This window comes from Trifolium pratense, linkage group LG7 (genome assembly GCF_020283565.1).
Source record: "Trifolium pratense cultivar HEN17-A07 linkage group LG7, ARS_RC_1.1, whole genome shotgun sequence".
NCBI classification, from domain to species: Eukaryota; Viridiplantae; Streptophyta; class Magnoliopsida; order Fabales; family Fabaceae; genus Trifolium; species Trifolium pratense.
The window spans coordinates 10372088-10444176 of record NC_060065.1 but is presented as its reverse complement, the minus strand read 5'-3'; the positions used below and the strand labels follow the sequence as shown (position 1 = coordinate 10444176).

General features: G+C 32.1%; 6 protein-coding genes across 7 annotated transcripts; 4 read left to right on the top strand and 2 right to left on the bottom strand.

Moving 5' to 3' along the window:
* Nucleotides 1-3980: 3980 nt before the first annotated feature.
* On the top strand, nt 3981-7856 carry LOC123896889 (auxin transporter-like protein 3). The gene is made up of 8 exons (XM_045947304.1): nt 3981-4261; nt 4363-4548; nt 4700-4812; nt 4907-5090; nt 5263-5360; nt 5747-5954; nt 6221-6478; nt 7335-7856. The coding sequence occupies exons 1-8, from the start codon at nt 4106-4108 to the stop codon at nt 7527-7529; spliced, it is 1398 nt and encodes a 465-aa protein (XP_045803260.1). The 5' UTR covers nt 3981-4105; the 3' UTR covers nt 7530-7856.
* A 12939-nt stretch (nt 7857-20795) lies between these two features.
* LOC123896887 (exosome complex component RRP41 homolog) lies at nt 20796-25706 on the top strand. The gene is made up of 11 exons (XM_045947303.1): nt 20796-20888; nt 20973-21033; nt 21195-21233; nt 21541-21611; nt 22711-22789; nt 22877-22913; nt 23055-23171; nt 23306-23391; nt 24433-24522; nt 24610-24667; nt 24749-25706. The coding sequence occupies exons 1-10, from the start codon at nt 20842-20844 to the stop codon at nt 24655-24657; spliced, it is 675 nt and encodes a 224-aa protein (XP_045803259.1). The 5' UTR covers nt 20796-20841; the 3' UTR covers nt 24658-24667; nt 24749-25706.
* A 4467-nt stretch (nt 25707-30173) lies between these two features.
* LOC123895831 lies at nt 30174-31043 on the bottom strand. Its single transcript, XM_045946310.1, has one exon. It carries the CDS (start codon nt 31041-31043, stop codon nt 30174-30176), a length of 870 nt encoding a protein of 289 aa, XP_045802266.1.
* Nucleotides 31044-31076: 33 nt separating this feature from the next.
* On the bottom strand, nt 31077-32207 carry LOC123895830. Its single transcript, XM_045946309.1, has one exon. The coding sequence runs from the start codon at nt 32205-32207 to the stop codon at nt 31077-31079; it is 1131 nt and encodes a 376-aa protein (XP_045802265.1).
* Nucleotides 32208-47475: 15268 nt separating this feature from the next.
* On the top strand, nt 47476-52478 carry LOC123896886 (mediator of RNA polymerase II transcription subunit 22a-like). Of its 2 annotated transcripts, none has more exons than XM_045947302.1 (3): nt 47476-47846; nt 51721-51786; nt 51947-52478. In XM_045947302.1, the coding sequence occupies exons 1-3, from the start codon at nt 47700-47702 to the stop codon at nt 52184-52186; spliced, it is 453 nt and encodes a 150-aa protein (XP_045803258.1). In that variant the 5' UTR covers nt 47476-47699; the 3' UTR covers nt 52187-52478. The 2 variants fall into 2 exon arrangements, 1 of the variants encoding a protein (XP_045803258.1); XR_006804668.1 differs by lacking the exon at nt 47476-47846 and adding an exon at nt 47854-51302 and having other exon boundaries at nt 51984-52118.
* A 567-nt stretch (nt 52479-53045) lies between these two features.
* On the top strand, nt 53046-57053 carry LOC123896885. Its single transcript, XM_045947301.1, has 7 exons — nt 53046-53596; nt 53695-54054; nt 54142-54225; nt 54513-54611; nt 55069-55261; nt 55442-55863; nt 56376-57053. The coding sequence occupies exons 2-7, from the start codon at nt 53707-53709 to the stop codon at nt 56583-56585; spliced, it is 1356 nt and encodes a 451-aa protein (XP_045803257.1). The 5' UTR covers nt 53046-53596; nt 53695-53706; the 3' UTR covers nt 56586-57053.
* Nucleotides 57054-72089: the final 15036 nt, after the last annotated feature.

The following is a 72089-nucleotide window of genomic DNA, read 5'->3' as shown; positions in this document are numbered from 1 at the left end:
AAACAATACACTAGGAAAAACCTTTGACAGAAAGTTAATTAACCCAATCAACACATTATTTGTATGTTTTGAACCTTTAAGGGGGGTAAAGGAAAAAGTTCAAAATTTGAAGTTCATCCAATGATCCAACAGTTTCTGGGACTGGGCCTAATGGGTTGGTAGGCATTGGGTCATTCTGAAATCAAATCTGATGAAACTCCCATATCAAGATGTTTTCTTTCTTATAATTTTTCTTTTTATCGTCTCTTTTTTGACCAGATGAGGATAGGATATCATACCTAACCTTTTGTTGATGCATAGATATCACACTCACACACCTAACCTAAGTCCTCATAATGGAAATAAAATCTTCCATATTCAATGATATGCAAAAAGAGTTAAAGAGTGTGCTGACGTAAAATATAGTTACTAAATATCATATCATCATTTCTGTCTAAAATAAAAGTAATTAGAAAATTTTCTATGCAATTTAAGTGATTATATTTAAATTACCTTAATTTTGAAATGTGTGTGTTTGGATAGAGTAATAGAAAATTTCATTGTGAATAAATTTAAAACAGGGACAAATTTACAATTTAAAAAATTTAAAGGAAAACTTTGAAATTTTTTAGGGATAATTTTGCAATTTTTGAAAAAATTAAGGGTCAATTTGTATTTTTGAACAATTTAGGGGTCTATTTGTGATTTTAAAAATATTATAGGGGTTAATTTGAAAATTTTGAAACATATGAGAGAAGGAATTTGACATTCCTAACTTTTTGGTATCATTTGAAATTCTTTAAATTCAACTTGACAAAATACTTCATAAATCCCAATTATTTTGAAAATTTTCCAACCAAGGGAATTTTGACAAAAAGAATTTGAATTCCCCAAAACATTGATTTACCTCAAAACATAGATGATTTGAAATTCTAAGCAATTCAAATGATTCTATTTAAATTACCTTCATTTTTAAATCTGTGTGTTTGAATGGAGTAATAAATAATATCATTTTGAGATTTTTGGGCAACTTTTATAAATTTGAAAAGTTTAGGGTCACTTTTAAAATCAGGGATCAATTTGCAATATTTTAAAAAATTAGGGGTCGATTTGTAATTTTGGAAAAAAATAAGGGTGAATTTGCAATTTTAAAAAATTGTATGGGTTAATTTGAAAATTTTGCAATATATGGGAGGAAAGACTTTCAAATTCCTAACTTTTAGGTGTCCTTTGAAATTCCTTAAATTTAGCTTAGACAAAATACTCCACAAATTTAAGCCGCTAGTAGGCTTGGTCTAATGGTGAGAGATTTTTGGATAGTATGCTAGATGTATTGGGTTCGATCATCAGCTCCATTGTAAATCAAAAAATACTCCACAAATTTCTTTAATTTTAAAAAGGAAAAAGCCAACATGTGCTCTAGGATCGGGATCAAATGACATCAAATGTTACACCTCTCAATAACGTTTTAACCGGTGTAAATTTTATAAAATCCACCGTTGAATTGAAAATTTATATCATATAGACCATTTGTGTAAAACTTCAGACAAATCAAAAATCATTTGATATGTTATTGAGATACATCAAAATTAACGACATATTAATAATATAAATAAAGCAATGTTTTATTGCAATCCGTGTATTTCATTTAACTTTTAAACTTTTCATAAGTTAAATGCACAAAATTTGAGACAAAATTATTTTTTTTATATTTTTAACATGTGCCATAAAGGATTTAGATAGAAGAATTTGAATTTCATAAAAAAATTAGTTTACCTCAAAACATTCTCTCATCCAAACATACTATAAGGCTAATGGTTAATGTATGTATCTAGACAAGGTTCAAATTTTTGTAAGGGGATTTATGATAGATGAAATCTTCTTATTGAGAATGTGGGGGTGGGTGGAGAATTGGGGAAGAAGTTCATACTAATTTTTGCAGACTCTTTGGAGCCAAATATTAATTGTACCAGAACTGCAAAGTTTAATTTGACGAGAAACTATTTTTAATAGTATGTGTGCCAATAGTTTTAAGCGCTAGGGTGAGTTCTTGGCTCCTTTCATCTTGGTGTTTGCACTATCACTAAGTTAGAGTTATGGACAATCACTAGAGGCTCGTTGGTAGTCCTTATGAGCTTAATTCAGTTGATAAAGACATTATATTTTATATGCATGCATCGAGTTTGAACCCCGAATATTCCACTTATAAGGGTGTAATTTCTAGCCACTTAGGCTACCTAGCTAACAAAAAAAAGAGTTATCGACAATCTCTAGAGGCTTTTTGAAGGTTGCGATTGAGTTCTCACAAACAGCAATATCTATAATCTCTAATATGTTAAGATTGAGATAAGATTTAATATATTCATTGTATCTTTGCATCTATAATAAGTCTTTTGTTGAATTATTAGATTTAATATATTCATCGCGAAACTAATCAAGCGGCCGATTTTACATACATCATCGGTGCATAATCATTAAATTTGATGGGACTATAATGACTATTAACAACAATCATCCAATAATATTTTTTCTATGCTACTTATAAGTTTATATAACATTCTTAAATATCTAGATAAATATATATTGTGAGATAGGATTAGAACATTTTTATTAATTTTATATGGCACTTAGAACATTTTCAACACTCTTTTTCATTAATTTTACATCGATATATAGAAATTCTATTATAAGGAAAAATTGAAAAGGAAAAGAAGAGAGGGTTATTAAAGTAGTAAACTAAAGCCAGTTGGAATATGTGTGGTACTAATCATGATTAGCACTAAGCCTCTTGATAGCAATGATTCCATCCATCTAGTTTCCCCCACAAACATGTACAATACTCAACTCTCACACTCAAATAAGCTTTTTTTAATCTTCCCCTCCACAATTTTTTTCTCTTTAATTTTTGCTTTTATCAGCATTCATGATCAATCAATGTGCATGGGCTCTTTCATAGTAAAGAAAAGAAATAGTCCAATGGTGGGCCACCCCGCTCGTGCATTGCAGCTAATATTGGCCCATCAGACCCAACAAAAACTGATCATGAGGTTGAACCTTCACATTAGCTATTGGTAAGAGATAATTATTAAGGAAAAAAGCTGAATACATGTGAACTAAGCAAAGACCCCTCCACAATTTACACACACAAAAAAATAAATTATATAAAGGAATATCAATATTTTAAAAATAGTGTTCCACATCGAACCGGTAATGTAACATCATATACTGTTTTAAGAATTGTTGATTGTTCCTACAAATTAACACGAGTTTTTTCAGTGTATTTTGTCTTCAAAGAGTGCTCCAAGTCAAACATGCTTAACTGTGAAATTCTTTTGGAATATGCTACAAAAAATAAGATGCATCTTATTGATATAATTATAAGTAGTGCAAATCAATTCTTATAAGTCTTCCTTCAATCATGCATTAACATACTTGGACAGTCTGGGGATCGCTCTCTTTCCGTTGTGAATTTGGTTCGTTCATGCATGTGCCCTCTTTTGATTAAAAGTTGCAAGGAACCGATGATCAATCTCCACCCTCCTTAGTCGTAGGCGTCACATGTAAGACATTCAGATCATAGTTTAATCAGTCCAGTCACATAAATCAGATGACAAATAAATAAAGAGTTTACTTTTGATAGTGTAAAATTATTTACACTATCGGCAAATCAAAACTATTTATATGAACAATTTTAGAAGTGTTTATGATTAAGTCAAACAATTTGTACTATTTGATTGTTACATTTAATTGACAGTGTAGTGTAAGATATCTTTACCCTAACTATGCATATAATTAAATCATAAAAAATGATAAAAAAAACAAAAATTGTAAAAAATGAGCATAGTCTAAAAATTGCGGTTTAACTAGTTCAACCCAATTAATCTTATTCAATCAACCTGCAATGTAATTAGAATTAAACCAACTAGAAACATATCATTTTCGGTCTGATTGAACCGACCGGTTCAATTCGGTTTAAAACATTGGTAGCTATATAAGAATTTAATGTGAAAGTGTGATATAGAAGTGTGAAAAGGAGCACTTCTCCTATCTATATATATCTTTGGTCACTTAATTCTATTGTCTTCCCCTTAAAACACTTTTAAGGGAGATAACAATAACAATAAAAATGACTTCTGAGAAAGTTGAAACTGTTGTTGCTGGAAATTACTTAGAAATGGAAAGGGAAGAAGAAGGTTCTAAATCCTCTACTAGCAAATTATCAAGACTCTTTTGGCATGGTGGCTCTGTCTATGATGCTTGGTTTAGTTGTGCTTCTAATCAGGTGCTTATTCACTAAATCATTTTTACTTCTTTGATTATGCATTCTTTCATTTCTTTTGAGTAACAAAATTCTCATAATGTATTTTTTATTTAATTATGTAGGTTGCACAAGTGCTATTGACATTGCCATATTCCTTTTCACAACTAGGAATGTTATCTGGAATTCTATTTCAGATTTTTTATGGATTAATGGGAAGTTGGACTGCTTACATTATTAGTGTTCTTTATGTTGAATACAGAACTAGAAAAGAAAGAGAGAAAGTTGATTTCAGAAACCATGTTATTCAGGTGATTAAATAATTATACTTACCGGTTTATTATAAGTTCACTGAGGTATTAGTTCAATGGTAAGAGTTTGACCTTGTAAAAAAGACCGGAGGGAGTAGTTATCGGTGTCTCACTTTGATTAATAATAATTATATCTTTTCACTATTTGCAGTGGTTTGAAGTTCTTGATGGACTTTTAGGAAAACATTGGAGGAATCTTGGTCTATTTTTCAATTGTACTTTCCTTTTGTTTGGATCAGTAATTCAGCTAATTGCTTGTGCAAGGTTGGTACCAAATTTTGAATAAGATAATCTGTATACATATAAATCATAAGCTAACATTGTTTTTTATGTATAATTAATATGAATAATGAAACAGTAACATATACTACATAAATGACCATTTGGACAAGAGAACTTGGACATACATCTTTGGAGCTTGTTGTGCCACAACAGTTTTCATTCCTTCATTCCACAACTACAGAATCTGGTCATTTTTAGGCTTAGTGATGACTACTTACACTGCATGGTATATGACCATAGCTTCCATTGCTCATGGACAGGTAAAAGTCACACATATACTTTTACAGTGTAAAAGTTTTTTACACTGTCAATCGTTTGATCAAAAGAACTGTTTAAATCATAACCACTTCATTTCTAAAATCGCACATAATAATTTGTGATTTATCGATGGTATACAATTTTTTAGACTGACGGTGTATCAAAATTAAATAGGCTGAGGATGTGAAGCACTCTGGCCCAACCAAATTGGTTCTGTACTTTACAGGAGCTACCAACATTCTCTATACCTTTGGTGGACATGCTGTTACAGTGTGAGGACTCAAAAGCTATATACATAAAGGGATTAATTAATTAATTAATTTCATTGAATATATTTATGCAATATGTAACATGGTTTTTGAGTAATTGAAGAAATTTGTTACTATCTTCAGTCCTTTTTAGGATCATTGATATGTACTCCCTCCGGTCTATAATATATACCAGATCAATCAAATATGTACTTCCTCCGGTTTTAAATATAAGCAAAAATAAAAACGTATTAAATTTGAGCCAAATACATTTTGACTTTTGCTTATATTTAACCTAAAAATGAGTTGTTTTTTTTTATAAAAAGGATCAAGAGAGTACAATTTATAATCATGTATTGGGATTTCATAATTGAATCTGACAGTGTTGTATTAATTTTATAATATTGCAGGGAGATTATGCATGCAATGTGGAAGCCACAGAAATTTAAGATGATATATCTAATTGCAACACTATATGTTATGACATTAACTTTGCCATCAGCAGCAGCAGTATATTGGGCATTTGGAGACAATCTTCTAACTCATTCCAATGCTCTCTCATTGCTTCCTAGGACAGGGTTTAGAGATACAGCTGTTGTTCTCATGCTCATTCATCAGGTTAATTAATTATCATTGGATTAATTAATCTTTGTTTAATTACTCTCTAGTCCTAAACTATTTTGTTAAAAATATTTGAGCTCCAGTGGTTAATGAATTGTTCGGACTTGAGTTTAATTTCTGGTGGGAACAATTTTTAGCCAGAATTCATTTAGCTTGTAATCGAACTCTGAATTACCAGACTTTCTTCCTTCATAAGGTTAAAAACCAAAAAATAAAAATAAAAAATTGATTACATCCCTGAACATTTTTAAAATTTTTTGCAGTTTATTACATTTGGATTTGCTTGCACACCTTTATATTTTGTATGGGAGAAATTTCTTGGAGTGCATGAAACCAAAAGTTTGTTGAAAAGAGCATTGGTTAGGCTTCCTGTTGTGATTCCAATATGGTTTTTGGCAATAATATTTCCATTCTTTGGTCCCATTAATTCAACTGTTGGATCTCTGTTGGTTAGCTTCACTGTTTACATAATTCCTGCCTTGGCACACATGGTTACCTTTGCTTCAGCACCAGCTAGAGAGGTAATTAATCTTATTATTAGGGTCCGTTTGGCCCAACATTTTTTAAGCTTATGTAAACAGCTTATGCAATATAAATTAAGTTTTATGCTATTTTATAAGTTTACACTGGTGAAAATTGTAATTTTATAAGCTATTTTATCATAAACTACCTTGACAAACTTATAATAATATATAAAAATTGCATAGGTTGTTTGCATAAGCTCTAAATAAGAGGAAAAAATGTCAGGTCAAACAATACCTTAATAGACTCTTACGACTTATTTAACAAATTCATATATATACACTCTCTTTTCCGCAGTAACGTGTGTTTTGTTTACAAATGTATTTTTTGGAAATTATTTTATTTATGGAATTCTTGATTTTGCCACCCTAATCGGTAAGAGGAAATTTGTCTTTTCTCGATTAGGATTCAGTTCAGTCAGATTGCATGCAATTAGTGTATCTAGACCTCCGATCAAGATCAGACGGTCTAAATTTTGTAATTGAATTTTAATTTTTTATAAATAAAAAGTTTGAACTTAAATTTTGAATCGTTCAATCTTAATCTCACGGTGATTATTGGGTCATTACTGCCCGAATGCAGTCATTCTGTGTTTTGTTTACTACTTTTACCATATTTAATGGTATAATTGTTAAATTAGGTTTAATTAATATTTAATTTTTCAATTATTCTTTATTATCATGAAACAAGTTTTTCATAAGGAGCAATATTAAATTTCTAATTTCTTTTTTTTATTACTTTGTAAAAATTAAATGAAACTATTTTTTTAAAAAACTATGATTGTGAAATAATATATTACTTCAATATATGTTCCAATTAATCAAATAATTGATTATTTATTTATTGGTTTGACAGAATGCTGTGGAGAGACCACCATCATTTTTAGGAGGCTGGGTAGGATTATACTCAGTGAATGTCTTTGTTGCTGTATGGGTTTTGGTGGTAGGATTTGGATTGGGAGGATGGGCAAGTATGCTTAATTTTGTACACCAAGTTAAAACATTTGGATTATTTGCTAAGTGCTATCAATGTCCCCCTCACAAGGCCTAATTAATTAATTAATTAATTAAGTATCTATCTATTTTCTTGTGACACATTCAGTTTCAGATCATACATGTGTGTAAAGAGATTATATTGGCTTTTGTACTATTACTACTTTTTTTTCTTCTATATAATTCTCCCTTTATTTTATTTTTTCCATGTAAGAAAGCCAACCAAGTGATTTTGATTTGTATTAGCTAATTAAAGGTGTGATGGCAATCATGGCCACCCCCCCCTTATACAACTTAATCACAATTAGAATTTCGTGTGCCGATTAATCATGAATCCATGATGGATTATACCCCCTTAAATGATCATTTCTTTTTGTGCAAATTACCTTGCTATATTGTTGGACTTGTTTTGTGTTCTCTCTTTTTTTCTTCCCTTTGTTGATATTTTAGCTACATTTTATTAACCCAAAAAATTATAGGAGTCCAAAAATTTATTTTCTATTTTGGTTAATGGCAAATGCAAGATTCACTTTGTATATTATTTATGATTTAAAAAATCAACCTCTTTTTTTTGGACCGGATGTCCTTTGCAAGGAACTGCAAAAACCAATTATTTGAGTAGATCCGTAAGTTTGTGATGGCAAAAAAATCCATCTCTTTTACAATTCACAGTAATTTACCTTTTAAAGTCTGTCTATTTTGTAACCAATGCAAAAAAGTACACCCATTTAGAGATTTGTTAAGGATAGGAAAGTAATCAAGGAAGATGGATAAACACTAGAAAATTGATCCTTTGTGATGTGACAAAAAAGTCATGGTAACATTAGTGTCATTTATAAAAAGGAAAGATGAAAGAGAAATAATTGATAAAATCATAGATGAAATATGAGAGAGAGATAGAGAGGGGTAAAACGAACATATAATATTTTTTCCGCCTTAAAGATAAGCGATCAAGTTTCCAACAACAAATGACGTACCAAACAATGGAATTAAAGTTGCATGCATAGTGTGTTGGCCTCTATCTAGCTTTAAGCTCAAATTACATAGTGATTATGGATTTATGGTATCATCTCATCAACTAATCACTGAATCTTATCTAAAACCCTTTGCTTGTAAAATTGAAAAAGGCCATATCATCTTTTTGATGGGTTTCTTCAAATAGATATTGTCTAGCTGTAGTGAAAGGTGAAGTGTGAGAAATCAACCAGCTGTAAAATGCAAAATCTAAATATATATATAGTACGTTATGGGCCACAAACTTTGTAGTCATGTTATGCCAATCACTATGAACTATATTTAGGCACACTTATCACTTAACTTAAATTGGTTGTTGCCTAATTTGATGTGTCTTTGTGTTTTATGCGAAATGACAAAAATAATGAACAAATAACTTTCACTTTATTTCTAAAGAATAAATATAACTTCCAAATTTCGTCAACTAGTAATTGTCTTTTCCTTTTGGACCCTTTTTATGGACCTAGTGATTGTTTGCATTTTGGGGAATATAAAAGCAATATATTTCATATGGATTAATTGCAAGGGAAGGAAAACTGTTGATTACTTTTTTTCTTCAATGTAAACTCGATATTAATTGTTTGTGTTAAATCTTTGTAAACTCTCGATATAATTTGAGTTAACATGTATAAGTGACAAAATTGTAAAATTAACGAGTTCGTAAGAATGTGATTTTTTTTAAGCAGTTCTTAAAAATGTCCTAATAACATATTTTTTATGGTAAGAATAAAATTATATAAGAACATCTATGCTAAGAAAGCTTAATTAGAAAAACCCCTTTTAATATCTCGGATTGCCTATCGCGGGGTAATTCTAGAAGACTATCGATCGTTTTGGAAACCGATCATTGATAAAATTAAATCTCGATTGTCAGTCTGGAAGTGTCGTAAATCGTAATCTATCTAGGGGGAGTCACTTGGTTCTCCTCAAAGTTGTTTTGTCTTCACTTCCGCTTTATTTTCTTTCTTTTCTCAAGGCTCCCACAAGTATTGTATCTATCATTGAATCTCTCTTTAATTTTTTTTTGTGAGGTGGGGATGGAGAGGCTCGCAAGGTTCATTGGATTCATTGGGATAAAGTGTGTCTAGAGTAAAGTGGTGGGGGTGGGGTCTTGGGGCTAGGAGGGTGAAAGAGTTTAATGTTGATTTGTTAGATAAATGACGTTGGAGGTTGAGGACGAAGAGGAATAGGTTTTGACATCAAATTTTAGTTCTTAACTATGGAGAGAATAGGGGTGTAATTGGTGTGATATGAAGGGCTCGAAATGATTGCTATTTTAATGGTAAAACTTTCAATGCAAATTCAACGCTTTTTCAAATTACATAGTTTGGTGGTGGTTCAAGGTGAAGTTCAGAGTTTCGGTTATGAAAAGATAGCATTTTATAAAGACCCCATACCTGCCGGTATGTAACTATTCATATTCTATTTTTCGTAATTGTCAACCCGAAATCCAACTCACACCCGACTGGATACTTCAACATGTTATCGGTTATATCGGTTTCGAGTTAGGTCGCGGGTCCGTGCTCGCTCACTGCTCAGCCCTAGGTTAATGTTTAATGGGCCCATTCAACTTGTGGCGGACCTATCATATATTCATATCGTCCTTGATTTCATGGCTAAAGCTATAATTTTTGAAGTTGAAAAGTAAAATGGCTACAACGTGGTAAAAGCTTAGACCGAGACAGCAAACTCATCTACATGTGATGCTCTAATTTAACTTTTCAATTGGAGTCTTTGACCTTACACATGGCTATGGAAGCTTAGAAAGCACCTTTTTTCTCAAGATATTTCTAATTCATATACTAGTATATCCAACACAAGATAAAGTGTCACGAGTAATCTCCCAAACAGAGATCGATGCTCGAGAACGGGAAGTGCTAGATCCAATATTAAGTTTTTTATATATAGAAATAATATTTTGACACAAAAGTTTAACATTAGACAATAAAGATTAATGAGGTGGCTAACTCAATTATTTTTAAGGATTTTTCTATCATGTTCAAATTTGCATATATTAAAAAGTTTAAAATAGTAAATTTATATTGAAATTTGTGCATTTTATATTAAATATATAACTTTTTAATAAATTAATATTGTTTTTCAATAAACAAAAATTACTATTTTTAGTTGCTTTAATATGTATTTTTGCTAGTTACATTACAAGGCTACAAGAAAACAAAAAAAAGGAAACTAAGTCCTAAGGAAGAAAGTTCGGCCAAGGCAGCTACCATCAACGTTAACAATATATAGTGCAAGAATGATTGTTGTTGTTCCATTTAATCAATTTTTTAGCCGAAATTATCTTTTATCCGACCTAACAATTTCGACATATTTTATCAGCTGAGCTAGGATTTGTGGATATATAGACAACATTTTTTTATTTTAAAAACAACAATATTTATACATTCAAATTGATATAGTACATCAATCAAAATTATAAGATATTTAAATTTGCAAACAATTAACAAAAATAAATTTACGAACAAACACACAACATTCAAATCAGTAGCATAAAATAATTTACACGACTTACACAATTTTTTTTGTTTTGTTTTGACTTTAGGACTTTTGAGAGTGAAATTGCAACGTGAATTGTGTCCCCACAACACAAATGGTGGTAGTGATTGTGTGTACTTCTAACTTAAGTACCAAATTGAAGGAAAATAATTACAAATTCTCAGTGGTGACCACAAGTACTACTTCACATTTTCTCAAAAACTTTCCATATTGTCAAGGTTTGTCAAGTAATACTCATAGAATGTTTCAATTATTTTTCTTGTGGCCTCACAAAAACGGATCAAATGAATCTGGTAATTCTAGAGAGTTGGTGTTGGTGTTTGCTTTTGACCAGTCATCCAATCAAAAAAATATCAATGTATTGATGGACCCTATTCTTAAAGTGCCAGCAAATAAAAGTCACTTTTATTATTTTTGATAATTAAAAGGAAAAGATCGTTCTACATATGTGATGGTCAGGGCCAAAGGCAGAAACAATAAAGCTTAGTAAAGTAAGATAAAAGTAACTGTAAGTAAAGAAAGGTTGAGTACAAAGGCAATGTTCTAGGCTAGCAATCTCATATGGTTTCATAACTTCTATTCTAAAATTTTCACTTTAAGTTCTCGTACTGATTTGCAAGGATTTTTTTTTCTTCTGAAAGTCTCTATTGCAACAAAAAAAATCACATTGTCCTACATTTCTTTAAAAAAATCTGTAGTGTCCCTCATGTGTGGCACAGGGTAGACGGTGTCAATAGGAAGGCAACCATTAAGGTATACATGGCGCCACGGCAGCAAATTGTTAAACATATCTAAGTGAACACTTTTTTAAGGCTTAAGGCAATAGTTAAAATTAGTTTGCTGATTATAATTAAAGAAAAAGCGTGTGTGTATATATATATATGGATTCTACGCTTTGAACGGGGTACCGGTCTCTGCTAGACACTGGTAACTGATTTTGATCCAAGGTTGTTAATATCTCATTTTAAATCAGAAATTCTATGGATTCTACGCTTTTAGGAATAACTTTCGTGTTAAATCGGAGCTAAAATTATGTTGAGTAAAATTGAAAGTCAAAACGAGTTTACACGATTTAATCGATCCTTATAAAAATCACTTAAACTCACATGTTTTCACTTAACGATTCAAAAACTAAATTTTTTTTAGGCAATTCAAAAGTTTGATTTTATCATATTAGTAATAAATATAATATTATATCTAAAGAAACACATAATTTTTTATAACAGTGTATATTAATAATTATGAGTAACAAAAAAAATTTGCACTTGTGATTATATTGTTTTTATATTATTTGCACTTGTGATGATTATATTTAATAATAGTCTACTCTCCGTTCTTTTTATAAGCAAAAATTCATGGTTGAATAATTGAGTATCTGATTTATATCATCGACCAAATACATCAATTATTCAATTATCCTAAAAGAAAAATTTTGCTTATAAAAGGGGACAAGGGAACGTACGGTGTACATTAAGAGTTAGACAGATAATATTTTGTACTACTCGTGTGTTCCTAACAATGTCTCCTATTTTTTTGCACATGTGCGAAAAAAATAAAAAGCAAACAATATAAAAATAATATATGAAATTCATGAAATTTTTTAAAATTACTCACATGTTTCTTAATTACTTCTTTCTTCATTTACTTTTAACTTCTTAATTTACTCAATTTACTTGTGTTTTTAGTTCATGAAATTTGCTTGAAATTAATTTAGAAATTAATTTTATTATGCAAAAAAAAAATTAGAAATTAATTTTATAAATGTGTTTTGTTGCAGAACAATGTCTGCATATCATTGGGGAAAAAATTAGTGTCGGTCAAAGTAATGTTGTTGGCCAAGGAAATACCGCGGTTGAAGATAACACTGGAGTTCGAGAGAATCTAGCTGGCGTTCAAGACAATGAAGTTGGTGTTCAAGATGTTGTTGTTGTTGTTGTTGTTATATAGGATGCTGGTGATATTCAAGACAATGTTGCAGTTGTTATAGAGGATACTATGGTGTTCAAGAGGATGATTCTGATGTTTTAGATGATTATGATGTTTTAGATAATGTTTCTGATGATGATGACTTTTATGATAATGAAAACTTTGTTGAAGTCGAAAGAATTGCTCCAAAACAAAAGTGGAAGAAGTAGCCTTGAGAAACGGAGTCCATAAATAAATATAGAAATATAAATAGGATTAACAAAAAATTTACGAGTACAAAATTTGATACTGCTTTTTTTTTTTATTCTTCAAATTCTTGAATTAGTAATTTATTAGAATATGTTCAAATACATAAATATTAAAGAAATTTAGAATGTTTGAATATTTTAATAAGGTCATCTACAATGTTGTTAAAATTCTGTTTTAAATTGTACAAAAAAAAATCTGTTTTAAATTATAAACTCTATCAATTCTATGTTTTTAGGTATAACTTTCGTGTTAAATCGGAGTTAAATCATTTTGAGTAAAATTGAAAGTCAAAACGAATTTACACGATTTAACTTCCTATAAAATCAGTTAAACTAACATGTTTTCACCTAACAATTCAAAAACTTTTAAAAAAATTTAGGCAATTCAAAAGTTTCATTTAAAGAGACACTTAATTTTTATAATAATATATGTTAATAATCATAGGAGTATAATAATTATTTACACCTGTGGTTATATTTTATAATAGTCTACTCTCTCTATTCAATAATTGATTATCTGGTTTATATTATTGACCAAGTTCATCGAATATTCAATGATCCTAAAAAGATAATTTTTGCTTTTAAAAGCGGACAGAGCAGAGGGAGTACATTAAGAGTTAGACAAATATTTGTTAGTACTTGTGTTGTGTGTTGCTAACAATGTCTCCTCTTTTTTTTTCACATGTGCAAAAAAACAAAAAAATACAAAAATAATATATGAAAACAAGTGAGAAACAAAACAAATAAGTAATTATATTTTGATAAAATAATATAATATTGCAAAATTTTCTGCGATTATTTAAATATAATGAGATTTTTTCGACATTAGTTGAGCTAAGATTTGTGAACATGTAAATATAATAAATAATAGATACATAAATATTGTAAAAAATAAATATACACAATAATATAATATGGATTTCATAAAAATGAAATAAAACAATATGGGCTAAAATATATAATCACCTTGTATTTTAATTATATATAATATTCAAACTCACATAACATGCATGATTCAAAGAATCATATTTAATACGCGGAAGAAAAAAATGAGAGAGATATTATTTTTTTTACAAGATATATTGATAGTCACATAGTTGTTGCATTATTTGTATTGAAATGCATGACTATAGTCATATTTATCGAATGTTTAAAATTTATTTAAAAATTAAAATTAATAAAATATTAATTTTGTCATATTTTCTCTAATTGGTATTCATAACACTTAAATTTTTAAATTAAAAATAAAATTATTAATTTCAGATCACGTTAAAAATTAAATAAGTTAAAATATATATTATATATGTTTATTTTAATATGAAGGTAAACTTTACGAGTTTACAAGTTGAATTTATATTTCGATTTCAATTAACCAAAACGAGTTAACATAAAAATTAGATTTTATTTTAGTAAAAAAAAAAAAAAAACTACTAACAACCTGTTTTGATCAATCCAAATCAAGTAACATGAAAGCACTTTAAATTAAAAGAATCTTAGACCAACATTTTTTTAAGATTTTTTTGTAAGTTGTTATCGAAAGAACCGTGAGTTATCCAATATTCAATAATGATAAAGGACATAATTAAATTTATAAGTGGGATAAAAAATATCTTTTAAGTAATTAAATAATAATTAACCATATAAGTTGTAACAAAAAAAAAATTAACCACATAAGTAAATTTATAAGTGAATTCAAAATGCGGCTTCTAGGGTGAAAGTTCAATTAAGTCTCTCATCGGTGACACATTAAAGTAATATTATTAGATTTAATAAATGGCTAAAATTAAAATATGTCATCGTGAGAGCTCAATTAGTAGGAATACCGCATTATATATATGGGGGCGGGATTCAAACCCTGAATACATTCACCCCATATTAGAATTTGAGAGGTCTATACTCAACCACAAAAGCTAGCTTGGGAGTTGAGGTTTGCACTACACTTATAAAGGCTATCTTTACCATATCTCTAGCCAATGTGGGAGGTAAAATTTTTAGTCGCTAGGCTATTTGACAAAATAAAATAAAACATAAATGCATGTGTATTATTGTTGTGTACTGTATACACATATGTGATAATGTGAACTTTTTTTTTTGTTTACGATGAGCTGAGAATTGAACTCGAGACCTATAACGTACTACCCAAACCCTCACCACTAGAACAAATCTAATGACTTAATATGAACGTTATGTTGTTGTGTATACATATGATGCGTTCATAATTGATCAAAAATATGATGTTTTCTGAGCAATGCATATACTATAACATCAATAATACAGTAGTAACAAAATTTACGAATTTTATATACTTTAGTTTAGAGGTTAATTATATATTTATATATCCATAAGGTAAATTAAAGAGAAAATGATAATTTAATGACTAAATTAGCGGTTTATTCTCATAGTTGAACATCTCATTCACCCTTAGTTCTAAAAATCTCATTCTTCTTGTTAGAAAATTACAAGAGAAAATCTCTACGCAAGCATATATGCACAACCAAAAAAGAAGCAAAAGAATAAAAATAGTACAACTCAATAATATACACTTCATACCTACTCCATAATCTCTCAACAATATATTTTATCACAATTTTTACAAGGATAAAATTACCATCTCTTTCATACAATTTTTGCACAGACAAGGTTGTAAACCCGCTCAACTATAATTGCAATTTTTACAAGGAGAAAATTGCAAATCATCTCTACTATAATATTCTCATGACCAGGGACCGAACATAAGGGGGCAAGTAGGGGCTGAGGCCCCCCCCTCTTGTCATATATTTTTTCTTTCATATACTTGTTCCTGATACATATGTACACATAAATTGATATTTGAGAGATGTGTTAAAAGATTAATAACAACCGTTTGGCGCAAATCATGCACCCACAACATAGTAATTGTAACAATTTACTACTTTAAAATATTTTGATAATATGTATTACACACTATTAAAGTCGAAATTCAATTAAGTTAGTTCTGATTTTTTGCTACAAGTGAGAGATTATTTTCTGCTATGAAAATTGTGAAAATTAGGTTGAGAAACAAGATAGAAAATAAATTTCAAACTAATTAATACAGATTCAGTTGTTGATGAATTTTATGATATAGAGCAATATCGTGTACAATTTAGATAAACAATGTGATGTATTTTTTTTATTTTTTATTAATTATATTTAAGTATTATTATAATTATTATTATGATTTATTTAATATTTATTATTTAATTATTCCGACCCCATTTTATAGATTCCTGCATCCGTCCTTTACTCATGACACACAAAGTACCAAACCCCTGGTACATCTACCCACTTGACAGAACATCTCCTTCTTTTATCGAAAATCTAACATTTCTTTATTTTGTCGCCAACTTCATCATCAAGGAATAAAAGAATATTCTCATGACTAACCACATTTACATAAGAACTTCTTCAACTTTTCTTCTTGTTCAAAAAAAACTTTTCTTTCTTCTCATTTAGGCTTCACAAATCCTCCATGAACTTTCGATTTGTGTATTGCCATAAAAAAAAAAACTTCATTCTCTCATCAAACAAAGAAACATCCACTTCAACGTAGCCATAACATAAAAACTTTTCTTCTCATTTAGGCTTCACAATCCTCCATGAACTTTGGATTTGTGTATTGCCATAAAAAAAACTTCATTCTCTCATCAAACAAAGAAACATCCACTTCAACGTAGCCATAACACGTATTTAAAAATAAAACCTAAAAATAATATTAAATAGAACTAACATATCTTCAAATGAATGACGCAACACTCTAAATCCAAAGTGGTGTCCAACTTTACTTGTATGGTTGTTCTTAATCTAATGCCTTGATTCCAACCAAGTGAAACTCTTCCTCATGACACAACAGTGATATCAGGGTTCGACCATATACCTAATGCCTTAATATTTTGAATGAAGATGTGGTGTCTAACTTCACTTATGTGATTGTTCTTAATCTAATGTGGTAGAGTCAACCTAGTGAGTTTCCCTCTCAAGAGGACTTTGGAGGCTGTGCAGGAGGAGAGACTGCTCAAGGTACGAGATTTTCAGGGGCACCTATAAAAAATTGGAGCATGAAATTTATAATTTGAACATAAGACTCAAAATTTCGAAGATGGTCATGCTCCATCTCATAATTGAACACTCCTAGGCATGACAATAAAATCCATATATGCGAGTATTCGTCTAAACCTGCCCATTTGACGGGGAAAACTCGAGTTTTATGGGTTTGAGTTTGAATTTTTCCCGATTTCAAAAGACAGAGAGGTGGATAATGAGGATATTGATACTTATCCCGAATCTTTCTCGTTTAATTATATCAGAATTATATTTTACATCTTTTAAATTAAATTTTTTTAAACAAACTATTCATATGTTTATTTTTAATTTTTAAGTTGAATATTAAACAAGTTAATTTCCTCTATTTTTTTCTCGTTTAAAAAACATATTGTTGAAAAAATTAGTTTGATTTTTAATTTCTTTTTTTAATAAAGAAAGTACCAAGGTACTACACAAATTTACGTAGGGTGGAGGGAAACAAGGATACCCGAACCCTATTCGGAAAACTCAAATTCCATCATATATAAATTTGAGGTTCTACTATTATTTCGATTGAGAATTAAAAGTGCGAGTAGAGATATATGTATCAAAACTTTATGAATTTAGGTTTGAGAAGGATAAAATTCATCCTCGCCCCGCTTTATTGTCATGTCTAAACACTCCCAACGCACAAGTACTCAGATTTACGAACAGCCTCCCTTTGTTTTCTCTAGAAAAGCGGGTTTATTTCAAGAAATTAACAACCCATTCTATTCAGTTGATTAAGAAGAATGCAAGTGAGATTTATCCACGTATAATTCATTCATTGCATTTGCATGTGTGAGAGTGACCTTACTACGTGTTACTAGCTAGATGTTAAACTCAATATAATATTTTTATTTTGTGAATATCACTATGTCGGAATCATGTTACAAATTGACCATAGATCTACAGCTCCGGCAAGAAGAATTAGATGGGACTTGGTATTGGCTTGTAGTAGTAACAAGTTTCCAATATCTCATCATTGTATAGTAATATAAAATATAGGCAAAATTATATTAGACGTCGTTTATTTTATTTATTTGTAATAAATTCATCATTTATTTTTATTTTTTTTAAACTGATCTTTATCTTTATAAATAAACTATACAGATTAATATTTATCTTTTTTTTTAAGTAATTTATCTTTATAAACATGCACGAGTTAATCATTTGTCTTCATAATGATTTGACACGTGAAAACAGTCCATAATAGTGTGGACATGAGCAAGAAGTCGTTAAGGAGGTTCCATAATGTAGCTAGTTAATAATTTGAAGGGAACCAATTAAAAGTTTGATGATGTTTTTTGAGTCAAATATATGGTGAAAACATGTGGTGTCCATGGAAATTGTATCTACATGATCACAACTTGAGTGTGTTTGTTTTGTTCCAAGTTGAACGTCGGTTCTAGAGGATTTGTTATTGTCTGTGTCAATGCAGACGCTAAATTCCCATCTGTCATTCCTTTGTACTCCATCGCTGCGGTCATTGCAATATGCAATACAAATCCACTTGGTTAAATTGTCGTCACCAAAGTTAACATGTAAAGGAATAGGTTTGTTTGGGATATTTTCAGAAAATAATATACAAATTAATCTATGATATTTTTATAGGGACAAATTAATCTATTTGTTGTACTGAGTCAAAATTAACATACTGACTAATTTGTTCTTCATATCAAAATCTTAAAAACTAATTTGCATATCATTTTTTATTTATCAAAGACTCGGTGGCGGAACCAGGAAAAATTTACTGGGTGGGCCACTAAAAAATTTATGGCTTATAATTTATAAGTTTTTATTGGAAAAAAAAAATTGGTAACATTTTTTAATGAACTTATAGCTTACTAGTTTATATATAGTTTACGGACTAATATTTTCACTTGCACTTGAATTAATATGCGTAAGTGACTTACAATCATCGATAATAAACTATAAACTAATATTTTCATTAATATTTGTACTAATATATATACCGAATAAATTAAAATCATTAATAATACACTTAAACTAATACTCTATACTTATAAAAATATTATTTTTTTGGGGTGGGGGTGGGCCGTGACCCACCTCATCCACCCCTAGTTCCGCTACTGCAAAGACTGAATTGGACTGAAAAAAAATGTAAGTAGTTAGGATCGGCCCAAGGGCGAAGCAGCCTGAGCTATCACTTTTATTTTTTTTGAAATAATCGTTAGTTGGTTCAGTGGTGATTGGTGCTGAACTTGGTAGGGAGGACCGCGGTTCGATCCCCCGCAACTACGATCGGGAGGGGGCTGGAACCACTTGATGCCAGAACTGACCCCCGAACCAGATTCAATTGGTGGTGAAAGCCAAAAAAAAAAAAAAAATAAACATAGTAAGGCGGTTCCCCTATATTTAACCTAGTTTTTTTTTGAAAATTCGGTATTCGGCCCTAAAATCGATTAATCCAAGGGGACCAATCTCACCACCCACTTGCGGGGCCCATTTAAAGTCAGAGTTTTTTGCATTATATGGACTTAGCCCACCGAAATTGACACCAAGAGGAATCAAACCTGAGACCTTGAGAGGAGCATTCTCCAAGGACTCAAGCCAACACCACTAGACCAACCCCAAGTGGGGTTATATTTAACCTAGTTGTTGTTTCTTCTTCTTCTTCTTCTTCTTCTTCTTCTTCTTCTTCTTCTTCTTCTTCTTCTTCTTCTTCTTCTTCTTCTTCTTCTTCTTCTTCTTCTTCTTCTTCTTCTTCTTCTTCTTCTTCTTCTTCTTCTACCAAAAAATGGTGGTTTAGGTCATTTTTTTAAATCTAAAATCACTTCTCTACTTCGTTTTTTCTTTTCTTTTTATTAAAATAAGTAATTTTCACATATATTCGGTTCTTTCTTTCGTAATTTTCTCGTCTTAGTGCGAAATTGTCTTGTACATCGTCTTGTGTGATGTTATTTTTCTTTCTTGCGGTGTTTGTTCGGTTCAGATTGACATATTAGATCTGATTCAGTGCATATTTAATCGATTGTCGTTCTCAAAGTTGCAGTTTCGAAGACATGGGTATTTCATGCATTTCAATTTCGTCATATTTGTAGGCTTTGTCATATTTATTGATATTTTTTCATTATGTGACTTTATTCCAAGGTTCATCCTTTTCAATTTTAGGGATTTTGAATTTTTATTGGTTGATGCATCTACCAATTTATATGAAGGAATATTCGTTTAACATGCCTAAATATTTTGGACCAAAAAGCCTCAATAAATAATTTAGTTATTATATTAATGTTTGTATTTGTATTGACATAATTCATAGAGTGGTTTAATATAAATAATTTATCTTTCCAAACATCTAAAAAATTTCTATTTAGAAAAATTGTAGAGTTTATATAGTAAAATATCCTTAAAGAACAAACGGGATTTTAATTTTAATCAGAAGCCCAATCCACTTTCTTATGAAGAAGCCCATTATCATTCACTCACTCAGTCACTCCCTAAAGCGATTCCATGTTTGCGCGCTAAAGCGCTTATGCAAAATCTCACATACATTAATTTGGCTTTTGGAAGATTTTAACTTCGTTTTGTTCATATTCATTTTTCAGTTTATTCAAATCTTAGATGCGACAAATTCGAGCAGAGATTGGTGCTGTATCTAAAGCTGATGGGTACAATATTTCAATTTATTTTTAAAATTTATTCAAAGCATTTAATTTTACCAAAAAATTATTTATTTTTCATTGTGAAACCAGGTCTGCCATTTTTGAGATGGGTAATACCAAAGTAATTGCTGCTGTTTATGGACCTAGAGAGGTACTATATGTAATCATTTAAGTTGATTATGCATTGTGAATTAATTTGAAGATGATTAATCAGCTTTGATGTTAATTAAAGTTTTTAATTTGCATTTCAGTTTTAGATGATGATGTTGCTGTTTTTTTATAGTAAAAACTAAAAACTTGTATATATTTTAGGTTCAAAATAGGAGCCAACAAATGAGTGACCAGACTCTGGTATATCTCTTCTACTAAGTTATAGGCCAAATGCATTCAGGAGTCTTTTAAGTTTAACGTTTGTAACAGATTGATCCTTTAAGTTTTTGAAGTACCAAATTGGACCTTTTAAGTTTAACTGTTTGTAACAGATTGATCTTTTAAACTTGTAATTTTATCGGTGTAATCTGTTACAAACTTAAAGGACCCTTGAATGCATTTCAACTACGTTGTAAAGTAAGACACCATTACAATGGTTGTTTTTGTAGTTTATTTATATGCATTATAATGAAAATTTAAGAGTCTTTAATATGCTTTCCATGTCTAGGTTCGATGTGAATACAGCATGGCTAATTTTAGCACCGGTGACCGCATGAGAAAACCAAAGGGTGGTGACAGGTTATTTCTTATTTACATGTTTAATTTACCAGTCTTCTTGCACAATGTTGATACTTTTACTTAATTGTTATAGCATTGATGGACTAATAGGACGAGAGTGAACGTGGCATTATATTTTTCATCTTTTTGCATAAGTAGGAATTAGACTACTAATGAGCTGTTGTTAGAATCTATCATTATAGTTATTTAGTTAATAAGAGAAGTTAAGTAGTTTGGCAATTTCCTGTATAAATAGGAGAAATAAGGATGAGAGAGGGATACAGTACATAGTTGTTTGTGTATTGAGAATTGACAAAGGAGTAGTCCTTTGTGAAAGGGAAACCATTCCTCTCCTATTCTTAGAGTTTATAAACAGATACAAATCTTTGGTCTTGTCTACTAAACTGAGATATATCATTAGACATTTAGACCAGCCAATTGATTTGATATTTTGCTGTTTACTCCTTGACCTAAAACAAAAAGTCTTTCTTGGTAAAGTCGATGGTATAAATCAATCCAAGATGCCTCATCGTCTCCCAGCACAAAAAAGGGGACCTTTGAACTCCAATGGGCATAAAAAATCAAAAAAGCAAATGCAACTTCGAAGATGCAGTTGTCTATCTTACTTTTCTTTGGTGTGAGAACGTAGCATGATAGAAACACACATATCCAGTAGAAACACTCAGATAAATAAAGTAAGTCCCCACCACCATTGCGCATTGTTACTTATCGGATATACAAAAAATTTGTTTCTTTTTATTCCTACGAATAGAATGTCCCATTGTTACTAAAATTCTAAAAAACAAGAAAAAATATTCATTCTTTAATGCGAGATAATTTACTAAAAGGGGAAGGTCCATAGGATAGTTTTTTATAGTACAATTGAGTTACATAGTGTCGGTTTGTTTTTTTCCCATTTATTTCTATCAAATTTCCATCTCTTTCCCTTTGTTCGTAACAGGCTTGGTGCTCAATGTTTTATACATAAATAGTACTTCATTTTGTCTTCTAGAGTTTGTTAAATTGGTTCTTCTTGCAAGGTTCCCTAACCCTTGAATGATGGGATGACCTCTTGTTTTTTCTTACTTCTATATTTGATTGAAGTTTGCTCATGCCACAGGAGATCAACTGAAATTTCTCTGGTTATTCGACAAACCGTGGAAGCATGCATATTGACACATTTAATGCCCCGTTCCCAGGTTCTATTACTGTCATTGGAACTTACTTTTTAAACAGTGTAAATTGTATATTTTCTTTTTGCAATGATTTGGTTATTTAATTTTCAGATTGACATTTATGTCCAAGTTCTCCAAGCAGATGGAGGTAATTCATGCCTGATAATGGATCTTGTGATAATTTTCTCCTCTTGTTGTCATTATTTTTTCTTGTGCTCTTTTAGAAAACCTTTCTCCTGTTTATTGCTGTTAATATTTATAACTTATGTTCTTAATATAACTTTTGTAGGAACTAGATCTGCTTGCATAAATGCTGCAACTTTGGCTTTTGCCGATGCTGGGATCCCTATGCGAGATCTTGTAACTTCCTGTAGTGTTGGATACCTCCATAGCACCCCTCTGCTTGGTATATATCTACTTCACTGAAACTTTTAACTGGGTATTTAACAAGGGCAGTGTGTCTTTTTTTGTTTCTGTCAACTTTTGATGTAGCACTGCATGGTTTATCATAATAAAAAGATGCTGAATGAATATGGACAGATTTGAACTATGTAGAACACAGTGCTGGGGGTCCTGATGTAACTGTAGGAATTTTGCCGAAGTTGGATAAAGTAACGCTTCTTCAGGTAAATTTTCATTTCTTATTATTTTCTCTATATTTCTTTTGTAGTCAGCGATGTAAATTAATTCTGGGAAAAAATAATTTATGTCTTGTACCTGGTCCTAGGTTATGGATTGTGTAGCTCCTGTAAAAATTTCTAATGTCCATGTTGCAGGTATACTAAAGTAAGAACTGCACTTTAGAGGAAAAAGTAGGAGTTATAAATCTGTTGGAATATCAACGTCTACTTTGTCATACATCTGCATGTTATAACTCCATACATTACCCTCTGAAGCATGTCTCTCCCTTCATGGGCTGAATCGAAAGATTCTGCACATTTGTTTTACTTTTGTTTACTTCTAGAATTTCATTTTACTTTTGATGAAGATTATTAATTTGATAGAGTGACTTGAACCTTTACTCTATGGTATAACTTAATGCTATAGCAACACAACGAGTATGTCAAAGTGTAGGAAAACAATACATTAAGTTATACCATAGTACCATACACATAAAATTTCAAACATAGAAGAATACACAAAAGTAAAGACGTTCATGACTAATAATCAAAGTTCATTGTTAGTTTGTTACCACTATTCAAGTCCAATATAAAACAAGAAAAATAGGAGAAACAACTATAAGTGATGTGGCTTATTTGCCCTTTTACACGAGTTTCAATGTAGTGGCTGCTACACAGCAGCTACTAAAAAGAATGCAATGCAAGAGTTTTGTGTAGTGCCTTGGGGCAGCTAGCCAGCTACAATATGCTACACAATTTCACTACAACGACGACCACTATTGATTTCAGAGCATGCATGAGTTATCATAAAAGCTGATTGAGATTGAGAACTTGATCATTTTAACAGAAATGGATCACTAGCTTTGTTTGTAGAGGGCAATGCATTTATTAATTTCACTAGTTTCATTCATTGGAATTTTCTCTTGCATTCGGACTAGTTAAAGACTTTAATTGGAAGGCATTGGGTTGAGTATGGCTACTTGAATTTTGGACTACGAGATATCAAATTTTGTTCACACTACTCATTTCTTTTGTTACTTGTTGTAGATGGATTCTAAACTACCAATTGACATTTTGGAAAATGTTATGCAATTGTCTACGGAAGGCTGCAAAGCAATTGCAAACTACATACGAGAAGTAAGAACCTGTCTCGTTTATGCAAATTAAAAACATGTTTCACATTCATTTCATGGTTTAATTCCCAATTTCTTTATTGGTTGACAGATTTTACTTGAGAACGCAAAGCAACTTGAGTATCGACGGGGTGTATAGCTTTATAAAAGTAATTAAGGTTTCCTTTTTGCTTCCATTTTACGTTTATATGGGGGTTGTTGCCAATGGTCGTCTATTTCCCAAACTGCAGGTTCATTCTTTCATCAGCTATGTACATGGGATACGGACTGAAGCAAGAAAAGTAGAGGTGATATGCTTGATTATTGTCGTAACATAGTTTTCGTTTTACCAATATTGAACCCTTGACTATAGTGTTGTGCGTAATTTTTCGGAGCTTGAATTAGAATTTTGCCCAAATTGTTTTCTTCTATTTCTCAGGTTGTAAGTTTTTTGTGTTCAATTTGTTATTATATCATAAAATTTCAATAGGGCATTTCATATCTATTGACGAAAATGATCAAAGTAGTTTGTGTTATTGTTGTGTGTTGGAAAGACTCAAATGACTCTCTAATGGAAGCTAATGCTTTGAACTTGAAGGAGTGTTAACACTTAACACTATAACACACTTTTCTTAACTAGCTCTCTCATATTAGTTTAAATTCGAGTGGGTTGTTCTAAATTCCGTGATATCTCTTAAATTTCGTAGAATCCGTAAAAGTCGAGTCACATCCATCATTTGCAATAAACCCCCATACAGAGTGCAACTTTAATCTCTCTTAAAAGCCGAATTCGTAAAAGTCATGTATAGGTTATATTTCACCGGTTGTGGCTTCAAAAGTGAATTAATTTGTATTCACAGCTTTCAGGGATGCATAATTTGATTCCTCCAACTTAGAAGACCTCATCTCAAATATATATTTTTGCCATATACACTAGAGTAATGACGCAACATTCTCAACCATGGCACTGTCATGAATGTTACAATTTGAAAGATCCTAGCTGCTACACTGTCACCAACATTTTTGCAACTCTGCAATACAAAAAGCAAACATGCTGCTACACTCCAGCTTTTCATTGGCTGCCTGGCAGTTAAAGAACTCGTCTAGATCATCCTCCACATCATGATCACACGGAGAACTGTTCGGTTCACAGTCTACGTAGTACCTTTGTAATTGTAACAATTGACATTGCGAGTTTTACATCTTTGTTTCGCCACCACAGCCAAATAATGAGTTATAATATAAATTGTCTTTTTCTTTTATTATTTTGAGATATACTATGTATTTTTAATAAATATTGATTAATAATTTTATAAAGGGGAAACTAGTGTGTTTGTTGGAAAAAAAAAAAGAAACTAGTGTGTTTCTTGAAAGAAAAAAAAGAATATGTTGTTAAAAAACAAAAGGGTTAAATGCAGTTTTGGCCCCCTATTTTACTAAAGAGTTTAAAGACTACGCACCATCAGTGTAAAGTAATTTTACACCGACAACCAATAAGAATGAAACATTCTTCCACATCATATTAAGAAAGTGAGGTTTAGTGGGGTGATATGGCAGAAAACATGGTTGGTATTGGTTGACAGTTTAAAATAATTTTACACGGTCAGTGCATATTCTTTTTTCTCTTTACTAAACACATAATTTTAGTTTTTCTATTTTCTTATCTGCAATTTTATTCCCTCTATTTTCAAATGTGAGATATTTGGTCATCTTTATTTTAACTTTCAATGACACACCACCTCATTAAATGACATGGCATCCACATCATATTTTATTTTGTTTTTCGATTGAACGACGAAGTTGTGACTATAGTAGATAAACCAAAAATTTCAAATTTAGAATTCAATCGATTGATACAAACTCGCTTCTTCGTTCTAATTCTAATTGAATTCATACTACAAACTGTTTGTTACTGTCTTCTTAATTCTCTATTGTCGGTGTTATGACTTTTAAGTTTTAAATTAGTAATAGACCCTTGCTATCGCACGGGTCGTAACGTTAAGCTGATATTTATTGAAGTTAGACTTTGCTAATTAAAATTAAAAAAAACATGCAAAAAAAGAAAAAGATTGAATGAAGACAGGCATTTGAAACAATGCAGAAGATTTTTATTAAGTAGATATTCATTAAAACATACTGGTAGAGAAGCATAATTAAAATTGCATTAAGACAAAAATTGATAATGATAAAACATAATTAAAGGTAGTACAATAGTAATCTCACATGTTTCACGAAAACAACATTGTTCTTGTAATTCTGATTACAAATGAAAAGTGATAAAGTCCATTAGCCGGTTACAATAAGAACATTGTTGTACTGCATGTTCCTCTCACAAGTGAGTTTTAACTTATTTCCTACAATGATGTTATTGACTTGACAAAATGTTTCTCATCCTTCTCCAAATTTGACAGTTATGTTGTTTTCAGTGGAAATTGTCAAATTGTAAGTAACAACATTATTTAAAGGTCCAAAAAGCTTAACTTCGGAATGATTTATTTGTAAGAGAAATAAACCAATTTTTTTAGGAAGAACCTGTTTAAAAAAAAAAGAATAAAAGTTTAGGTTATTATTAGTAAAGAAGTAGATAATTTACAAATGTTAGTGTAATTAAAAGATTAACACACCAATTCATTAGAGTTTATGTTGTTTTCGTCTATTACAACTTTAAAAGAACGATTGTCATTGAGGGAAGTGTTTAAGCTATGGAATCGTGGAAAAGTTGTGGTGAGAAATTGTCCATTAGAAAGGATCAAGCGGAATGAACTATTGTCGTGGTAGAAAAGGGTAAGCTCTTTGTTTACGAGCCATTGATAATGGTTTCTTAGTGTTGACCACCCATTAGTTTTTTTGTTGTTGATGATAACACTACATTTCATTTCATTGAATAACATGGTTACAGTGAGCAGCCTGTAGCCGATGTGGGAGATTTCCAATATATAACTTTTGTTGGAAAAATATTTGACATATAATTATTACATTAATATAAATCAAAGAAATATTAGAACAAATTATTATGATGTATAACAAAATAAAATTATAGAATAGGAAGAACTTATCGAATTGACTCAGGCATGCAAATGCACTGGACTTAAGAGTATTTCGCCACCATGGGTAAATTACCCGATGTAGTTGGTCTCAGAGCTAATACCCTTCAGGATACAACAATCACATCTTGCTAGCACTGCACGTGAACTAGCAAGATCTCATAGAACTACTTTTGGATGCTCATGGAAACTTATTTTATAATTCACTCATAATATTCTATCATTTTCTTACTGAATTTTCTTTTCTATATTTTCTCTCAAACCCATGTCTATCTATATAAAGACATGATCCCATAAACTTGATCAAGCCGACGGTCCTTTTATTAAGTAAACCATAAAACCTATTTATTGTTAGATTATGATTAACAAAAACATCACAGTATGGATAAATAAGATAATGTATAGCAATATGTTTGGTCAAAAGGAATTAATATAATCATTAATATAAAATAATATTATAACTTTAGAATAAATTAATATAGGATAAAAAAACCAACAATCCCCCACACTTTATTTTAAAGTTTTAAGTTTTTAAGTTAAGTGTTTCCAAGAGTGTGAGACATCAACGCATAAGCACTAGTGTCATTTGGACTATGAACTAGCACATAGAGCAAATGAAATTTGATCCACTAGAATGTCGGTGAAATTATAATCTCTATGAACTTCATTCCGTATGTGAAACAGTGACTTCATCACTCACATTGATCTCTCGTCCAAAGTTGTTCAACGCGGTGTGGTGCATTTTGGCCTTGCACCTATTACTGGATTTCATGAGTGACTCTAGAAAGTCTGTCAAAGCTTTCATAGAGGCGGCCCCACCTCAACACTCATATAGGTGAATCTATCAAGTGTACACCACAGTCAAGCACACCACTCATTTATGAGCTATAGATTCATTAAGAGAATAAACTCTGAAATCTGGCACGCAGTGAACACAATGCTGCACAAGATGCTATAGCATACGTTGCAGCAAGACAGTCGCAGAACACAGGAAATAAATAAATAAATTGCAGAATAATAAATAAGACAGATAGTTGTTAACCCAGTTCAGTGCAACATCACCTACTCTGGGGGATACCAATCCAGGAATGAATCCACTATAATAGCTCTAGTTCAAAGCCCTCGACCAACACCCGGTACTTGACTTATCACCTAGACACTACCCGTGCAATCCTATCTAAGAACCTCTTAGATAATGAGACCCCGTCCCAAATTCCCTCTAACAACACATACCATGTTGCTGTCAATAATAATAATCAAGATGGAGACACTCTCCTAGAAACTAGACCACACTCTTGCTTAAAAGCTTATGAGTGAATCACACACACTAACTCCGTGCTTCAAAGCTTAGGAGTAGCTTACAATTAACAACCAAAACACAGTCCTAAACTTGCATCAAATTGACACAAGAAAGGCTGACAAAAGACACAAACTCTAAACCTTAAAAACTCACACTTTGTAAACAACACGGTTTAGAATACATGAGTAGAATAGCTTGAGGCTTCACATATTTATAGTCTTCAATTGTCTTGATGGGCAAGCTAGGTCTTCAGACAAATACAGCTGTGAGAATTGCGGCCCAACCCTAAACTAATTTCAAAAATATAATTTGTTTGTTTCATGTTGTACCAAACAAAAAAAACGCCAAAAATATAATATAATTATATTTTTGTTTTAAATAACTTTCCTTTGACCGACTTCAATAAAACTTGCTGAGTAAGGCTCGTCTTGCCTAGACGCACGTGCATGAATATATAATTGAAGCAAATCTTGACTCAGATTTGAAATAAAAATTCTGCACGAAAACAGAGCTTCAGTATGCTGTACTATAATGCTACAACATCTCAGTCCAGCATCTGGCTGATTGGCTTTTGCAAAATGTAGCCAATCAAAACACCAACAATCTCCCCCTTTGGCAAATTTTGGCTAAAACAACCTTAGGCCAGTGCATAGAGAGATACAGTCTAAGCTTTCCTTCGAGTCAACATAAGCACACAACTAGGAAAGAAAGTAGAACGATGCTAAGCTATTTGAACTTTCCTTCGAGTCAACATACGCACACAACTAGGAAAGAAAGTAAAGGAATTCATAAGATGAAAAGATAGCTAGCACGTAAGCATCAGAGGCATGCAACAGCGGAACATAACACATCTTAGCCTCAAAGTACAGATAGAGAGAAATAAACTCTCACATAGTGGATTCAAGATAGGAGAAATAAACTCCTTCATATTTAATCAATGCCACAGAGGATAGGAAAAATAAATTCCTATATAAGCATGCATATCATAAGTAGTAGAAAAATAAATTCTACCTACTCCCCCTCAATATATGCATAAACTTCACTCCCCCTCAAAACTTGCATATCACATAGAACAGACATGCTATACTAGATGCTATAGCATTCTTCATCACATCATGCACATACACACATTTTACTCCCCCTTTTTAGCCATAAATTCTGACAAACAGGAGCATAGAATAGGAGCAAAACAAAGAACCATAGAATACCAAGTAGCACAAAGTCACAGGATGTCAGAACATAAGGAACCACATAGTACATGTTACAAACCATAAGGGCTAAGCCTTCAAAAAATAACATCCAAAATAAGAAAAAGTTACAGAAGGAATCAGATCATATTGAGGGACTTTCATCAGAGGCCATCTCCTCTTCTACAGTGTCACCACCTGCAAGATCATCATCATGAGAAGCACCATGGGAAGGACCAACTCCATCCTCATTTTCCTGTGACTGCTCAAGCTCCAAGGCTTGGATTACACCATCTACCAGCTCCTTCTTCTCACCTAGCATATTACTAACCTCCCTGAGATTAGCAATCATCTGTCTCTTGGTCATACCTACAGCTGGTGTCTTCAAAGATGCTACAGCAATGTCTGCAGCATGTTTTCCTTCCAATAATCTAAAATCCATGGTTAAGGCTGAGGGTCTAGAGACAGGCACATCAGAGTTAGTGCAGATGTCAGGATGTTGAGACAAGATAATACCACAGATCAAAGTGGGAAAGGCTATTGGCATTTTTACAGCAGTGGAAGAGCCATGGAGAATTGTTGCATTAAAAATATGAGTGCCATAATTAAAGTCAGTACTGGTACCTACGGCATAGATAAATTTGGCCAAACCTGTAGCTACACTGTTGGAGTGTGTAGTGGGGACCCACTTGGCCGCACCAATTTTGTTCAGCAGAGCATATTTGGTAGTTAACTTTGCAGCAGATAGTTTTCCAGCTCTTGGCCACATTCTTACTTTGTCACCAGTTATCGTCTTGCACACCTCATTCATAGATATCTTCAATTCAGGTGCAGGAACATCACTTCTTCCCAGATGTTCATTGATGATGGCTGGTGAGAAATCAACACATTTGCCTCTTACATACACCTTTAAGTATTCAGGGCTTAAAGGGTCATCACAGTCAGCTGGGATGTTTACTAAGAATTCTCTAGTCAACTTATCATAGCATTTACCCAACCCAGATACAGTTTTCATCAGCCCTGCCTCCTCTATAAGATTCACAATGTCTTAACATTTCAAGAAGTCTTCATTAAGGTTTCTTTCAATGGCTATTCTTCTTTTCACCACAAATTTCCACCTGTCAACATTCTCAACACAATGAAAGGAGACATTATCAATTGGTACAGATGGGACATTAGGAGCCATCCTTTTTCTCTTGGCAGACTTCTGAGAAGATGCTGCAGGAGATGCTTCAGCATCTTGATCTTCCTCATAATCAGAGTCACTAAAAGAGACAGTTTTTCTCTTCACAGTCTTCTTCTTACTTTCAGAGGGTACAGTTACCTTGCTCCACCGTTTCTTAGGTCCAATTTTAGTTTTGGTGGCTTCAGAAGGAGTGGCTATATCCTTTCCTGTATTACTTCTTAGCCTCCTAGATATACCAGCCCTAGGAGTACTCTTGAATTGGAGGCTTTCAACATCAATTACATTTGCCTCACTTGTATCAGGCATACTTGCAGTTTTACCCTTATCCTGGGTAATGACATCAGCAGGGATGGTGGTTTCAGTATCTTTTTCATTAACAGGGACCACAGGGGAGTTTGGTGAATCAGGAACCACAGTGGTGCTAACATCAACCTGTGCTGCAGATGCTGTAGCATCATTTGCAGCATCTTGTTCTGGAACTAATTTCTCACTAAAAATCATTTCAGACTCAGGATTGGCCTTAGTAGTAGCGCCAATATCATCAAAAATATCATCAGGCTTTTCCAAAGAGGGTTTCCCCAATTTCTCAGCAGTCCTAGGGTTTTCTAGACCTAGGTTTTCAGAACTTATATCAGACATCAAATTTTTTATACTACTTCCAGGTGCTCCAGCATTAACGTCCACATTTGACTTAATAGGACTATCAAGAAATAGTTCACGCATCGTATGAACAACTTTAGGCGTAGTTTTAGATATTGATTTCTTACCCGTTTTTGAAGTAGATGCGTCACGCGAAGTGAATTGATTTTTCTTTGGCGTTGGCTTCTTCGCTGAAATCTTCTTCCTCTTCGTTGTTTCCTCAGGAAAAATGGTTGAGATTGGATAGGCGATGGTGATTTGTTGAGGGAGAGAATCGTATGAGGGTGATATGGTGGTTTGTGGATGAAAAGTTTCGTCGTTTTTGGAAGGGGATGGAGTTTGAGAGCTTGACATGGCGGTTTTTGGAGGAAGGTTTTCAACAATGGAGGTTGAGAGGAGAAGTTGAGTAGTTGTTGAAGAGAGAGAATGGAGAGAGATAGTGTGATAGAGAAAATAAAAGGTTGTAGCGCGTGAAAAGAAGTTATGGAAGTTTTTGATTACTTCCCTTGATTTGCGTGCACCAATGAATGAAGTGAGGAGAAACACTTCAACTGCACGCCTTTTATGCTGTAACTGCTACAAATCTTCAAACATGCAAATACCAAGTTTGCCTCGCAATTTTTCAAATTGAACTGCGTCTAGAGCCTTAGTAAATATATCAGCCAGTTGTTCTTCAGTTGAAATATGCTCAAGAGTTACAATACCTTCTTCAACTAGATCTCTAATAAAATGGTGCCTAATATCAATATGCTTCGTCCTGCTATGTTGGATAGGATTCTTTGAAATATTGATGGCACTAAGATTGTCACAGTACAATGCCATAGCATCTTGTACCACATTGTACTCCAACAACATTTGTTTCATCCATAAAAGCTGGGAACAACTACTACCAGCTGCTATATACTCAGCTTCAGCTGTAGATAAAGATACACAGTTCTGTTTCTTGCTGAACCAAGATATAAGATTGTTGCCTAAAAAGAAACAAGCTCCTGAGGTGCTTTTTCTATCATCTGCACAACCTGCCCAATCAGCATCACAATACCCTACTAGCATAGAATTCTCACCATGAGTATACAGGATTCCATAGTCACATGTACCATTCACATACTTCAAAATTCTTTTCACTTGAGCAAGATGACTCATCTTTGGCTCAGCTTGGTACCTAGCACATACTCCTACAGCAAAAGTAATATCAGGCCTGCTGGCTGTAAGGTATAATAAGCTTCCTATCATACTTCTATAAAGGCTTTGATCTACATCAACTCCCTTTTCATCTTTGGTCAGCTTTAAATGGGTTGCTGCAGGTGTTCTTTTATGAGCAGCACTTTCCATACCAAACTTTTTCACTATATTTCTTGCATACTTGCTTTGGGAGATAAAAATAGTATCTTCTATCTGCTTTACTTGAAGCCCAAGAAAGTAGGTTAGTTCACCTACAAGACTCATCTCAAACTCAGACTGCATTTGCTGCACGAAATGCTGTACCATCTCACTAGACATTCCTCCAAAGACAATGTCATCAACATAGATTTGTGCTATTAGAAGTTTTCCTTGATCTTCTTTCACAAATAGAGTCTTGTCATTTCCTCCTTTCCTGTAGCCTTGACTAATAAGGAACTCAGTCAATCTTTCATACCATGCTCGAGGTGCTTGTTTTAATCCATAAAGAGCTTTCTTTAATTTGTAAACATGATTTGGAAAGCTTGGATCAACAAACCCCTTTGGTTGTTCCACATACACTTCTTCATTTAAGTATCCATTGAGGAAGGCACTTTTCACATCCATTTGGAATAACTTGAATTTTAGAATGCATGCCACTCCTAGAAGTAATCTAATGGATTCAAGACGAGCAACCGGAGCAAAAGTCTCATCAAAATCTATCCCTTCAATCTGTGAGTATCCTTGTGCAACCGGCCTTGCCTTGTTTCTGGTCACAGTTCCACTTTCATCAGACTTGTTCTTGTAGACCCATTTGGTACCAATTACATTTGCATTTTCAGGTCTAGGAACCAAGTCCCAAACTTCATTCCTCTTGAACTGATTTAGCTCTTCTTGCATAGCATTTATCCAGAACTCATCAGTCAGAGCTTCCTTCACATTTTTTGGCTCAAATTTAGACACAAAACAAGCATTAGAAACTAAGTCAAGTGTCCTTCTAGTAGTAATTCCTTGATTGGGATTACCAATAATCAGGTCTGTAGGATGATTCTTTTGAGTACGAGTAGAAGGTCCTTTCTTTGGAGTAGCAGAGATTTGTTCAGATGCAGTAACCTCTGTATCATTCTTTGATTCATTAGTAGTTTCACAATCTACACCACCTGTTATAGATGCTGTAGCATCTTCTGCATCATCTTCAGCAGTTTCACTTGAGGTGTCATCTATTACCACATTTATAGACTCCATCATGGTTTTGGTTCTATTATTATATACTCTGTAGGCTCTACTATTGGTTGAGTATCCCAAGAATATGCCCTCATCACTTTTAGGGTCCATTTTGGTTCTTGGTTCTCTATCAGACAGGATGTAGCATTTACTACCAAACACATGGAAGTGCTTAACAGTAGGTTTCCTCTCCTTCCATAATTCGTACAGAGTAGTTGTTGTTCCAGATCTCAGGGTGACACGATTATGAATATAGCAGGCAGTATTCATAGCTTCTGCCCAAAAACCATGTGAAAGCTTCTTTGCATGTAACATTACCCTTGCTGACTCTTGTATAGTTCTATTTTTCCTTTCTACTACACCATTTTGTTGTGGTGTAATGGGAGATGAGAATTCATGTATGATGCCTTCAGAGGCACAGAAGTCAGAGAACTTGGAGTTTTCAAACTCCTTTCCATGATCACTTCTGATCCTTAACACAACATTGTTTTTCTCTCTTTGAAGTAGAATACATAGATCTTTGAATACGTCAAAGGTCTCTGATTTCTTTCCAATAAAATTTATCCAGGTATATTTAGAGAAATCATTTACAACAACATAGGCATATCTTTTTCCTCCTAAGCTTTCAGTTTGCATAGGTTCCATCAAATCCATGTGTAGAAGCTCAAGAACTCTGGTAGTGGTAAGATGCTGCAGCTTTGGATGTGGCTTCTTGGTTTGTTTTCCAATTTGACATTCACCACAAATGCTTCCTTCTTCGATCTTGAGATTTGGCAAGCCCTTGATGGCTTCTTCAGGTATAGCTTTCTTCATGCTTCTTAGGTTGAGATGACCAAGTTTTTGGTGCCACAATTTTATTTCATCTTCTTTCGTGATTAAGCATGTCGACACATTTGCCTCTTCTTGGGGAACCCATAAGTAGCAGTTGTCTTTTGATCTGACGCCCCTCATCAAAATTTCACCCTCATCATTTGTAACCAAACATTCAGACTTGGTGAAGTTTACCTTCATCCCTTGGTCGCATAATTGACTGATGCTTATTAAATTTGCAGTCAATCCTTTTACTAACAACACATTGCTTAGTTTAGGCAAGCTATTACTGTTGAGCTCCCCTATACCAACAATTTCTCCTTTAGTACCATTACCACAAGTTACAAAACTAGTTGAGTAAGACTTTAAATCAACAAGAAATTTTCCAATTCCGGTCATGTGTCTTGAACAACCACTATCGAAATACCAGTCTTCCCTTGATGAAGCTCTAAGTGATGTGTGAGCAACCAGAGCAGTAATCTTCTTCTCAAGTTGAGTACCATCACTGGTCTTCATATTCTTACCTTTAGGTTTCCATTCTTGTTGAGTGGAGACAATTGTGGAAACTAGTTTAGGCTGATGATGCCTGTTAGGGTATCCAAACAATTTGTAACAAAAAGGTCTTATATGCCCTTTTCTACCACAGTAGTGACATATCCAAGAGTGATGTTTTCTTTTGTTCTTTGACAAGGGATGCTGGTTATGATGCTGTAGCATCTGTTGAGGCATCTTTCGCTTATGAGTTTCTTTTGGATGCATGTACATGAGATCTGAGCTGTAACCTTTGTGTTTGTTGACATTCTCATAACTAAGCCCAATATTTTTAGGCTTTAGAACATTTTTCTCTAAGATTTCTTCTAGTTGACCATCAGCTTTATGAAGTTTATCAAGATGATCATCATCTTTATACAGCATGTCAGAGAATTTTCTCAAACGCCAAATGTCAGCATTTAATTTTTCAATGACTTCCTTAGCTTCATCAAGATCAGAGGATAGATAATTTACCTTCTTCTGGAGCTCATCCATCTTTGAAATATTTTCAAATTTTTCTGCCTTCAATTGATTGATGGTTACCTTTTGTTTCTCAATGACTCTGCATATTTCTCCACTCTTGAGGCAGAGTTCTCTGTAAGAATCAGCAAGTTCTTCGTAGGTTACCTCTTCATCACAAGATTCTGTATCAGATGTAATAGTACCTGTTAAGACTGAGATATGTTTGGCAGTCACAGATGCTGTATCATCTTCTGAGTCATCATCATCAGACCAACTGACAGTTAGTCCTTTCTTCGTTCTTTTCTGATATGTTGGACATTCAGGTCTGATGTGACCATATCCCTCGCATTCATGACATTGAATATTCTTGTTTAAGCTTGATTTTTCATAACTCTTAGGTTTTCCTTGATTCACAATGCTGCGCATAGTGCCTGGAGCATCATTCTTAGAATTTGGTCTGGGTCTTTTGTCCATTTGTTTTAGAACTTTGTTGAACTGTTTTCCCAGCAACTCCATAGCTTCATAGATACTTTCATTAGATTCTTCATCCTCCTCCAGATCTTCTTCACCATTTTTGGATGAAAAAGCAATGCTCTTATTTTTCTTTTCACTTCTTCCATTTGCAGCACTTTCATAAGTTTGGAGTGATCCAACCAGTTCATCCAGCTTCATCTGAGATATGTTTTTGGCTTCTTCCATAGCTGTGACTTTCATATCAAATTTCTTTGGAAGAGATCTGAGCATTTTTCTTACTAACTTTTCTTCGGGAATTTTCTCCCCCAAAGAATCAAATTGATTATCATAATCTAGAATAGTCATATGAAAATCTTGGATTGTTTCCTCATCCTTCATACGTAAATTTTCAAACTGAGTAGTAAGGATCTGTAATTTAGACATCTTTACCTGAGGAGTACCTTCATGAACAGTTTCAAGAATCTTCCAAGCTTCCTTTGCTGAGACACATTTTTTGATCAGCTTGAAGATGTGTTTGTCTACCCCATTGTATAATGCATATAATGCTTTTGAGTTTCCCAAAGCAAGCTCATCTTCTTCTTTAGACCAGTCCTCCTCAGCTTTTAGTTCAAGTGTTGGCTTTCCATCTTTGTCCATGACCACAGGGGGGTCCCATCCTTTCAGGACAGCTTTCCAAGTTTTGCTATCCATAGATTTTAGGAAAGCAATCATGCGTGATTTCCAATAATCATAGTTGGAGACACCAACGAGAAGAGGTGGTCTGCTTACAAGCCCTCCTTCTTTGTCCATGTTGCCAGACATTCTCCCTGGAGCTCACCCTATAACCAGAAAGGGTGCCTGCTCTGATGCCAATTGAAATCTGGCACGCAGTGAACACAATGCTGCACAAGATGCTATAGCATACGTTGCAGCAAGACAGTCGCAGAACACAGGAAATAAATAAATAAATTGCAGAATAATAAATAAGACAGATAGTTGTTAACCCAGTTCAGTGCAACGTCACCTACTCTGGGGAATATATAATTGAAGCAAATCTTGACTCAGATTTGAAATAAAAATTCTGCACGAAAACAGAGCTTCAGTATGCTGTACTATAATGCTACAGCATCTCAGTCCAGCATCTGGCTGGTTGGCTTTTGCAAAATGTAGCCAATCAAAACACCAACAAACTCAACCTCCATCGCTGTAGTATACACTATCCTAGACCATAGTACACCATATGGATGAACTCAAATAGAAATTGGATAGTGTCTTCTCAAATTGACAAGTGACTTGTTCTTACCCATATGAACATAGCCTTGCAAATTTTAACAATCTATGGTTACCATCACTTTCAATTTTTGTAGTGGACATAAATCCATCCCCCTCGATGTATATATAATCTACTAGTTTCTTGCTCAGTGGGATTATCACAGGATCCTTTACATAATAATACAACATGTTGTTTCACATAACCAAAAGGAATACATTGACTAAGATGTCTCTTAGTCAGTATCTCATTTATTTCCAAACACACATCTATGATATATTATCATAGGTTTACTTAGACAAATTCTAAGCAACAACATTCTCACAAAAAGGAGAAATTCTATCTATGTTTAAATTTATTGTATATGTCTACTTGAAAATTTTCAAGTTACAACACCCCCACATTTGGTAGAATTAATTTTCCAAACACATTGTTTTATCCAAGTCTACTTGAAAGAATTCCAAGCGACAAACCCTCACATTGGAAAAATTAATCCACACAAATATTTGTTTTTCTTATCAAAAGTTTTATTAATCTTCATTGTATTATTCTAATATAATGGATAATCCACAATATACCATTTTATAGTTTATGATATCTCTCAAATATTTTATGAGTCACAATCATATTCAAGTCTACTTAGAATATTTCTAAGTGACATATTTTCTATCACATATTCAGGTCATGCAATTTATCAATAAGATCTCTACTCAATTTGCTTCCAAGTTCCAACGCTGCTATACAGATTTACATCTCCGGTGGCAACAAATATTACTGCATCACTTGAATAACAATTAGCGAACAATATAAACAGTAAACCACCAAGTGCCATAAAGATATACAAAACTTTTACATCAATTTATATTGACTCGAACATACACTAGAAAAACTAATCCATAGGCTTCTCAATTATAAGTACAAAATAAATTTTTAGAATATGGGATAAGCACCCACATCAAAAACCATTTTACACAAATTCAAGTGAACATCAATTTAATTTTTACTCAATAAAATTTCAACCATAAATCTATTATCGATTCTACACAAATAAATCAATTAACAGTTGAGGGAAAATATCATTGAAACTCTTAAACATTATCAATAGACAAAACAAACACAATAAAAATCTAGCCAAGAGTGTAAAGAAGTACCAAAAGAAAACTTATATATGATTGTTGGAAAAATATTAGACATAAAATTATTTCAATACAATAAATCAAAGAAACATTGGAACAAATAAATATGATACATAATAAAATAAAAATATAGAAAAAGAAGAACTTATCGATTTGATGACTGAGGCGTGCAATGCACTGGGCTTAAGAGTATTTCGCCACCACAGGTACGTTACCCGGTGCAGTTGGTCTCATAGCTAATACCCTCCAAGATACAACAATCACTTCTTGCTAGCACTACACGTGAATTAGCAAGGTCTCAAGAACCACTTTTTGGATGAGATGTACTTCATTCAGAAATTTAATTTGTCATTTTCAGTAAACTCAAATTCATCAACTCCTTGTGCATCGCTCACATATTTTCACTTTTAACTAGTGATCAAAATCATTACAACATGTCACGCCAATTATTTTTCATTAGCAACAGAATAAACAAATCAAAGAATAGAATTAGTAACACAAGTATACTTTATAATGATAATTCTATGCCAATTCAAAATGAATACTCTTAAGATTGTTCGAAAAATATCTGACATAGAATTGTCAAAGAAATATTAGAACAAATTATTATGATGTATAACAAAATAAAATTATAGAATAGGAAGAACTTATCGAATTGACTGAGGCATGCAAATGCACTGGATTTAAGAGTATTTCGCCACCATGGGTAAATTACCCGATGTAGTTGGTCTCATAGCTAATACCCTTCAGGATACAACAATCACATCTTGCTAGCACTGCACGTGAACTAGCAAGATCTCATAGAACTACTTTTGGATGCTCATGGGAACTTATTTTATAATTCACTCATAATATTCTATCATTTTCTTACTGAATTTTCTTTTCTATATTTTCTCTCAAACCCACGTCTATCTATATAAAGACATGATCCCATAAACTTGATCAAGCCGACGGTCCTTTTATTAAGTAAACCATAAAACCTATTAATTGTTAGATTATGATTAACAAAAACGTTACAGTATGAATGAATAAGATAACGTATAGCAATATGCTTGGTCAAAAGGAATTAATATAATAATTAATATAAAATAATATTATAACTTTAAAATAAATTAATATAGGATAAAAAACCAACAACTTTGAGCCAACAGTCCTAGACAAACCAACTAAATCATGAGCAACAACATTCATAGTTCTCCTAACATGCTTAATACAGACATACTCGAACATAGCCATTAATAGCTTGCAATCTAAAATAATGGACTTTATGGCAGCAACATAACAGTTAAAATTAATACAATTGACAACAACTGCCGCATCAGAAGCAAGAGAGAGCCGTTTCAAACTGTGCTCCAAAGCGAGTTGCAAGCACCAATGAACTCCCATCGCCTCAGCCATAAATGGTTCGACATCAATACTGTCAGCCTAACATACACTGAAGATGACGAAACTAGCACTATTATTTGACAAATAGCCTTGAATATTGAAATCAACATCGTGTTGGTTGTGTTGCTGACATATTGAAATCAACATCGTGTTGAATGTCATTTCCATCTATCAAATGTCATATACTTGCAAGCTCATGAAAAAATTGTGCTACAAAAAAAGGGTCAAATTCTCCTACATTCTACGTATTTGACAATTTCATTAATTATGGAAAAAGTTATGGAAATTAATTATGGAAAAAATTATATGAAGACATCATTTTACCTCATTGTGGATAGGGGTGGCCGGATTCGGGTCCAAAAACACCACCGACCCAATTTCGGGTGAAGATATACAGACCATATCGATCCGTTTTTAAGAATCGGGTTAGGCGGGTTCGGGTCGTGCGGGTCGCGGGTTAATCGGATGGACTCAAACGGTTTCAGACAAACAAAAAAAAAAATCTTGCAAAGAAAAAATCGAGAAACATTATAAGAAACTCATAAACACTCTTTAATATAAATTGTTGAAAACAAAGAAATATAACAGATCTAGTAGAAAAGAGATAGAAATGAACAAATCTAGAGCGTAATCTAAGACATGTGAAGTGAAAACAAAGAGGAGAGAAGAGAAACAAGCAACTATAAGCTAATATGTTTCTGGGTTTTAATTTGAACTTTGAAAGAAGAGGAACAAGTATAAACAGAGGTGGAAGACGAGATTTTTTACAAGAGTAAAAGAGACCAAAACACAACAATAATAATAATACTCTGTCCGTCCCAAAATAATTGTTACTTTAGGAATAAAATTTTGTCTCAAAATAATTGTCTATTTCACTTTTCAATGTAATACTTTCCAATTGCACCCCATAATAATAATTATTATATGCATTATTCCCAAGGAAACAAACATATAACTAACTAGTAACATACCCGTGCGTACGGACGGGGCGCGCGTTCCGCGCATCTTTGGTTATTTTGTTCGGAAAAAAATAATGGAATTAATCGTTAGTAATCGGAATAGAAATTTTAGATCGATACATAAATGTATAAAAAAATTAGAATATGTTGTAGATTATGGTACGTAAACATGAAGCTTATAATACTCATGATGATTAAAATATAAATATATTACATTTAGAATATAATTTTAAAAAGATGACACCTATTAAAAGTACCAAATTTAAAGCGTACAGTACCAGAAACAAAGTTGTTTCTAATACAAACATCATTCCATTGATATCCTAATGATATTTTTTTTTGTCACAAAATAATTGTCATTCTCACTTTTCAATGTAATACTTTCCAATTGTACCCCATAATAATAATTATTATATGCATTTTCCCAAAGAAACAAACATATAACTAATAGGAGTAATTTAATAAAAATATTATTTCTTTTAACAACATCATTATATTTTTTTAATAGGTGTGAAACAACCTTAAAAGACAATCTTTTTGAGACGGAGGGAGTATAAATTTATTTTGGTAGAGAGAGAACAAGATTTGTTAAAGAGTTTTCTTTGTTACAGAGTTTGGTTACTTTGGTAACATAGAAATTAGACTAGAAAGCATGATTTATGTTCTCGATAATAAGTAATAAATATAAAGCTGTTAGTGGCTTGAGTCAGTGTTTCTAGATATACACATACCAATGACATCATCACAAAAAATTAATACTTTCTAGTCTTCATATGTACAATATACTCTATATTGCAAGGTTGTCAAAACCGGACCGGCCGGTTGAATCGTGAACCGGGCCTGCATTCGGACCGATTTGACCCCAGAATCGTGCTGCAAAGGAACCGGATTCAAAATTGGAAACCGGCGCAGAACCGGGATAAACCGGAAAACAGGTGGTCCAATGTTTTTTCCGATCTGGGCAAATTTAAAAAAAAAAAAAATCAGAAAAGATCAAACGACGTCGTTTAAGGTTCAGAAATCATGGTCTTCGATTACAGGTTCAGAAACCACCATGGTCTTCCTTTACAGATTCAACATCTTCAGTCAGAGACTCAAAAACTTTTTAGAAGAAATAAAGATCAAGATGTAAACATGAAATGCAATTCATAACAAAAAAATCAAATGAATTGTTGAGTCAAGAAAGAAAAAGATGAGGATAGCTTCATTGCATGTGTGTGAATGAAGAGGATGGGTATATGATGGTTGTTGTTGCTGCATTCTTTTTGCTTGTGAATAGCACCGACTGACGGTTGCTTCCTTTACACAACAGCACCACACTTATTCCTTAGCAACAATAATTTAGGGTTTATGTTAATAAGTGGGCTTTAGGCCCAACGACTTTACTTTTTTTTGGTGAATATAGTACTATATCATTTTAATTCACATGTAATCATAAATAAAATTAAATATTTTATCATTTTAATTTTTAAAAAATATGACAAATTGTTGAGTGAATTTAATTTTTATAGTGTGAAATATGAATATTATATATTTTTTTTACAACAAAAATATAAATATTATAATAACTCTAGTGAATTATTTCTTAATATAAAAATAAAAATAAAATTAAAAACGGTCCGACCCAGTTAAACCCCAGTCCGACCAATTGAACTTAGAACCAGTAAGTATGTCGGTTCGATGGCCGGTCCGGTTTTGATTACCTTTCTATATTGTTAACATGAACTACACATGGGTCGGTTACCCGTGGATGGAAAATATTAAACCGAACCTGACCACTGCATGTCACGGGAAACCGAATTTTGGACCTTTGCACCCGTTTTACATATTAAACCTGACCTATTTCAGGTTTTTTTGTTTCGGTTTGGGCGGATTGGATCGGTTTTCAGGTCCTTGTGCACCCCTAATTATGGACATGAACTGTTGTAACATAGCCTTAAATATTTCCTTCTATTCTATGGGAAAAATATGCAACCATACTTTCCAAATGAAAATGTGATAAAATTTGTTTTGAGATGAAGATAGATGTTGTTTATATATAGGTGTATTAGAGCACCCACATCCATTTGCACCCACTTGGGTTCTTTAAGCGGGTCATATTAAATTTTTTATATTATTTTAGACTTTCCAATTATTTAAACAACTCAACTACATTTCTTAAATATTCATACAACTCATCAAAAACTCTCAAATTGGTCCCATTAGACCCCACAAATTAGCTTTTTAATATTACTTTATCCAATATAACCTTTGCAATTTGCCAACCAAGCATAAAAGGAACGTGCTTCTGTATATGGACGATTCATCTTTATGAACGTGTTTTATGTGTCAAATATCAGTTAAGCCTGACATAAGGCACTTGCAAAACCTGTAGGAACCATCAAAAGTCAACTGATAATTTTGCTTTGGTATATAATACAATAATTTAACGTGAAAAAAATAAAAGTAAAGAGACAAAATAAAAAGTGAAGTTTTTTTGTTTAATTGTAAAGCATGTGACAATAGATTCTTTATTGGAAAAGATTTGACTTTATTCAGATGAAAAAAGTAAAAAAAAGACAAATTAGTTTGTAGTAATTTTCAAAATAAGTATTCATTAAAAATAAAATAGGATATATGTATTTTTGTTGCATGTGATAAAATTGTCTTTATTCATTTGTCAATAGCATGTAAAGAATATTTGTTTATTGAACCAATTCATGATGTAACATATCAATGGCATGTGAGAAGAATCTCATTTTACTTACTGAAGATATCACTTTATTGATTGAAGCAAGCTATGATGTTACTTGTCCATGATATTTTTTGTTCATGTTATTTGCACAATGATGTTTTAAAAAAATATTAATATTTAAAATAATTTTAAAATAGGTATTTAAAAATTTATTAAAAAATAGAAGGTATTCAATGAAATCCAATAATTATATACTATGGACTTATATTTGATGACAAATATAAGTGCTCTGATTAGGGCAATGAAAAAGCAGATGGCCATTATAATGAAAGTGTAAATGATGTCTGCGATCTATAAATGAAAGTGTCAAATAGTAATAATACATAATGAAAGAACTTAACATGAATAGTAAACTTCTTATTACCATACAGAAAATCTTGACGCCACCTTCCGTGAGCTATTTCAAAAAAGTCTTTAAACTTTGGCATTGGATAAGGAATGTCATGTTGATTGACATCAAAAACCTTAGTTCCTCCAGTCAACCTCAACTTGAATTGGTGTTCTGATTGCTTAAATTGGTCGTCATTTTTTAGAACTTCAAAATTTTGAATTGTGTAACATTATGTTTTTCTCAATGATAAGTTTATTAAACTTTGCATTTAAGTCATTTGGAACAATGATTGCAATATCATCTCCCTAAACGATACAATATGTGTTACTGTTATAGTCGATTTTTTTAGATCATAGGTAATTTTTGTGTGTTTTGAAAGATACAATGCATTTAGATCAAAGATATAATGTATGTTCTTATTGCAGTATTATACTAAATTGTTTGTGTATTTATTGATCATGCTGGGAAAACTAAAAGTACAAATTGATACAATTGAAAGAGAAGGTAAGACATCAAATACCTTTGAGTCAACAACCGCAATTTCAAAGCTCTCTTTTTCATCTTTTACAACCTGTCATATGTCCTTCACTTTGACAACTATCTTCCAAAGTTCCTTAGTGTTGTTGGATGTCTTTCAGCATAGTTGCTGATCTTTCCATTGAGCTGTTTGAGAGTTTATGGCAAACCATTAACATGAAACATGTATTATGCACTGTAAAATTTCTCAAAAACAATTCAAACAAACAAACCACTAAAGTAGTAAAGCATATATTGTGTTTTAAGACTGAAAAAAAAAGCTACTTTGGTTGAGAAAGTTGTGTGATTGGTTCTTTTCCCTTGGAGCTGTTTAGAGATTAAAATAAAAATATAAATGAATCAAGAACAATGGAAACAAACAAACCACTAAAGCATGAAAAAGTTGTGTGTTTGATGACATAAAAATGTTACCCTTGTTGAGAAAGTTTTGTCATTGCTGGAGTTGTTTCTTCTCCCTTTGAGTTGTTTCCAGATTCAAGTAAAAATAAAGATGAATCAAGAACAATGGAAAACAAACAAACCACAAAATCATGATAAGGTTCGGTGTTTGAAGATCGAAAAAATAAATAAAAATGTTACCCTGGTTGAGAAAATTTTGTCATTGGTGAAGTTGTTTCAGTTCCGTTAAAGCTATTTGCAGATTAAAGTAAAAAAAAATAAAAAATGAATCAAGAACAATGGACAGAAATATAAAACTAAACCATAAAATGTAATATCTCATCTCGAACGTTGAATCTAGTGACACTTATCATCTCAAATAACAAAAAAAAGAAGTAAAAATAAACATGATAAACATAATATAATCTCAAAATTGTAGACCACAAATAGTGACAGAGCCAGAAATTTTGAATAGTGGGGGCACTATATACACTAGCGGGCCAGACAGGCGCGTTCTGCGCCTGCCTGTGTCTAACTTATGTCCACAAAAAAATGTTTTATGTTATGATGAATTTGTTAATAAAAGATTTTTATTGCTAAAAAAATAAGGATATTGTTGGTATTATGAAAAATCGACACCAAAAATATTTGTATTATCTTTTTATATAGTATAGATGTAGTATTAAGTTGGTAATCATTCATGTATAGGCAACCCATTTGTCACTTATTCACATTTTTATGATTTGAATTATTATTATTTTTTTTAAATTGATTAGTTAATGGAAGTTGTGAAACTAAGTCAAGGGTAAAATAGGTATATTGAAAAGTCCATCCCAAACTCACTTATCCTTTTTATATATTGTTATAGATAACTTTGCAGCATTAAATATATATGTGCGTGTGTGTATATACATGGGAAATATATTACATTTCAACTTTTAGAGCATAAATATACATTACAAATGTTCTCTACCAACTAATATCTTTTGAAAATATTGAATGATATCATTTTCAGTCTTAATAAAAACATTTCTCTCTATACAAGTAACTAACTAATCATTTAAACATTGATCTCCCATGCAATTTTATAACTCTTTTAGTTGACAAGGGTCCTTTCGTAAATAATATCTCAAAATTAATAATCTCACTCAGATGAGATGACACAAAATAAGAATCGTTAGAAAGCATTTCCAAAAATCTTTTTTCATAGATGTACACAATTTTATGCTTCTACATTCATTAAATGTCTGCGGATTATGAGTTGATGATATTGATCTAAACTTGACATTTTTTTGAAAAATATTTCCATTTCTTATTGCTAAATAAAATAATGGTCATACTAACTAGTGCCCCCGAAAAACTAGTTAAGGATACAAAAAAAAAGATTTTGTATCGAAAACAACACTTTTTATATTTTGCAAACATTGACTACTCAAGTTTCAATGTAGTTTACTATATTATTTTACTTTAACTAGTACCCAAAACACTAGTGTGAGCACTTTCATAAAATAGAAGCTACAATTAAAACTGTGTTTAAATCATACACTACAAAATAATCAAACAACTTAAAGCATACTACACACACTACTTATGTACAAAGAGAAGGCCACTACTACCATGAGCTCCAAGAGAAAACAAAATCATCCTCAGTACAACAAATAGAAGCTCACACCCAAAGCCAAATGTTCTATATAAAAAAATTTCCTAAAAAAATTAGTGCACGCATGTGCCCACACTCTCACCTATGTGCCTCTGTCCCTGACCACAAACCATAAAAGGAAAAATGTTACCTTGGTTGAGAAATGTGTTTTTTCTTCGAACTTTCTTCTGAATCCTTCAAGCTGTTGGTCGATCTTGTTGAAAAAAAACACGAATCAAAAACATTAGGAAGATAACGATCATGGAATGATAAAAAAATCGAACTAAATAGTATGACCCCTTAAGGAAAATGTTAAACAGTACCCCGAGACATTATTTAAGGAACTAAATATAGGAACATGACATTGAAATTTGTGTACTCAACTCCACAAACCATATGTTAAATTTTACCAATAGTTAGTTGTTTCCGTAGTGATCAGCACTAAACTTAATATGAAGGATCATGGTTTAATCCCACAATTACGATCGGGTGAGGACGGAAACCACTTAATGACAAAGCTGACACTCGAACCAAATTGTACAGAGTCTAGTGGACTCAGAGTCTAGTGGACTCGGAGACCAAATTAAAAAAAAAAAAACCTAAATTTATAGAATAGGGAGATGAAAATTATAAAAAGAATAATTAGAGAGATCAAGATCGCAGATAGAAAGTGAATCCAAATCAGAATATGAAAAAGTGAGTACAAAAATCAGAAGAGGGAGAGTGAGAGTGAGAGGGGTAGGGGTAGGCGAGAAAGCAGATATAGAAGGGAGAAAGAAACTGTAACAAACAAGGCCTCACCCAATCTCATAAGACAACGGTGGGTAAGGAGAGAATCATGAACAAAGGTGGACCAGGCGGCGGCGGGCCAACTGCAGCGGCAGCGGCATCTGTAGCTCAGAAGCAGAAGACGTTGTTGCAGAAAGTCGAAGGTGATATCGCTAACATTGTTGACAATTTCAGCTACATTGTCAATGTTGCCAGAGTATGTAATTGTTGTACTTCAATTCTCGAATTTTATCGCTAACATTTTCTTGTTATTATACTAAATGCATGCAACTATGTAATTATTATACTAAATACATTGTTCTTGAAGGTATACATGATAAGTCTGTGCTTTGAATTTTACTCCTCCTGTATCAATTATAAACAACATTTCACTTTTTAAATTCATTGAATAATGTTGAACTATATAGAGTTAGGCTCATTAGCTAGTTAGTATAGGTCCATTAACTAGTAGTAGTTAGTATATAAGATAGAAGTTGTACTCATTTGTGATTTGATACATTCATTTGTATCAATTCTATTAGTTCCATTACAAATTTCTCAAACTTTTCTCTCCCTTTACTCTGATATCATGAATCTTAACATGGTATCAGAGCCATGGATTCCTCCTTAGGCACACAATTCAGCTGCAATTTTCCCGAGAAAATTCAACTCTTGGATTTTTTTCCTTCCATTCTCATTTTTCATTTTCCAGTTTCGATCTTCTTCTCTGTCCATGGTTCTTAATTCCTTTCAGAATATTGTTCAATCTTGATTCAATTTTCAATTTTCGATTTTATTTCTTTTCTCATTTCCCGTTTCAATTCGGTTTTGCGATTTTCGTGATTCCAATTCATGTTCTTGATCTGACTTCTTGATTTCTCTTCTATTTAATTCATCATTTTCCCCAAATTCTAGGGTTTGAGACTTTATTTTGATTGAATTTCAGTTTATTTCCATTTCCGCTTCCGATCGCATATCATCTGCACTCTGTTTCTGGTGCTGTGTTATTTTCGATAATGATTCAAGGAGACGATGATGAAAATCTCAATTTCGATGATTCTTTCTATATTTCTTCGTTAAAAACTTGCGGCAGTTCGTTATTGCATTATGTTACTTTGATTCTTTGAGTTCACCGGCATTGGCGGCAGTTATTGGTGAGATTGCGGTGGATATGATTTGACGATTCTTGAGTTTCGGATTCATTGTGAGTGGTGTTATTGTCACCATTGAAGATACTGATTGCAGAATTGAATTTTGCTCTCTTCAGTCCTTGAGGTTTGTCTACATTGTGATACTATTTGACATTGATTTTCTTTTAAGCTCTTATGAAGTTAGAGACAAATATGCATCTGAGGCTGTTTTTTTGATCAATTTTAGCTTACTTTTGATCAAAGATTCATTGGCTTTGAATGTTCTTTGAAGTATAGTTTCCAGCTGCTTATTGAAGATTGATTTTGGCATTAGTTACAATTTATTGTTTGTGATTTTCTACATCAGTGGTATTTTGGATGGACAATTGTGTGCTTTGGAAGCTTGACATTAGTAATTGTTGTGATTTTCACGTGCTCTAACAGTTACTATTAATTGATCAATGATTTCCGGCAAATTGTCAATTCTGTGAAGTTTTATCCAAGATTGGTTCAGATTGAATGATATAGAGTTAGGTGTTGTGATATGGAAATTCAAGTTGGAAGTTCATTGTTACCAAGTTTACTGTTAATCTGGTTGCTAAAATGCATCTTCTCCAAAAGTTGTCATCTGAATTTTATGCCATATGTTGAGAAGGGTTTATAGAGATTTGGTACAATAATATTGTTCTACTTGAGCACTTGAAAAGTTTGTCAAGTTTGGATTGGAATTTCGTTGCTGGTTCTACACTTCTACCTGTACTTTGGATTATGGCTTGGAAGCTATTAAATTGGTTCAAGTATTTAGGCCTGTTATGGTTATCCAATTTGGAGTCTTAAGGTTCAAGTCTAGTAGTAGCTTGGTTGCTTGTCCTCAGTTTTATGCATTTGGCTTATGCTTGCTGATAGTTTGAAATTTGAAGATTGGAGACATTTTTTTATTTGGCTATGGATCTTAGCTTTATCTCCTCTTTCACAGTCCCATATAAGTGGTTTGTTGTCCTGTTTGGTACCTCACTGCTTCTGTTTTGCCTCCTACAAGTGTGTTGGAGTTTAGTCTTATTTGAATACCCTTTGTGGTTGCTGCTAGTTTTTCTCTTATTGTGAAGATTCAAGACCGGTTTTGAACTCTTTAATCTACTCTTTGTTGCCCTGTTTTAGGCAGGTGCTTAGCCATATTGGCTTTGTCGCTTTTATGCTATCTTTTGAGCAGATTGTATTTGCTTGCTTTGTCAAGTGGTTAGTTGGTTTTTTTGATGTGCTATCTCATCTTGAGCACAACATTGGTATTGATGCTTTACTCTCTAGCCATCAACCATGCTACTTGATCTTTCTCCTTGATTTGTTGGTCCTTAGATGAGCTAATTACCTTTATTTAGCACAACTTGAGTATTGATGCTTCACTTTGTAGACATCGGACCCTTTTGATATTCTCTACTTGATCTTTCTCCTTGATTTGTTGGTCCTTAGATGAGCTAATTACCTTTATTTAGCACAACTTGAGTATTGATGCTTCACTTTGTAGACATCGGACCCTTTTGATATTCTCTACTTGATCTTTCTCCTTGATTTGTTGGTCCTTAGATGAGCTAATTACCTTTAGCACAACTTGAGTATTGATGCTTCACTTTGTAGACATCGGACCCTTTTGATGTTCTCTTTTTTTGCTTCTATCTTGAGTGATTGAGTGCTCTTGATGGTTAAGCTTTGTGCCTTAATTGGCTTTGTTGATTTGCTTCTGCCCTTAGTTGGCTTTGATGGGTTGTGTTTCTTCCTTATGGTGGTTAAGCACTACTAGTTGTATTTGAGTTGTTTTCTAGCCGATGTATTCCGGCAAATTTCATTGTATTTTCTTTATATTGATGTACCTTTGTATTAGTGATCCCAAGCTGGAAGTGTTGTGACCACTTTCCAGCTTGCGGGAGGCTGTTGAACTATATAGAGTTAGGCTCATTAGCTAGTTAGTATAGGTCCATTAACTAGTTAGTATATAAGATAGAAGTTGTACTCATTTGTGATTTGATGCATTCATTTGTATCAATTCTATTAGTTCCATTACAAATTTCTCAAACTTTTCTCTCCCTTTACTCTGATATCATGAATCTTAACAAATAACTAATATATCTGTTATATAAATACATTAGTTTTTTTTTTTTGACGCAAGTTGTTCAATGTATCTAAAAAGTGATTTTTTGTTTATAATTGAGATCGGAGTGAGTATGTGACACAGACATACCGAGTAAAATAAGGGGACACTAAGGATGAGTGATTGATTTGTCTTGTAGAATCAATTATGCTTTAAAAAGCACATATTGTGTTTGTTCACTGTTCTCATATGTTAAGAGGCTGGAACAATGACAAGATGCAGCTAAAGGAACAGTAAATGACATCATGATGTAGGAATCACCTATGTAGTAATCTATCTTAAAATAACTCGGGAGATGTCATCTGCATTGAGGTCCGAGGATATGTATTATGTTGTGAATTAATATTTTCAGGTGTTTGCCACTGACTTACACAGATATAACCGAAGGTTGGAATGAAATGTAAGGATAATGATAAACATGGTCTTTTGAGAATGCCAATATTAGGATTTATTATTTGAGTTGTCTTTGTCATAGAAAAATAAAATAGTGTTTGTTTCATCAACATTCTCAAGTTTATGAACCATAAATAGCCGCGAATGTATCAGTGGAGAAGAGTTAGAGTTGTTTGTTATCATGTTTCTTATCTTGTGTTCAGGGATTAAACGTATATAAATTTGTATGTCTTTAACTTTTTTCTAATATCAACTTGCCCTTTGTTTTTTGTAACTCCAAGAAAGTGGTGTATGTAGTAGTCTCTTATAGTTGACTAGTTCGTCTTGTCAAACACTAGTAATTGTTTGGATTTCCCAACACTTTACAATATCTGTGCGTAATATTCAATTGTTACTTGTTAATTCCATACAATGCACTCTTGCAGGTAAATGATCCACCTGTTAGAAATTCACAGGAAGCTTTTATGATGGAGACGCGTGCTGCTAGGATGGTAAGAGGCTAAGAGCAGTAGAATGTATTGCAAAAGACAGAGTGTATTTTATGGGTTTTATGCTTTGAAGTTCTCATTACAATTTAAACCACGTAGAATGTATAACGAAACAGACCCTATGGGTTATCGAGACTCATTTCTTGACATTGATGAATGACAGGTCCAAGCTGCTGATTCTCTACTTAAATTGGTTTCAGATCTGAAGCAGACTGCAATATTTTCAGGATTTGCGTCCCTTAATGACCATGTAGAACAAAGAAGGATTGCGTTTAACCAACTGGCAGAAAAAACAGACCACACATTATCTATGATTGGAGAGAAAGCTGCTGCTAGCCTGAAAGAACTTGAATCCAATTATTCTTCTTCTGCACAAAAGACTATTCAAGAGATACAACCGTAGTTTACACAAATCGTATTTTGAACAACTGAGCATAGTTTAGAAAACTAGTGTTTTGGAGTTTCTATTTAGATATACGATTCCATATTTTTCCCTTAAGCATAGTTGGAGAGAAATGGGTTTTGAAACCTGAAACCTGCATAGACAGAGTTGTGAACAATTGAATATAATTCTTTGTTTAGAATACATAATCAATTGGTTCTTGTGGTATTTGAAAGTAGAGTATTTTCCCTTAAGTTTAGATACATGATTTGTTGCTATATTTAGTTGATAAATGAAAGAGTAATATTTTAAATTGGGTCAAATTTGCTGCTGGAATTGTTGTAGTACTCGTATGGCTACTCGCAAGGGAAGAATTTCCTTATCGCTGGAAGATGCCACAACACTGCTCAAATAAATAGTCATTAGAGTTTTGTTGGATATGGAACCCTCCTGGTAAACTTAATATGTTATTAAATGATTAGAAGTTGGATATATGTCCGACAAAACTCTAGGGAATTAAGTGTTCATCTATTTTTTAACAGTATACTAAAGAAGGAAGAAATAAGGGAAAAAAGTCATGTAGGTCAGTCAGTTTCTTTTTCTGTTCCATTTCTTTGCCGGTTCCTCCACTATTTGATGGTGAGTTTTTTTGTCTCACCACCTTAACATCAAAATGGGTAACAACAAAAATGAATTGGATCGCTTTGTTCCCCATATTTGCAGTCTAATTCACCTACTGTTTCCCCAAATATTTTGGGCAAGATCAGCCACTAATACCTACTCGTCATATTCTGGTCGACCTTTCATTGTTGCATATTATTATTATTATTATTATTATTATTATTTTGGTTAAGATTATTATTATTATTATTATTATTATTATTATTATTATTATTATTATTGTTATTATTATTATTATTATTATTGTGGTTTAACTTTAAAGAGTCCTAGGGTAGAATGGTAGATGATAGCATTTCCTAATATACCAGAAAAAGCAAGATAAAAAGCCACTTGTGAATCATGCTTTTCTTTTCAGTGCTGGCACTGCTTATTTGGGTTTAATAGTAGTTGTCAATTACAACCACTTAACTTTTATTTGGCAGTACAAAACTTAAGTTACTCGTTTTTAATGAATTCTGTTTATGAGTTTTAAATTTTAAACTACTCATTTAATTAGTACCTACCGTTATATTTGCTGACTAGTTTTGTAATTATTCAACTGTGCACATGAATCCAATAAAAGTAACCATAAATATTTAGTTAATTCAAATTAAAGCACAATGCTGGCATTTTGTAGGCTTGATAATTTCTTTTTCATCTCTGTCACATTAACTTGCAGTTCAAGTTAGGTAAAACTGATGCAATAAATTCTCCCTTTTTTCTTCTTCTGGAAGTTCACAATGATCACTTATTTAATCATCTAATCTTAAGGTAAGATGTATTTTGAATGTTACATTCATCCTTCCTAGAAGAAAACATAGTGACAGTATAATAATGTGTTGATCTTTGCTCTTTTTTTATTTAACAAGGAAAAAAGTTCTATGGCTTTTGTGGAGCCGATGGAGCGAATGAGCAGTTTTGGTTCAGCCGCTAGTAGGCTTTCCGTGAGTCAAAAGGTGGTAGATGAAGAATCTGAGAATCATGAATTTGTTTCTGTTGCAGGAGATATTGGAGCTAGAGTTCTTCAAGGAGGAAGGAAAAGTACTACCGAGAGCGGTGGCTTTAGGTTGTCTATAGATCATATCAAACCAGAAAATGGATCTCTGTATAAGCCTCAAGAGGAATATGAATTGCAGCAACCTGATAATAACTTTATTGTAAATTCACAAGAACAATTTCCCACCCTTGTTGCAACTAATAACAAAGTTCATTCTAAAGACATAAAACAAGTAGGTTCATTTAGCAATTTTCTTATTTTTTTGGTTTTTGTTAATTAATTTCCTCATAGTTGAATAATGCTTATATTTTGTTTTTAGGTTCAGGAGTCTGACAAGAAGTTACCAAAGCTACTGAATTATGTTTCATGTCTAACTCATTTGGCAGTTTTTGGCATTCTTGGGGTAATTGAGTCTTTTCTATTTTTAATACTCATTTCTTCATTTTAAAAAGTATGATAAATGCTAGAAACTATGTTTGTTAAATTGGTTGTGTAATTTTGACACACGAATTTCTACAACAAATTAGATTGTTAACACATTTTAAATATGTTCAGTGGATAGTTAATGAATATAATTAGGTGTTGCAAGTTGCAACTAATTAATAATCCACGGAACGCAATTAAATTACGAGAGGAAGATTTTGAAAAGATCATGATACTAACGCACCAATTGCCATTATAAATATGCAGGTTTTAACGAGGTACTTATTGCAAAGATTATTTGGACCGGGCGGTGTTGGTCTGACCAGTGATCATACTGTTGTTTACCTTGATCTACCTTCTAATATGGTTTGTCCCTCCTTCTGCATGAACTCCTTATTAGACGTGATTCTTTGAATGCTAAAGGATAATAAATGGAGAAAAATAATCATGGTAGTTATAATCGTTTTCATGATGACTAAATCTTGGCCAAAGAATCATTTGGTTGATTGAAAAGAAATTCAAGTTTTCATTAACATGCTTGGACATAATATTCTTGAATCATAAGCACTAGAAATACTCTATAGTTTAAATTCTTGATCCTAATTGACTCATAAGATTTAAAATGGAACCATTTGCACCAGGTTTTTAGCTTCTCTTTTTTTGACAAACACCAGGTTTTTAGCTTAAAGAACTAACTAATCTAAACTTTAATTTTGCTTTCCTAGAATCAAAACAGAAGCTTTAACGTTGAAGCTTTTTTTTTTCATTGATTAAGAAGCTAATTTTGATAGTGTTCTCATTGAAATTTTTACACATTTTTCAGATTGGTTCCTTTTTTATGGGATGGTTTGGAGTTGTATTTAAAGAAGATATATCCCGTGTATCTGAACATCTAGCCATCGCTCTTACAACCGGCTACCTAGGGAGCCTAACAACTTTCAGTGGCTGGAACCAGAAAATGCTTGAGCTTTGTGTCGCTGGACACTGGATCTTGTCTTTACTCGGCTTTCTAATAGGTAATAAGTGCGATTTAAAGACTCCACCAGCAAAAAAGAAATAGTTTTACACATACATTTAATTATATGTCATTTTAATGTCACTATTATATTACTTTCTACAATATCCATGTAATTATCTTTGTCATCAAATGAGAATAGACGCGTATACAAAAAAATTATACCGTTACTATTTTGTAGGCATGTTTCTTGTAGCATTTTCAATCATATTTGGCGTGGAAACTGCGAAGGGATTCAAATGGTTACTGAAAAGACTAAAGAAGAGACATGAAAATGACACTTCTATCTCTAAAATTAACTGGAAAGTTGACAGCTTCCTTCGTCGATTAGTAGTTACCATAGTGTTGTTAGTCATATTAGTTTTGTTATGGGTTGTGAGTATTGTATTGGAAATAAATGAATTCAAAAATGGTGGTGGTGAAGCTCAGTTGTGGTTAGCCTGCATGATTGGACCTCTTGGTGTTTGGCTTAGGTGGTTCTTAGCTAGTCTTAATGAGATTGGAATTGGAGGAGGGTTTTTGAAATGGTTTCCATTTGGAACTCTATTTGCCAATGTTTCTGCTTCTTGCATCATGGCTGCACTTGCCACCCTCAAGAAATCAGTAAGTTTTTTTCTTAGAAGTGAATTGTCAATTAGTCTTTAAAATTGTAGAACATTATTAGTGCAATTTAGTCTTTGAAACTATCATCTTTTTAATCGGAAAATGTTACTATATTAATAAATTAATGGATTATGTTAGTGTTTGGGGTTTAAACTCTGGAATCTGGACCTTCTGATTAGTTCTCCTTTGATGTCCCTCAGCTCACCAACCGAGTTGTCTACTCAGGACATCTCTTAAACTATTATTATTTCAAAATAGTCAATGAAATTGAAAGTCTAAAATGGACTAATGTGATTTTTATCTTTATTTTTTAAATTTAAGAATTGTTTTGAAAGTGTTAGTATTAATATTAAGGATTAACTTTACAATTAATACACTAATTTTTTAGGTAACATCAGTGATTTACTATTTTGTTAGTATGTTACACCTGCAAACTCCTTGTTCATAACAAGATGCTTACAGTGTGCATGGTTGTGATGAGTATTGTTATAAACCGGTTTTTTTTGGTGCAGATGAATACCACAAATAGTGATACTGTTATAACAGGATTTCAATTTGGTCTATTGGGATGTCTGAGTACTGTTTCTACATTTGCTGCTGAGTTCAATGTAATGAGAGAAAGCAAGCATCCTTGGAGAGCATATGCCTATGTTATGGTTACCATATGCATTTCATTTTCTTTTGGGATCTTATTATACAATATCCCTATTTCCAGAATGTGAGTAGGCATAGAAAGTACCTACTTGTTTGGTTGTTTGGCTACTTTGTGTGTGTTTGAAGTTTTATTATGTGTGCTCTTGTGGTTCAATAGTGAAGATGTTTGGTCAATGGGTTATATGAAGTTGGAAGAGATATTATATTGGTGTTCATGGTGTAATTTAGAATTCGGGAATTTGAGAAATATCGCATTTGATGTAGTCGTGTATGGTGGAGCGGCTGTTTAAGATCGGGTAACTCACATAATCTTGATCAATCGTTCTACAATGGGCGACTGCATCAAATACAAAATTTTCTAACTACAAGAAGTTGTATTCAATGGGGATATTGTTGAAAGATGTAAAGAAAGTTACTACATTGCACGCATAGAAAAATGATATGAATGCGGCAAAATATATCAAATACAATTATTTATATATTTGTAAATGTTGAAAATATTGTTGTTTGTTGGCACATGCAGCACATCACTTAAAGCCAAGATCTTTCCGGGTGAGCTTCAGAATTACTGTCTTTGCCGTTAACGGCAACAGTCTGCAACAGTTCTAGAGTCAACAAGATAGACTTGATCTTCATCATCCCCACAGAAGTGTAGGAGGTAAAGGCAGCTTTATTTGCACAGATGTGTCTTGTGGCTCTGAATCTACCACCCATTTTTTCACATCACTAACAACATTCACTTCAGATATCACTGCGACAATAATATCATCATCATCATCATCATCATCATCATCTTTCTTATCATCTCCTAAAGTCAAATTACTTTTGGCTTAAGAGGCATGTTATTCGTTTTCCGATATCTACAGTGATAGGTTTATGACCTGGCTTTCCACACACAGTTTGCTTTAAAGTTGGAGTTAGTAGCATTTTAGAGTTCCCGACTCCAACTTTAAAACAAAGTGCTATGTGTGTGGCTTATCAAAAAAAAAAAAAGTGCTATGTGTGTGGAAAGCCAGGTCATAAAGCATATCACTACAGATATCGGAAAACGAATACCAAAAGCAAATTTGACTTTAGGAGATGATAAGAAAGATGATGATGATGATATTATTGTCGCACTAATATGTGAAATGAATGTTGTTAGTGATGTGAGAAAAATGGGTGGTAGATTCAGGAGCCACGCGATACATATGTGCAAATAAAGCTACTTTTACATCCTACAACACTTCTGTGTAGGATGATGAAGATGAAGTCTATCTCTGAAGCTCACTTCTTGACAGACCGTGGCTTTAAGTGATGTGCTACATGTGCAACATCATTTGTGGAATGAGTTTGATCTATTAAATTTGTGGAATGAGTTTGATCTATTACATAGGAGATGACAGACTGCGACAATATTATTTTTAATTACTTTTTGTTATAAAATATAAGTAATAGTAATAATATATAAGTATAGAGGAGAGAAGAAGATAAGAGAGAAAGAATAGAGATTGTATTATTCTCATCAAGGTGTATGTTTACATGACAATACAAGTCCTATTTATAGGACAATATAATGGGCCAGTGGAATGAGCCAATGTTTAATGGACATCCACCAAATTATTCATAACACTCCCCCTTGGATGTCCATCGAGGATATGCCTCGTTAAAACCTTACTAGAGAAAACCCATTGGGAAAAAATCCTAGTGAAGGAAAAAGAGTACACCATCCTTTGTGTGTGAACTGCCTCATTAAAAACCTTACCAAGAAAAACCCAGTGGGACAAAATCATGGTTAAGGGAAAAAGAGTGTAGAACATATTTATATCTCCCCCTCATAAAGACAATTATATTTGAGACGAAGAAAATCAAATAATCTTATGTAGTTGTAGTAGTTGCTCAAAAGTTTTACTTGAAGCTGACTTTGTAGAAAGACATGTCTTATCTTCTTTATCATATAATCTTCTCCAAATATGTAGTTTGTACGACATTATCTTCATGTTGAATCGTTGCAAGAACCCTTTAGAAGAAAACTCACAAATTCTTGTATCTGATGAATGACACACTTCAACCAAATCACATTCTTGATTTATCTTCTATACTCCTCAACTTTCCTCGTCATTTTTTTTTTCTTCATGATATTGTTATTGTTGTTTGTTTCATAGATCTCCATGAGTAATTGTACTTCTTCATGTGAACATATAGTTTGTTTGTGATCTATACCTTTACGAGGATTAAACAAATTACCTGCATATCTAAAATAACAAAATATATACTTGATGATATATTGACAACAAATAATAGGTCCATAATGTATTTGGCCTCAATTGAATTAAAATGTGGTACTTCAGGACCAATTAGTTCTTCATCATTTACTCGAACTCTAAAATATTCTTCAAATACTTATTTTATAAGAAATGACAATATTTCAAGCTCTTAAGGAGTCTCTTGATGATATTTTTATCATCAACATAGATAGATAAAAAAAAAAAAATCATTGCCAAATATTTTCTTAAAATGAACAAATTGTCATTTTCATATTTCTCACTTGGAAATATTCAACAAGAATATTATACAACATGCATATATATTGCTCGAGTATTTAAGGAGACTTATTCATGTTTATTAAGTCACATTTCCAATAGTTTGATATATGTGTCTCACGAAAATTAAATCCTTTTGGGATTTTCATATAATTATCAAGTGAGATGATTTTCATGTAATCATCATTATTAAGTGAGCCATTCAAATACATATACTAAACTTAATCAATTATAAAGAAGTTCTGAATTCACTTCAGGTGAATATGCCTCTTGAAAATTAATGATAGACGTTTATCATTATTCTTTAATAATGAGTCAAACTTTAAATATTTGTATATTTTCTTCTCTCAAATAGTTTGAAATGTATGTCTCGTGGAAATTAAATTCTTCAAGGAGTTTTATATAATTCACACTAACAAGTGAGCCATACAAATATATCGTGACACATTTTTCAAATAAATTGAATTTTCCATGTGTTAATAAACTTAATCAAGTAAGACTTAATCAAGTAAGAGAAGGATTTTGATTTCACTTCAGGTGAATATTTCTCTTCACATTCAATGGAAAACTTTTACCAATATGCTTGAATAAAAAAATCAAGCTTTTAATGTTTGTATGTCAACATTTTCTATTCACACGAAAATTAATTCGTATCTATCATGTTTTACATCTTCAGGTGTATGGACTGCTGGTCCAAAAATCTTCACTTTGCAAAGTGACTTTAATTACGTAGCAATTGCGTTTTCATTTAGACAATCATTGTCTATAATTCTCAATAAAATTTATTTCATGATCCTCATTAACTCATTTCACAAATAGCGCTATATTATATATAAAAATATCATCAACGTTGACTTCCTTTCGGTTTCATCATATTCCGTTCATGACATAATTTTCATTCATGACATAATTCGTCAAGATCTCTTTATTATCATAAATTTCAGGTACCTGAGAAGTTCTTTTGGAACTTATAACTCAATTATGTCAAATACTCTTTTGACAGTTTCATATCCTCACTTGGGTCATCTTTTCTTTTAGCTCCTTTTCTTATTTGAGGATTTTTTCATTGGAACCGACTGATCTACCACACTTCAGGGTGGTTAAAATTCATTTGCAATATAAGACTGTCCATCAAGGACATCCATTTTGATCGGAGCATTAGCAGCTGATAGTTGATTTCATAAACTTTGCAAATGATTTATCTTTTGAACTTTTGATTCAAACTATGAGGATCAATGTAAGATAATAACATTAATTTATTTCAAGTGATTCATTTGAACTTCTGGTTCATATTTTTCAGCTGCTTATTCTCCCCCCTAATATTGGGAAAATTAATTCATCACTTGAAAATCAGCCTACAGGGCTGTTCCAATTTTTGGCTCAAGATGATTTATAATAGATGGAGATTCATATCAAATACATTTTCCCAATATTCTTTAAGAACCGTTTAAATGCATTTTATTGGAGCAATTACACATACACAACACATCCAAAAATGCTTATATGGGAATCATGTTTATAAACAAAGTTCAAATTGTAAATTAGGGGAGAACTTATAATAACTAGTTGGCTTGATGCGAATTAGTATCTCAATATACATGTTTGAATGTTCCCAAAATATAAATTAGAAGTTATGATCTCATAAGTATCAGTCATGTAGTTACTTTAGACGTCTAAAGAATGGATCTTCTAGTCCATTTTTTGTATGATCATATTCTATTTGATATCGATTTCAATTGACATACGATACTTATCAAATATTTTCTAAGAATTTAGAAAATGAGATCTTAACAAAACTATTTGAGAAAACAAACTCACAAACTTCTGGTTGTGAGTAAACATGCATGTGACCAATTTAGTTGATGCATCAATTCAAGTCACAAAATATCTAAATGGTCAAAAATCTCAAATTATCAATTTCTTTTAGGAATTAGTAACCGATAAAAATTATTAGAATGAAGAAACTTCAGGCCCTTCACTATATATTTATAGTTTTTTTTCGCATCATAATAAATCCGAGATGACCCAACCGGTATTGCCAACAATAAATTTAATATGATTTGTAAATTTCTGGTTTACAATAATTTGTGCTTCAATTGCATTATTATATATAAAAGTGTAGTATAAACTTCTGGTTTATAACTTTTTCATTACACTTAGTGTATCCAAAATATGTGTAGTAAATTAGTAATATATAGAGATATTCAACATCTCTTCATTTCTTGTTTTCATATTGATATTCATATATGAATGAAAGAAGATTATACTTATGCAATCAATTGGTCTGCAAATTAACATCTCCCTTATTATTGGGCTGAATTGTTACTATTGTCATTTATGTCCGTTTAAAAACGTTTCATCATATTAGCGAGTGAGTGACTTTACCATTCATTGGTACATTTATATAAATGAGCTCCAAGCAAACTTCAGGTTGCCACTCGAATTTTTCCTTACAAATGGAGCCAATAAATTTTGATGACTTTACAAGTCATCTCAAATAGCCACAAATCAACGGCAAACCAATGTATAATAATAAAAAAAACTCTAATAATAAATCAATGAAAGGATAATTTAATACTTTGTCTTAATAATTCCTAAAAATAATAATTTCAATAACAGTTTGCAAGTGAGCATTCAAATGACAACAAGACAATATAAAATTTACAAAATATTTACAAATATTCGTATAAATAACATTTGGTGTAATAATTGTCGTAAAAAAAACATTTGGTGTAATAATTAACAAAATTGAGCCTAAAATAAATTTCCAAATAGAACACTTTAACAAAATAATTAACATTAGTGAACTTTTTAAAGTAAAAGAGAGTTTATCATATAATATTTTAGGCTCAAATCGTGAGATTATATAGTTTAAAATTATATATTATTCTCAATTCTCACATTCAATCAACACCAAATATTTAAAAATTTCACAAAATAAATTCAAATCCCATAAACCAAGGATATGATATTAATATTAAACAAATATTCTTGAATTGAATATATATATATATATAAAATATTCCGGGTATAAATTATAATTAAATTTATTTCCAAAAGAAAAAAGATATGATTAATGTATGAATTATAATTTTATTTTCAAAAGAAAAAAATATCAATTAAATTGATTTATTATGGAAGAAAAATATTTTCTTAATAAGACACAATTCATACCTTAAGCATTGTAGTAGCTGAATTAATTCATAATAACACATAGTACAAAGTTATCGTATAAAATAAAATGAATAAAGTATTAAGTCATGCACACCTTTTATTTTAGTAACATTCAAACTTAGTATATGAAAGTAACATGAAACATCACAATTGTCAAAAATAATGTAAATAAATAATCCCTTAATTCATGATTTAAAAGGTCAAGTTGATTTTTCATCTTGCAAAAATCCCAAAAGTAATAGGTAGTATCACAATTACAAAAATTTGGCTAATAGAAATCACAAAAGAGATTAAACGATATGATATTTCAATTGATATTTGAAAATTTGTCAAATCAACTAATTTTATTTTCAAAACAAATCATTTAATTTCAAATGAATCAATCATAATACTTCCTTAACAGATAATGTAATAAATTGAAAACAATAAAAGAAAGAAATAAAAGGCATTCAATTGTTTTCAATGAGATTGATTGACCAAATTAACATATGAATGACATACGAAAAATCAATATGAAGATTTGTCTTAATTTAGAATTTTTAACGGAAAAATCAATACGGCCATTGACCTTGTTTTTAAGGTTATATTACTGCAGGCCGTAAAAACAAACGGTGCGATTCATGCTACATGCTTTCTGTGAAATTTACTTAGCAATTGAATTTTACAATTTTATCCATTGAGTTCTTCAGGAACTATATAATAAATCACTATCAATTTACAATCCTTCAAGGATGTAGGAATATTGAATTCATCTAGAATTCATTGAAGAGAAAAAAGAAGTTGTTTTATTAGTTCTTCAGGAACTATATAACACATAAAAATATTTTGATGTGCAATCCATTAGGGATGCATGGTGATAAATGGTGATATTTCGTAAGTTCTTCAAGAACAAAATCAATTGTTTTCTAAGTTCTTCGGGAACTAAGATTATGAATTCTTCGGGAATTCAGGAATTCACGTATTAAATGTCTAAGTTCTTCAGGAACTAAGAATAGGTTCTTCAGGAACCAAGATTATGAATTCTTCGGAAATTCATGTATTAACTTTCTAGGTTCTTCAGGAACCAAGATTATGAATTCTTAAATATGTTTATGTTCTTTTGGATGATGTTTCACCATACAGGTGTCGGTCACGAAGCATAATGATGCTTCACCAGACTATTGTCGGTCACGAAACTCAAACAATATCAAACATCCAAAATACATATTATAAATAAATAAATAATTGATCAACATTTTATGTAATATTAATGATCAAAGTGTTATGCTTCACCATACAAATGTCGGATATCACGAAGCGTAAACAACATTGAATCAATTAAATACATAAAGAAATAATGCTTATTTATTTAATTTTAATTATTATTATTTGATCTTTATAAGTATACAAGGTTCAAACGATTCATAATCATATAATAATCAAAAATAAAAACTACTTGTGATTTCATAAAAATAGAATAAGAATTGCGTACCTCAGTTGGTGATAACGTGTTATAAAATATAAGTAATAGTAATAATATATAAGTATAGAGGAGAGAAGAAGATAAGAGAGAAAGAATAGAGATTGTATTATTCTCATCAAGGCGTATGTTTACATGACAATACAAGTCCAATTTATAGGACAATATAATGGGCCAGTGGAATGGGCCAATGTTTAATGGACATCCACCAAATTATTCATAACACTTTTATCTATTAAATAGGAGATATCTACTCAATTTTACTTCGGTACTGCATTACAACTTATATCTCCATATTTTTAGCACATTTTTAAAAATAACTAGTTTAAAGACTCGTGCATTCGCACGAGTCCATTAAGTTTTATTCGATATTTAAGTTTGTCACTATATTAATGTAGAAAATTTATTTAAAGTTAAATATTTAAAAATTTATTATATAATATTGTTAAAATATAAGTGGAATTATTGTGTTAGTTATTTCTTTTAAACTTATTTATTCAATTTTTTTATTTATTTCAGTGATAAATAATAGTCTCGTGTTAAGTCAAAAAAATAAAAATAATGGTTTCGTGTATATTGTTAATAAAAAATTAGAAATTTTATTAAAAATATTTAGGATAATTTAGTAAGTTTGATACTAACTAACGGGTGTGGTTATGGTGCATAAGCCAAAACTTATGCACCATGCATAAACTTGCTTCCTACACCCAGCATATTTGCTTCCTACACCAAAAGTCAGCCCAAGCCCAAAATTAGGCAATTCATTACTCGCGCGCCCCCATATACTACCACATTACTTGCGCGCGCCCCATTTGCTTAGCGTACCCCTCAGTGTTTTTTTTTCCTTTTTCTCCCTAGATTTCTTGTGAGCCCCCCAATTTTTTTTCCTCCCCTAGATTTCAAGCGCGCTCCCAATTTTTTTCTCTCTTCCAAACTTCTAGCGCACCCCCCCAAATTTCTAGCGCACCCCCCGTTTCCAATTAAATAATAACTTTTGTTCCTTTGAAGTATATATTATAAGAATCCATTTTTAATTAATTTTCGTCATACACCCCCTCGAAGCCCAAAATAATAACCAATGGTTCATGTATATATAAAGCATTCTTGTCAAACATACAATTTAATTTTAAGTTTTATTAATCATAATCACAATATAAATAAAATCTCATACATTAATTACATATATATATATATGGATTTTTTTCTTTACAATAAAAATATGATCGAATCCAATATCTCATGCATACTATCCAAATTGTTCTCAACTAAACTAACCCTAATTGCTTTATATGATTTTTTGCTTTATGTAGCATGGTTTTGTAAAATGGTTATCTGATATTTTACTTAATAACAATGGTTTCAGTGTATAACATCTTGGCACTAATGCCCATAGTTTCAGTGTATAATATCTTCAAACCAAATAACAAGACTAATGATTTCAGTGTATAACGCTATGAAACCATTTAACTAGAATAACGGTTTCAGTGTATAACGCTATGAAACCTTTTAACTAGACTAATGGTTTCAGTGTATAACAGTATGAAACCATTTAACTAGACAAATGGTTTCAGTGTATAACATCTTGAAACCAATTAACAAGACTAATGGTTTCAGTATATAACCAAAATAAGCAAAATAAACGGTTGGAAAAGCTTCAGGACATGATTTGGAACATGAATCAATTCGAAACTTACTTAGTTTGCCTTTAAATCGAGCTAACCAAATAAGTTTTCTCTTAACTATTTTTGAACTTTGGGTATGCTTTTCTATTGGTTTTTCTTCGTGTTTCTTGGTATATTTCGATTTTCTTGAAGTGTTTGGAAGCTTTTGGATGAAAGAAATTAAAGGTTTATGGTGTTTGAATGACTTTCAATTTTTCACAAAAATGGTGAAAAAAATAGTCTTGTTAAATGGTTTCAATATGTTATACACTGAAACCATTAGTCTTTTAAATGGTTTCCGTTTTGTTAACCCATTAATATTGTTAAACGGTTTCAGTTTTGTTAACCCATTAATATTGACTAATGTTATACACTGAAACCATTAGTCTTGTTAAATGGTTTCAATAAGTTATACACTGAAACCATTAGTCTTGTTAAATGGTTTCAGTTTTGTTAACCCATTAATATTGAGTAATGTTATACACTGAAACCATTAATCTTGTTAAATGGTTTCAATAAGTTATACACCGAAACCATTAGTCTTTTAAATGGTTTCCGTTTTGTTAACTCATTAATATTGTTAAACGGTTTCAGTTTTGTTAACCCATTAATATTGACTAATGTTATACACTGAAACCATTAGTCTTGTTAAATTGTTTCAATAAGTTATACACTGAAACCATTAGTCTTGTTAAATGGTTTCGGTTTTGTTAACCCATTAATATCGACTAATGTTATACACTGAAACCATTAATCTTGTTAAATGGTTTTAATAAGTTATACACTAAAATTATTAGTCTTGTTAAACGGTTTCAGTTTTGTTAACCCATTAATATTGACTAATGTTATATACTGAAACCATTAGTCTTGTTAAATGGTTTCAATATGTTAATTCATTAATATTGACTATGAAGGTAAAATAGATTTTTTGAATCCTTAAATTTCAGCAACAAGAGATGCTTCTTCCCATGTTTCCCTGGACTCAAGTGCTTATAAAAGCACTTGTTCAAGTAAGCACTTATTTGATTAAGCTAAAAATAAAAACATAAAAATTAAGCAAGTAGAGGGGTTGCAGAACGTAAGTCAGGGGGGTGCAGAAAACAAATACAGAAGTCCAGGCCCAAGCCCAGTCCATTTTCAAAAAAAAAAGTTGAAAGGAAGAAACGATTCAGTGCGGCGCCAGTCCATGGCGCGTGATACAGATCTCAGATGTCGGCTTTCTGATCCATCCGATGGCTAGGATTTAACAAATCAAAATAGATCTGAGCCTTTAGATCGTTTTATAATAATCTAACGGTCATGACTTAAAATGTGAGGGAGTCAATGACACGTCGCCACGTCATCGTCTTCAACCTCCACCTTCTTCTTCCTCATGAAGAACATGAAGGGAAGCCATGAAAGCTTCAAAAAACCTTCACGACCACAACAACAACACTAAATCTCAACCGAAAATTACGAGTGGGTATACCATTTTACTCGAAATTTAACGCTGATCATGAATTCATGCTTAGATTTCACAGTGGATGTATAGATTTTAAAAAACGATTCAATCTTTAAAACCTAAAAAAATTGAAAACACTTATTTGAGCGAAATAAGCAAAATAAACGGTTGGAAAAGCTTGAGGACATGATTTGGAACATGAATCAATTCGAAACTTACTTAGTTTGACTTTTAATTCGAAACTTACATACTTAGTTTGGGATTTTGAGATGATAACATGTGTCATCAAAATGTCTATGATCGGATGGTTGTGATTAACTTATGCACCGTACATAAGATTGACCTTATGCATATTAACTTGTGCCCTGGTGTGGTTAATATGCATAAGCCTTTACTTATGCATGGTGCATAAGCCAGCCCAGCCCACTAAAAAGAGCAGCCCAAAAATCACGCACCCCCCCAAATCAAATCGCGCACCCCCCATGCTATGTACACCCTACCACATTTCGTCCTGCACCCCTCCTCAAACCCAATATAATTGCTTTATACACCTCCACTCATTTCGTCCTACACCTCCCCCCAAACCCAACATAATTGCTTCGTACACCCATCCCATTTCGTCCTACACCTCCCAAACCCAACATAATTTCTTCGTACACCCCATCCCATTTCGTCATACACCCCACAAGCCAACATAATTGCTTAGTAAACAAACATGAAGAGTTTGTGCTAATATGAATTTTGTTAATAATTTAACTTTTTTTTCTAACTTTACACTTCATTTTTTCATTTTTTTTCTAACCTTACACTTCATACTTTCATACTAGTATTTATGGTTAACATAGTTGTTACAAAAAATATGTAATTGTAAACTCTTCGTAAGCTTTACTATATTGTAAAGTAGACTCTGATACCTCTTAGAATTGAGAGTTAGACCTAACCTTACAAAACTGGCTTATAATTGAAAACTAATTAAGAGTATTCTGAATCTTCGATAAAATATTCGAACACATTGAGTTTCTATCCAACAAAGCTAAAATAAAAAACCAGATTAACGGTAATTTAAACAGAGTAACACGTGACTAAGTTATATTGAAATGCAATGAGAAAAAAAAGTATGCAAACATCATCACAAAAATGGTTGCCATTTTTAGAAATGAAATGATAAGAATAATAATAATCTTGATTAATATTGTTAACTAATTAATTAATTACCTCTGAAACAACTACCAGCAGCAACAATTAAACATCAACTCAATGGTTTCAGAGTACAACTCTCTGAAACCATTCTACCAGCTAAATGGTTTAGGAAGCAACAATTAATAATCAACTCACTGAAATCATTCTACCAGTAAAATGGTTTCAGAGTACAACTCTCTGAAACCATTCTACCAGCTAAATGGTTTAGGAAGTAACAATTAATAATCAACTCACTGAAACCATTCTACCAGTAAAATGGTTTCAGAGTACAACTCTCTGAAACCATTCTACCAGTAAAATGGTTTTTGAAGCAACAATTAAACATCAACTCTCTGAAATCATTCTACCAGCAAAATGGTTTCAGAGTACAACTCTCTGAAACCATTCTACCAGCTAAATCGTTTAGGAAACAACAATTACGAATCAACTCACTGAAACCATTTTACCAGTAAAATGGTTTCAGAGTACAAGTCTCTGAAACCATTCTACCAGCAAAATGGTTTTTGAAGCAACAATTAAACATCGACTTTCTGAAACCAATCTACCAACAAAATGGTTTCATAGTACAACTCTCTGAAACTCAATTAGTCATTCACTCCTCTTAAACAAAAGCCTACTACTCCTCTTATCCGTACCCCAAGCCAATTAACTTGATTTAATTTAACAACAAAAGTACATATTCCTAAGAGGATATAAAATCAAAGAGAGTGAGGTATCTCCAACCGTTCCAAATAATTCAAAATACCCTAAATAAAATTCTGGAAATTTTTTATTAAAACTTGATATTTATAAAAGCATATTTACCTCATTTAATTAACTAAAAATAGTTCAAAGTCTCATAAAAATACCTAACGGGTCTCAAAATTCTCAGAAAATTATTCTCTACTTTTTATATAAAAACGTGAAAAAATTGGTGCCTCCCTGATGCCACACGCGCCGAAGCTGCGACTGAGCGTAGCTGAATTGTAACGAATAAAACCATTTTATAATACAAATATTGATTTCAATAAACACATAAAACCAATTTATAATACAAATGGTTTCACTGTTTAACTCTCTGAAACCATTTAACCAGCATAATGGTTTCCAGAATAATTGTAACGAAAATTCATACTTATGAACCACTCGCCGTCTCCGACGACATCACCTCCGTTTTCCTCAACAAGAAAACTCAGCAGCCACCACCACCTCCTCCTCCTCCTCCTGCTGCAACCACCGTAACAACCTCAAAACTTCCTAACATTTCGGAAACTCGTCGCCGGAAACCTCCACCTAAGCTTCCACACATTCTCTCCGATTCAAGTGTTTGTTCAACGCCGAGAAGTGAGTTTCCGAACTGGTTCTTCCCAACCGCACATCAAGCTCAATCTACAGCTTCCGAAACCTCTTCCGTTTGGAATCAAATCAAATCGGAGTTGATTTTTCGCGAAGATGAATCAAATCAAATCGAAATCGGAATAGATTTGATTTTTCGATTTCGATTTTCCAGATCGCGTTCGAAATTGGAAAAAGAAGAAGAAGAAGATCGCGTTTCACTATTTCGTTTTCGTTTTTCGCGAAGAAGAAGATGAACAGTGATGAAGAAGAAGAAGAAGAAGAAGAAGAAGAAGAAGAAGAAGAAGATGAACAGCGCGATGATGATGATGATGAACAGTGCGATGAACAGTGCGATGAACAGTGTGATGATGAAGATGAATCTGATGGCTGGGATTAACTTATGTACCATCCATAAAATTTGGCTTATGGATAATAACTTTTGCCACTAACATCATTATAGTATTATTAATGGTTAGTAGTAAACTTTGTAGGAATATTGTTTAAGTTTCGTTTATAAAAAAAATATTGTTTATATTTATTTTCTTTTTCGATGAAAAATATTGTTTATATTTCTTTTTTTCATACAGTATTGTTTTTTTATTTCTATATTCCTTGTGGTTTCTTCTTATTTATTTTATATTCTTTATATATATTTTTTATTTACTAAAATTTTTATAATTTTTTTATTGTTTTTTTTCTTCCTATTTTATGTATAAATTGATCTGTTTTTGTTCCTATCTATAATTTGTTTTGTTCCTATTTTTAAGTATACCATCTTTCTATATTTTATTTTTTTAGTGAAATTACAATAAAGGATATAAAACTTGCAACGTGGTTAAACGTAATAAGGAAAAATTAGTAACTTTGGTGGTAATCGATTTTAATATATTAGTAATAGATATGAGTTTGAATGATACCTTATTATTTTATTTTTTTTGAAAGGGAATGATACCTTATTAGATAAAACTAATTAAAAATAATTTTTAAACCAAATTAAATAAAATAAATTATGAAATAAACAACTTTGGAAATATCCAAAATATCCGACAGTCTGATCTTTTTGTAGTTCCTCTTCACTTTCTTATGTCGATTGGTACTAAACTTATTTGATGAAGACGAAAGTCAAATTCGCGAGAACTTGCTTATTTTTTTATAATCAAATTTGTGTAAATCTATGTTGCACAGAGTGCCATTCAATACTAAAGTTCTATCTTTCTATGAACTTTCCATTTGACATGAACTTATCAACATATACACCCTACTACTTAACATCAAATGTCCTCTGCTCTAGGCTCTATTGATTTCATTTGCTGACATTGAATATCCATCAAGAGTCTAACAACAATCGCAAACGAAGTAACTATCCTCTTTCATGTTATGTTTTTTTTTTTAATATACAAAATTTGAATGATAAGGAGTACAAGAGGTAGTCAACCCTTACAATTCACGGACTATCGCCTTACATACATTGTAAACAGGCTAAAGGATTGTTACACCAATTTGAGAAAACCAAATTTGCATTGTTCCCTAGACGACCAATAAACCAATACCATGAAAAGTAAATAATTTACTCCGTTAAAGAATCAATATCTATACAAGCACCTCTAAATAATATGTTGTTGCGCGTTCGCCAAATGCTCCACGTTATCGCTAACCAAATAATATGGCGTAACCTCTCATTAATGTTGTCTGCTGCTAATTTTGCAAAAGCAGAAAAGTGTTGCGATACATCTACAAAATGGAAGCAGTTTGTACCCATCCACTTGAATATATTGAGCCACACATTAGAGATAACACTACACTTGAAAAAAGCATGGTGAATATTCTCTCCTTCCTTGAAGCAAAACACACAACATCTTTCACGATTATTAGTAATGATCCCCTTGCGGTATAGAGCCTCCCTAGTTGATAATTTTTCGAGCAATAACCTCCATCCGAATATGCTAACCTTCGACGAGACGTTGGTAAGCCACAAATTCTGCAAAGCCTTCATCATACTAGTTTCAATATTGTCTGTCCCATACCTGTTTTGCAGATGAATATACTCGAATTTAACCGAAAACAGACCTGCTGCACCTGGTATCCATTTACGCCTGTCCAAGATATTAACACAGGGTCGAAACTGTTCATGTTCGTCTATCCATTTACTCGTTTCATGTTATGTTAAAATATACACTTTAGTGGATTTAAAAATATATATTTTTATGATAACAATAAACTTAAATCACTATTTTATGTAAAACAAATCATCATTTAAGAAATTAATCCTTTTTTTAAAAAAAACTTTAATACTAATTATATAAAGTTAAATTTTCATTATATATATATATACACACACACCTAGGAGAGACAATATTGTTATGCATGATCCTTTGAACTTTTTTTAAAAGATCAATGACATCTGGTGCTAGGAAGCCAAACATATCAAATGCGAATTGGTACAAAAGTATGTTGATTGTGAGAACACGTTTTAAATGCTCTTATAATTATGAAACTATACAAAATAAAAAAAAATTAAGATAAATTATTAAAGCCAATTTTTAAAAATATTTTAACTTGAATTTTATATTTTAAATTCATATAATTAAAAGAGAAAAATGTAAATTTTAATAAACAAAAAAAAAAGAAAAAAAAAGGAGAATGAAAAACCAACTGCCTTTTTACTCCAAGTTTGGAAACATTTTACAAGGATCGGTAAAGTTGATGGGGGAGAAAAATGTACATGTAATAGTTGTCATGGTATGTATACATGTGGTGGTGGCACTGGTCACTTAAAGCGCCATATTCTTGCTTGTCAT

Excerpts from the sequence above, each read along its gene's own strand:
- LOC123896889 (XM_045947304.1), top strand. The coding sequence starts at position 4,106 with ATGACTTCTGAGAAAGTTGAAACTGTTGTTGCTGGAAATTACTTAGAA. Across the intron at positions 5,361-5,746 it reads GGTGGACATGCTGTTACAGT|GGAGATTATGCATGCAATGT; the intron begins GTGAGGACTCAA and ends ATAATATTGCAG. Across the intron at positions 5,955-6,220 it reads TTCTCATGCTCATTCATCAG|TTTATTACATTTGGATTTGC; the intron begins GTTAATTAATTA and ends AATTTTTTGCAG.
- LOC123896887 (XM_045947303.1), top strand. The coding sequence starts at position 20,842 with ATGCGACAAATTCGAGCAGAGATTGGTGCTGTATCTAAAGCTGATGG. Across the intron at positions 22,914-23,054 it reads AGTTCTCCAAGCAGATGGAG|GAACTAGATCTGCTTGCATA; the intron begins GTAATTCATGCC and ends TAACTTTTGTAG. Across the intron at positions 23,392-24,432 it reads ATAAAGTAACGCTTCTTCAG|ATGGATTCTAAACTACCAAT; the intron begins GTAAATTTTCAT and ends TACTTGTTGTAG.
- LOC123895831 (XM_045946310.1), bottom strand. The coding sequence starts at position 31,043 with ATGAAAACTGTATCTGGGTTGGGTAAATGCTATGATAAGTTGACTAGA.
- LOC123895830 (XM_045946309.1), bottom strand. The coding sequence starts at position 32,207 with ATGTCAAGCTCTCAAACTCCATCCCCTTCCAAAAACGACGAAACTTTT.
- LOC123896886 (XM_045947302.1), top strand. The coding sequence starts at position 47,700 with ATGAACAAAGGTGGACCAGGCGGCGGCGGGCCAACTGCAGCGGCAGCG. Across the intron at positions 47,847-51,720 it reads ACATTGTCAATGTTGCCAGA|GTAAATGATCCACCTGTTAG; the intron begins GTATGTAATTGT and ends GCACTCTTGCAG. Across the intron at positions 51,787-51,946 it reads AGACGCGTGCTGCTAGGATG|GTCCAAGCTGCTGATTCTCT; the intron begins GTAAGAGGCTAA and ends GATGAATGACAG.
- LOC123896885 (XM_045947301.1), top strand. The coding sequence starts at position 53,707 with ATGGCTTTTGTGGAGCCGATGGAGCGAATGAGCAGTTTTGGTTCAGCC. Across the intron at positions 54,612-55,068 it reads TTGATCTACCTTCTAATATG|ATTGGTTCCTTTTTTATGGG; the intron begins GTTTGTCCCTCC and ends CACATTTTTCAG. Across the intron at positions 55,864-56,375 it reads TTGCCACCCTCAAGAAATCA|ATGAATACCACAAATAGTGA; the intron begins GTAAGTTTTTTT and ends TTTTTGGTGCAG.